Below are 68,041 nucleotides of genomic sequence, written 5' to 3'. Positions count from 1 at the left end.
TATAATAGAAATATACAAAGTATGTTATATATAAAGTTTATACCATGTATATACCATATACACACATATATAAATATACAAAGTATTAAAAAACATACTATGCACATTTATAATATAAATATACAAAATATGTTATATATGAAGTTTATACCATGTATATACCATATACACACATATATAAAAATACAAAGTATAAAGAAACATACTAAGCATATTTATATACTTATGGTATATGATATAATATACCATAAATATGCAAAGCATGTTTTACATAGAAATAATTTATTCACACACAGTAAAATCTTTCATGTATAAGAAAATTAAATAAATAAATTAGTGGCACCCTAAAATTTAATAACAACTCATCATTTCCTATTTTTTAGGAACGAAAAATGAAGGAAATCAATTAAATTAATTTCTAAAAAAATAAATTTGTTTGAAAGATAATATTTGTTACCTAGAAACCAGAAGCAGTGATTTGTTAATATAACATCCATATTTAAAATTTTCAAATATGGGAAAACGGCTATTATGTAAATATTATATATGTCATAATTGAAATTCATTAAATATGGCCATATATATGTAATTATATTTATAATAGTGGCTAATTGTGTTTTTTTTTCATTAGTAGGTAAATTTTAGTTGGGTGATTTTGATAGTTTGTAAAAGTTAGACATAAAATCATATTTCAAAAAGTTTTTTCAAAAGTCAAAAAAAAATTTCAAAAAAAGACATAGTCAAACACAACTTCAACTCCAATTTTAATTCCAACTCCGAAAAATTTTAATTTTCATGGTCAAACCACTACTAAATTTGTCATCTATAAATTCTCCAAAAAAATATTAAGATTTTCACAAGGTTTTGCAATTCTTTTGACAATAATAATGTCACTTAAAAGTGCATTGCCAATTTTCTAATTCAAAAGTATGAATTGAGTAATGTCATTGGTTAAGTTTACTGACGACAAAAGGCTTTTAAATACAAGAACGTACATTTTGTTTCCATTTTCATAGAATTCCGTTTTAATAATTTTACATGTCTTCAAAAGTATGAATTGAGATCTTTATCGAAAGTTTGTGCGTGCTTTCACTAATTTATAAAAGTAATATATATTTATCCACGGGTCAAAGTTAGAATAGATAAAGAAAAAAATTCATCTATTATTTTCTCAGTCTTATATTATTTGATATTTTTACTTTAAAAAATTGTCACAAAATAGCTGATATTTTTAAAGAATCAAGAGATAATTTGACATATTTTTTCAACTTTGCTCTTAGTAATTTTGGAAGAGTAATTAACTTTAATAGGTAATGACAATATTTAATGTGAATTTAATAGATCATATTGATCAATTTACATCCCTAATTAATTTCTCCTTAAGACTTAAGACGTGTGCAAAAGGCAAAAACGCTAAGTAATATGAGATAGAGGGAATAATATTTTTGTCTCTTCTCTTAAATTTATACATGAGACGTCATAGTTCTCAATCTACTTCACTGACCACTAACTCTCTATTTAAATAAAAAATTCAATTATTGTGGTGTGTTTGAAATACTATACTCTCCCCGTCTCATTTTATGTGACACCTTTTTCTTTTTAATCCGTTTCAAATATTAATGCCACCTTAATTTAATTTGAAACATTTTAAGCCCTTAGTGAATAATATACATCAACACAAATATCTAGGGATTTATTATTTTATAGCACAAATTTAAATCTTTTTTTTTTCTTAATTGTTGTTTTAAATTAAGTAGTGCTACATATAATGTAACGGAGGAGTATATCATAGTCAAGATTTCAACCACACAAGTCTCTTCCTCTAGTTCATTTTGGACGAATGCATTGATATTTAGAAGTTGAATTATCAAACATCCTAAAATACATCTTGTAATTAGGTGATTAGGTATATATAAATTCTCTTTTAATCCATTTTTATTATAAACTCTCAAATAGATTAGGGGTCGTTTGGTTTGAAAACAAGTTATAACGGAATTAGTTATGTTGGGATAAGTTATACTGGGATTAGTTATGCTGGGATTATTTTTTATTGAGTGTTTGATTTGTTGTATTCAAGGTAATATGCGTGGTATAATTTTTAGGAATAAATTGATTGATTATCAAAATACCCTCCATCTTATTTAACTTTATATATATATGAGTGTGTGAGAAATGAAAATAATAGAGTTTGAGGATATTTTTGTCCTTTCATACATTTATCCCAAGGATAAATTATACCAGGATTGTTATCCCACCAATTGAGTAGATAACTTATTCCGGGACTATTTATTAGTCCCGGGATAAGTTATCCCGAATATTGTCAGCCAAACATGCAATAGAAAATTTTAGCCCGGGATTATTATTTTATCTCGGGATTATTTGCTTCAACTCCTCAAACCAAACGATTAGAGAGTCTGGAACCATTCTATGCCACCAAACTAAAAAAAGCACCAAACTATGTCATATATTTAAAAATGTACTAATCTATGCTTAACTCACAAAAATTGTGAGTTATGCACAAATATCTTTAACGGAAGACAGCTCACAGTGTTAATTTTTTTGAAAAGTACATAACTCACAGTTTTTTTGAGTTATTCATTCTTATTTTAACATAACTCATAGAAAATGTGAGTTATGCATTTTATTTTCAACTTAACTCACAAAAATTGTAAGTTATGCATTCTTATTTTAACATAACTCACAATTTTTGTGAGTTATTCATTCTTATTTTAACACAACTCACAAAAATTGTGAGTTATGCATTCTTATTTTTAACATAACTCACGATTTTTGTGAGTTATGCATTTTATTATAACATAGCTCACAAAAATTGTGAGTTATACCTTTTATTTTAACATAACTCAGATAAATTGTGAGTTATCCATTCATTTGTGAGTTATTTAAATAATGAAAAACGTTTCCAAAATTCTATTTAACACATAACTCATAAAAGTATATAACTCACCTTTTTTTGTGAGTTATGCATCTATTTTATCAAATTTTTCTATTTAAACACCCGTATACATTCATTCTTTATATATGATTTTCAAATTCTTCTTCTTCTTCAACTTCAATTCTTCTTCTTTTTTCAATCATCTTCAAACTCAATTTATCTTTTCAAAACTTTATCAAATTTTAGAGAATAAATTTTGAACGTGTTAAAGTTGCACTTTTTGGGGATGGCGAAATTATTCACGAGAGAAATACAATATATTATAGTATGTCCCCCAAATCCAACGCGAAGTATCGAATTTCAATTGGTTATAGAGAATTTGTAGAATCAATTTTTAGAAGAATAAAATAAAAAAATAATGATTTTGATTTATTTATAGTCGGACAGTATCCAAATTTCTTCTCATCTCAAGGAATGGTAAATTATGGAGAATGGATTATTAGTGATGATGAGTCGTTGACTGAATTTCTGAGGGCTCCTCGTGACTATGCTAGTCAAATAAAACTGAACATTCTTCAAGTTTATGTTAAGAAGGAGCGTAAAAATCATCTTGTGCAGTCTCCGATACAGACAAATGTGCATACGCAATTTGATGATCCAACAAGTGATGTTAATGCTCATTTAGTTCAGTATAATACTTTTTTTGACATGAATGCTCTCCAATACATCATGTCGAGTAACACTCCAACACAATTCTCAATACCTGATTTGAATGAAACTTTGAATGAAAGTGATCGGTATTTTTTCTTAATTCGTGTTATTATTAATATTTTATATTTTTAATGATTTTTTGCCCATTTCTTATGTCATATGTTATATTTTATTTAGGGGCTTAACTCTGCGTGACACGAATAATGTTGATTTATTTGAAAATGACTATAATTATGGTCAATCATCTCAACTTGGATGGATGCACAATGCCGGAACATCTGCAAATGTTCATTTGTCACTAATCTTGGATATTGTCGATTATTATCGGGAGGTCTAAAATATCATCCCTAATAAGTTATGTTTGTTAATTTCATGTTATTATTATTTATATTGCTAATTTCATGTAATTATTATTCATGCTTTTTGAATGTACTAAAATTATGTTAAAAATAAGAATGCATAACTCACAAAAATTGTATGCATAACTCACAATTTTTGCAAGTTATATTAAAATAAGAATGAATAACTCACAAAAATCGTGAGTTATGTTAAAATAAGAATGCATAACTCACAATTTTTGTGAGTTATGTTGAAAATAAAATGCATAACTCACAATTTTTGTGAGTTATGTTAAAATAAAATGAATAACTCACAAAAATTGTGAGTTATACACTTTTCAAAAAAATTAACGCCGTGAGCTGCCTTCCATTAAAGATATTAGTGCATAACGCACGATTTTTGTGAGTTAATCATAAATTGGTACATTTTTAAATATATGGAATAGTTTGATATTTTTTTTAGTTTGGTGACATAGAATGATTCCGGACTCGCGATTGGTACTATACTACATGCATGGGGTAGTGCAGAGTCGTGTAGTACAATAATTCAACAATTATGTGTTTATTGACCCTACATTACATCGAGTACTTTTTTGGCATTAACTATAACTTAGTTAAAATATTTTCTTTTCGAATTACTATTAATAGTTTAATGCTAAGTTTAATTAGCTTCTAATTATGTTTTGTTTTTAGACTAATAACTCAACAGTTTGACCAATGTTTTGAAATGTAAAGTTATGACTCTTCCAAAAGAAGAAATGGCAACAATTTCTTTAATTAAAAATTCATAATTTATTTAATAAACTTAAATCACAAATACAATGCGAGATTTAATTAGCCAATGAATCTAATCAAGTATCTCGTTGGAAGTGCTGCAATGTGCAAATTTAAATCAGTTAGAATTTTAATATAGACATCTGATTCGAATATCGGGTGATGAATTTATTTTAAAACTTTAAAATGGTAAATATCAATCATAATTGTGTAAAGTCATTAAATTTCTAAATTAATGATAATGACTTGGGTTTTTAAAACTGGAAAAAAGTTGAATGAATAATTAAGAAAAAATTTAAGAAAAAAGATAAATGTCATTCTTGGCTTTAGAAGAATGTCAGGTCATCACTCCTATGTTTCTCTTTTATATTATATATAAATTTGGCAAATATAAAAAATGCATACAAGCTATGCGTATTCAAATCAAAATTTATATCTATATCTATATCTATAATTTATATTTATAATATATTAAAAGTATGAAATCCTTAGAAAAGTGATTTGAACTTTTTGCCCTTCACTAAAACACTCCATAATAGACAAAATCGTCATTTACTATTTTTTTAGAATAATTATCATTAAATTATTATTTAAATTCTTAGGATAAAAAAAATAGGAAAAATTTCACATCTAAAAGGAATTAAATATAATGTGTGAGCTTTTTTGTTAGGAGGCATATGCAATTTTTTAGGAGAAAAGTGATGTAAAAGGGAAAAAAAAATTAAGAACCAAAATTATGTTTGTTGAAAAGGAAACACGCATGGAAACTTTTAAGAAAAAAAATTTTACTAATCAAAATATATTTCTTTTAAAAAAAAAAAAATCTATGCAAAAGGAAAAAAATTATTTGATTCAGGTATGAAATTGTATTATTTAACACTTCTATATCAATTAGAATTTTACCTTATATAAAACTTCTAAATCATATAAAATTTTACCTTATATAGTTTTTTTACCTTATATAAAAAAATGTCTATAATTCTATTTAAATTGTATTTTAATCAAAGTTTACTTAAAAAAAAAATACTTTTGATAATTGATAATTGATTAAAGTTTTCTTCTTGCGTTCATCATTAGAGTTTTCTAACCATCTTTGTTATATGAATTTATTAATTTTCTTTTAATTTTTTACCATACGTATTTAGTTTAATTGTGAATAAATCATGAGATCTAACATATCATCATTCTGTTTGTTAATAAACATTATTTATTGTATTTTTTTAGGAGTATGACAATCCATACATTCTACCAGAATCTGTTTCTCCTACCATCCACCATTTTTTTAGTATTGGTTTCAAAATACGGTCATAAGCTGAATATTGTTTCTATATCTGTCGTTTTGAGAAAAATGACAGTCGACAACCTCTTCATTTCTTTTCTTTGTTTATCTCAATTGTGGGGGATTTTAACATATTGGGATCATTAAGTTTTTCATGTAAATGGATCTAAAAAATGAGAAAGGGTTTATTACTATATTTTTTGTCTGTATGAAAACCTTAATTTGGTGTTATTGTGATCTCCACAATGCATTCATCCAGGTCATTGAGATATCAAAAGGAAGCAAAGTCAAATATGAGCCAGACAATAAAATTGGTCTTATTAAGGTATATGACACGATGATCTAAATTAAGTTAGCTCTAAGCGATCCTCTGAGGAGAAACATGATCATAGGGATAATTTTAATTTCTTTTATCAATTTAAATAATTATAATTCCTTAGAAATGATGTTTTGCAACTTGCAAGCATATTTTTTCATTCTAAGTATTAGTTTAAAATTGGGACATAGCTCCTTTCTACTATCTGTTTTTTTAATTGTATATAAGTCAAAGTTGAAGTATTCTAGCAAAATTATTAATTTTAAAATTAATGACACTTTCTAATGATTTTATTGTTTACATATATTTATGATACTATATATTGGAGAATTTGTTTCCTCTAGGTTTTGTGTTTGTAATATTAATTTTTTAATGTGTAAGTCATTTAACTAAAGCATATTAAATATTATGTTGTTTTTTATTATAATTTTCTTCACAATCTTATTTTGTGAATGTTTGTAATATAAGCTTTGTATAATGTCATATTATTCAATTTCAACTTTAATTATTTTCTAGGTTCACAAATATATTTTTTATTATAGAAATTTATAAGCTAAAGCTGTAACTTTTGTTAATGGATCTTCGTGATTTTCAAATTTATTTTTTTATAAACAAAAAAAATTATATTTATTTGTCTTTGATGAATAGAATGATTTGAATTTTGTGGGCGTGGACATGTATTACATTATAAGGTATGTTAATACCTCATGAAAGTGATTATGAGGCCAATTTTTTATTATTATTTTTCTTTTTGCAGGTTAGGAAATTTTTTTTGTTAATTTGAATTTAAATTGTTGAGTTGTTACTCAATTAACCATATTCATCATTTACTTGAATTTGCAATCTATTTTAAAGCATACATCAAAAAACTAATTTAAATAATAAAAAAAAATCTAAATAGAACATTAATTGATTATAAAGGTCCTAGATTAAATGACATGAAAGACACTCTGATGACATAATACATTAAATTAAGTATATGTTTGAAAATACCATAAATCAAAGGATGAAAGATTGGATTATAATAAATCTAACAAATAAAACGTGTTTTGACTTCAACTATTTTCATGAATTAAAAAAGGGTAATTTTGTTTTAAAACTATTTTTGAGAAAATACATTTAAAAGCACTTTTAAAGACTTTGTCAAATATTTAAAGTTAGTCAAATACTAAAAGTTGTTTTGTTTCTAAATTTATTAGTCAAACACAAATTGATTTTCGTCGAAAAATAGACATCAAAGTAATTTTATAAAATTGAACTCATTGAAGCAAATTACACGCGTGGAACGTGTATGCTAAGACTAGTAACTCAAAACAAGTCAAAAGTGTTCAACTTATGGCTTTTTAGCATTAAATTTATTTAAGTACCGTGAATTTTACGTAGAATAGGTACTGCACTTCTTTCTTTTTCTTGAGGTGCAAACAAATCGAGAAGCGAAAAAATGGATAAATTTTCTGTTATTTTTTATAATAGATTTTTTAGTATGCATAACTTTTTGATCATCTATCGAAAACAATCTTTTTACCTCTTTCATTGACCAACTTCAGAGGTACCTTTTTCCTAGTTTGGTCATGATTTTTTTTTTTTTAAATCATTTTTCACTTTATCTCAAAAATAATATTTAATTATAAAAACTGAAGAGTTGTTCCAAATCTGATTTCAACTTCATTGTTATAAAATTTTAAATAAAATTTTATATTCTCTCATTTACAAAAAGTATAATAAGCAAAGACAATTACATCTCCAAAAATTTTAAATTAAAATGAATTTCCACACAACAACTTACATATAAAAATATTTACCTAGAGTATCCTTTTAATTTGCTAAAAAGGGAAAAACACTAAAATTGCAATGGAGATGCGGGGGATCGAACCCCGTGCCTCTCGCATGCAAAGCGAGCGCTCTACCATTTGAGCTACATCCCCTGTTGATTCAACCACACGAACATTTGCTACATGAATCATTTACTAAAAACAGTTCTTTCTTTGAGTAGCTGCACGAGTAAAATTAAATGACATTTTGGTTATAAAACAAAATTATTTAGTGACTTGTTGTGATTTTAAAGCAAGGTTAAATAATTTTTAAGCATCATGCAAAAATCAATGGGATCATACCAGTGTGAAGTTATCAATCATCAAGGTTAATTTTTATTGTAAATTTATTATAAATTTAACGGAAAAGAGATAAATATTCGAAGACACATATATTCTTTGTTATATATTGGATATGCATATATCCTTGTCGTCAATTTTTTAGATTGTATATATCCTTCACCAAAATAGCAGGCCACATGACATCATCCTAGACATTTAACCCAATTTTTATTTATTTTACAACAAAATAAAGCAACAAATATATCTCCAAACTATTATAAATGACATGCGTTTGGATATGTACTCTTGCCATCGATCTTTTGGATTGTATATTCCCTTTGCCCAAATGACGGAACACATGACGCCATCCTAGACATTTATTCATTTTTTATTTATTTTATCCAAAATAAACTAACCCACTCAACTATCCATTCCTCAAACTTAGTATCTAAAATAAAAAACTCAACCCTAGATTCGAAATAAAAACCCCATTCAAGAGGCATCGTTCAAATGATAATTGAGAAACCTCTTCATTGTCCTTTTTTCTTCTCCCTTAATCCTTTTTTCTCTCTCTATTCAAGCTCTAAATTTTGGTTCTTAATGCCAAATTCGATTTAATTTTTTATTTTTATCATTTTAATTTCATAAATTATATATTGTGCCATGTCTGAAATTAGCTATGATTTTATTACTAATTCGGTGAGGATTCGTCTTTGTGGTGAAATCGCTCGTTGTTTCACTTTAAGGACTCTATACAACCGAAAAGATAAACGACAAAAGTATATACATACCCAAATTATAAAAAAGGATATATGCGTATCATTCATGACAATTTGGGGGTATATATCTTTTTTTGTAAAATAAATAAAAAACAGGTAAACATATAGGATGATGCCACGTGTCCCACGGTTTGCGTAAAAAGTATATTCAACCTAAAAGATTGACGACAAGATATATACATACCCAAAGTATAACGATAAATATCCGCATAACATCTATGATAGTTCGAGGGTATATTTATCCCTCTATCGTAAGCTTAAAATTGACAAAACATTTTACTTTCCTTTACTATTCTACTAGAAATCGGCATAAGCATCGAGTCGAATCAAACTCATGAATACTTGTCACAATACCAAATTAAGTCAAGTCTGAACGAGTCGAGTCCTAATCGTCTTTTTATTGTTTGTTTTTGTGCTACCAAAAAAATTATTGTATAATGAACTAAAATTAGTAACAAAGGAAAATATTAATTACCAATTTACTCATTACATGAATTTAAGGGTTAGCATTTTTAAATTGCGGTGCATGACATAAAAAACTCAAAATTTCAAGTTTGATCGATCCAAGTCAAGCTTTAATTGAAAATTATGATGGATTGAGTTAAGCTAAAATTTAAACATATTTATGTCAAGAGTTGATCTCGATTACGTAACTAAAACTCAACGAAATTCAATTGAACTCAATGAAATTCAACAGTCTCAGGACAACAATTTTTGGGGTAATTTTCTATATTCAAACTTAACAGAATCTAATTGAAATTACAGGTACTTAAAAGAAAAAAATTAATGAAATTGTGAATCGGCATGAATAGAGCTCCAACCTGTAATTGATAGAAGAGAATTAAAAGGAGAAGAAGAAGAGTGAGCAAAGAATGAATGAATTTCTGTTAGAAGAGAAAGAGAAGAGAGCATGAAGAAAATACTAATTTGATTAATGCCTCTTCTCTCTCCTAGCAATTGCTTTTAACTATGGCTTAAGTGTGTTGACGTGACATAATCTGGGTGCTTGCACTTCATTTAATTAGTTCTAATCTCAGTCGTTGCTTTCACTCACCCAAAAGCCTTCTAACTAATTATCGAGATTCTAACTACCATTTGAATTAATCAGCTATACTTATTGAATTAACAACTCAGCCATGACAATACCCCCCACTCAAACATATCCTTGTCCTCAAGGATTGATAACAAAGTCAGGAAATTGTGCTCTTCCCAAGTCGCATCCTCGGGAGGGAGGTTTGACTACTGAATAAGCACTTTTACCTTAGCCATATTATTATGCTTCACCATTTTTCTCTGTAGGACAGCAACATATTGCACCAAAAATTGTCCATCCTCACTAGTTGCAGGTAGAATAGTTTGAGCTATCTTCTTCTTCAAAAGGGACACATGAAATACGGGATGTACTCTAGAAGTAGGTGGCAAAGCTAATTTGTAAGCCACATACCAACTTTAGCTAAGACTCTATAAGGGCCATAGCACTTGGAACTTAACTTCACAGAAGTTTTCCTGTAAGATTGAAGTTTGAGATAAATCATGTCACCTACCTGAAACACTGTGTCAGATTTTCTCTTGTCTGCATAAAACTTCATTCTCTCTTGAGCCTTATACAAGTTGTCCTTCAATAACTGCAATATTTGTTGTCTCTGCATTAAACCTAGTTGTTGTCTCTGCATTAAAGCTAGTGATTCATTAAAGCTTGAAATGTTGCTAGTGCATTAGTCAGCCCAAATGGCATGAACTTTAACTCGTAGTGGCCTTCATAAGATCTAAAAGCAGTCTTGTGCACATCCTTCATCTTCACCCTTATCTGATGATATCCAGCCCCGAGACCTACCTTTGAAAAAATAATTGAACCATGCAACTCATCTAGTAGATCATCTACAATTGGAATAGGACACTTGTCTTTAATGGTGATTTTATTTAATCCTATGTAATTTATACAAAACCTCCAAGTGTTATCCTTCTTCTTGGCTAGTAGAGCTGGAGAGGAAAAAGGGGACTGCCTTTGTTTGATAATGCCATGATCTAGCATTTCTTTGACTTGTCTCTCCAGTTTATCCTTCTGATAGTAACTGTACAGGTAAGGTCTCAAACTGACTGGTGTTGTTCCAGGTTTGAGGGGTATAACATGGTCTAATGACCTTACGGGGGTAAGGACTTGGGTTCATGAAAAACATATGCATACTGCCCCAACAACTGTTGAATATAATCATCTGTTGCTGCTTGATCACTGCAGATACTATCTTGTACTAAAAACAAGTGAGCCATGATGGTTTGTCCTTTTTTAAGCACCTTTCCCATTGAACTCCCAAAAATCATGCTCAGACCACCCTTTTCAGCAATGCCCTGCAAAACTACTATCATGTCCCAAATTCACCTCTAGGCGTGACTGGTTCCCGCTAACACCACTTTTTAGGAGAACCAATTCCCCATACATTCACAATGGCTATAGTCACTGAGATAAAAACATAAGCAACTTCAAATGCATGGAATAACCATTATTGCAAGGTAATTGTTTAACAAGATATCGCATAACGATTTTCGAAAACAACAGTGGTTTAGATTACAAATCTCTACCCCAAACCCCACACTAGACCATGGAGCATATAAACAAGTTACATGAGTTCAGCGTTCGAGCATACAAACCTAATGAAAAGGAATATAATCTAAAATGACTAAAGCTGGATGACAGCCTCCATGAATAATGCAAAGGTTCACCTCAGTAACAGAGTCCACAAGTAAAGATCGTCAGCCACAAGTCTCTCTCCGCAACCGTATCTGCAGATATGCAAGTAAGGAGTGAGCTATATATAAATATAACCCAGTAAGATCCTCGACTCGCTACTTTAATACCCCTGGAACAAGTGTTAGAAAATACAAGGCACAACCAAAATACATAAATTATATGCACACAGTGTCTCTTATAAGGTAATGCTCAACAAGATGCAAACGGAAGTTCAAAAACCACTCTGTAACTCAACTCAATCAACTCTCACGACTTGTCATAAACGGCAGAGAAGGTGATCAACCTAACACCCTGACAAGTCCACGCAACATATATAATGCCCCAAAAGTTTACTACGGCAGCATGTACAATCCCCTAACATATTACGGCAGCATAAATAATGCCCCTAACATGTTACGACAGCTATGTATGCCCCTAGAGACTATAACGGCAACGAAGAAAATATATTCAACGCCCCAACATCACCTCACCCATCACCACTAAGTAGTTCTCACGACACCTCACAAATTATCTATCCACAGCCAGTCAGATACCACCAATTCTACCAAGTTCACGCTTGTCCCAACATATAGACTAGGCAGAAAAATATAATTTTTATAAATCAGATTTGAAAAGCAAGCATCAAACCTTTAAAGTCTCACTTACCTCGCTAATAATAAATTCCCAAATCTTGCAATGTGTAGAACATCAACCAACAACGACCAATAGGATCAATCTAAACAAAATATTAAATAACAATATCAATTATTTTGTTCGGGCTAAGTCTCCATATCCTTAACTTTTAAGTTTAGGGCCAAGTCTTAATATCTCACGCCTTAAACCATGAATTATGAGTAAAAAAATAATATAGATCTCGTGCATGAATAAAAAATAATAATTACTCCGGAATAATCTAGTCTCAATAACCCATGAATTCATCCACAGAATTTGACTACAACCTTATTCATTAAAAAAAATGCAATTTAATCATTACTCCAATGATTGGAGTCAACCTTATTCATTAAAAAAATGCAATTTAATCATTACTCCAGTGATTGGAGTTTATTTGGACCATCATTGGTTCAATCCTTAACAACATAAAGAATTCACTACCTAGTTTTCCCGTGCATGCTACTGTACCGTGCATGCTACTGTACCCTCAAAATAGTACTCGAATGTGCTACTGTAATATTAATTGTTTAGACAGCCGCCAACAGTGACTCCAAATCTTTATTTTCACCTTTCAACTCTCCCAAATTTCACCTAAGTTTCTTGTTTTTCTTTTCAGCAATAAACGGAACGTAAAAAAAAACTGAACAAGAGAGTGGGTATGACCCACTCTTTTTAAATCCTTTTAATTAATAATAAATATATGATCAAATTACCCCTTTATCCCTCATTAAAAGATCTGGGTTATTACAACTACCTTATTTTTTTTTCCTTCTAATAATTACACTATTCTTTTCATGATCAAATTTGGTGGGATTATTTTTCTTCATCCAGTCATTACCCAGCACTATATCACAAGCTCCTAGAGGAATCATGATCAAGTCCTCTTGAAATGTTTTGCCCTGCACCTTCCAAGTAGACCCCTTAGAGTTGAATGTATACATTACATAGTTGCAATCAGCCACAGTGACTCTAACTGGAGAACAATAACTAGAATGGTTACCAGTTTCCTTCACAGTATGCTCATCAATGAAACTATGGGTGCTCCAGAATCCACAAGCACTACCAAGTTTCTGTTCTTTACAATTCCTTTCGCTAGTATAGAATTGACACATCTGTTTCCTCATTAGTGCACTTAAGCACACAACTTCTTAAACTTCCTGCTCAATCTCCTCTTCCGGTATTAATTCAGAGGGCTCTTCATTAATCTCTATCGCAGGTACAACCTCTCCCACTAGACAATTGAGCTGTTTCTTCTTACATATGTGACCTGGTGCAAATTTATCTCCACACTAAAACACAGGTGATTAGCCTTCCTATACTCATACACTTCAGGAGTTAGTCTGAATGCACTAGTCTTACCAGGTGGATTGATAGTAGTTTTAGGTGTCATAATACTCGTTTGAGACCCTCCTATCACAACAGAGTTTTTGTAGGATCCTTTGTTCTTCCATTGCACTGCTTCAATAGCCTTCTCTTGAAGCCTAACTTGTTCTATTGCAAGCTTAAGAGTAGTAGGTTTAAGCAGTTTAACCCCATACCTAATCTCTTCCTTCAATGCTCCTACAAAGCTACATAAAAAATGAGACTCACTCAAATTAGGATTCCTCATCAACATTTGGGCTTTCAATTCTTCAAACTCTACCAGCAACTCATTTACAGATCCCGTTTGAGACAGTTTATTGAACTCTTCTACTACATCTTCCAATGGTTCCACACTAAACTTATTGCATAGTTCCTCCTTAAATTCAGGCCATCTTATCACTCCTCTACTCAATACTAACGAGTGATACCAAATTTTTGAAACTCCATTTAAATAAAGAGTTGTTGCTTTTAGTTTTTGTTATTCAATAGTTCTATACAAACTGAAGTACCTCTCACATTTTTGAATTCCATACCTTAGGCTCCTATCCGTCAAAGCTAGGCAGTTCCCATTTAGGAGGTGATATGGGAACCATGTTTCCCCTGTTGTTTCTATTCTCCTGCGCTGGAAAAGGAAGCAATCCATCTCCGAGTGGTTCCAATGTTCCTTGTATCCATGTTTGACTGTTACGAAGCTCGTGTTGCTGGTTCACTAGCTCAGCCGAAATTTCTTCATGTCGAGCTACCCGATCCTCTACAACCGTAGAACGAATACCTTCAGTTATGTCTACAACCCACAGGTTCGCACAAATCGCGTCTCTGATACCAATTGTCAGGAGCTGACCTCGATTACGTAACTAAAACTCAACGAAATTCAATTAAACTCAGCGAAATTCAACAATCTTAGGACAACAATTTTCTATATTCAAACCTAACGGAATCTAACTGAAATTACAGGTATCTAACAGAAAAAATAAACTAAAATTGTGAATCGCCATGGATAGAGCTCCAATCTGTAATTGATATAAGAGAATGAGAAGGAGAAGAAGAAGAGTGAGCAAATAATGCATGAATTTCTGTTAGAGGAGAGAGAGAGGAGAACATGAAGAAAATACTAATTTGATTAATGCCTCTTCTCTCTCCTGGCAGTTGCTTTTAACTGTGACGTGGTATAATCCCGGTCCTTGCACTTCATTTAATTACTTCTAATCCCAGTCTTTGCTTCCACTCTCCCAAAAGCCTTCTAACTAATTATCGAAATTCTAACTACTTATTTTAATTAATAAGCTATACTTATTGAATTAACAACTCAACCATGACAGTTTAGTCGAGTTTAATATTAAGATCAACATAAAAAGAATAAAAAAAAAGATTTAAATCAACGAGAGCATACTTGTAGAATAAACTTATTACGTTTAAATAGTTCCAGCCGATAAGATTCGAAGGAGATTAATCGTAAACAAATGACTAATTATATCCATAAATCATCTATTCAGAGCTCGTTGAATTACAACTATTCTTAATAAATCTTTATTTTCCTTTCCATTCAACTTAAGATCGTTATCTAAACCTATCCGTGTTTGATCTGAATAAATAATTAATGATCGAACTTTTACCTTATTAAATATAGGGTGGAGTACAATGTCCCTTTCGAAAACGATAAAAGAAGAATATTTGAGTAGTATTTCCCGTCAATTTTTACTTATCTATTATATACTGTAAAATATATTATCTAGTTTTACTTATTCAATTTGAAAAATTAAGAGATAATTCATTTATTTTTATTCCCAATTTACCATTATCACTGTTTTAATATATTTCCTAAAATAATGAATTTTTTATATTTAAAAACAATTTTAATTAGTCAGAGATTTGATTTTAAACTTACATATATTTTTAAGGGATAATACCTACGAAAATATTTGAAGTTTGACCGAATTACCAGTTGAGCATACTGAACTTTGCGGGGTTCTTATTATCCCAGACTTTTTTTTCCCGAATTTTAATGGCATATATCTGCCACTTGGCACATTGCGTGTGATTCACGCGCATTGAGCGCGTGAACAGTGTTAAAAACGTTTTAAAACTCTTTTTTTTGCCAAACAACCCCTTAATTTAATAATTATTTAAAGTTTTATATTTTTATTTATTTTTTCATTCTTCTTTCTTTTTAATGGAACTCTAAAAATCATGAAAATAAAATTTCATATATGGAACTCGGAATCTTTCCGAATTAATGAAAAGATTAATGGTTATAATTAATGGAAAGATTTTTCTGAATCTTTCGAGTTCCATTTATAATTTGAACTCGAAATTATAAATGGATTCGAACTCGGAATTATAATTCGGAAAGATTAATGGTTATAATTAATGGAAAGATTTCGAATTAAATTTCATGTATGGAACTCGAAAAATTCCTTAATGGTTATAATTTAATGAAACTCGCTAATTGAAACTCAATGAATAATTCGGAAGATTCAAACTCGAAAGTTCGCTAATTTAATTCCGAGTTCCATTAATGGAAATTGAATCTTCCGAGTTCCATTAACGGAAGATTGAATAACTTCATACATGAAATTAAATTTTCTGAATCTTTCGAGTTTCATTAATGAATTTTTCGAATCTTCCGAGTTCTATCAATGAAAATTGAATCATGAAATTAAATTTTCTGAATCTTTCGAGTTTCATTAATGAATTTTTCGAATCTTTCGAGTTCCATTAATGGAAATTGAATGTTCCATTGAGTTTTCAATTAGCGAGTTTCATTGAATCTTCCATTAATGGAACTCACTAATTGAATCTTCCGAGTTTCAATGAAAAATTAATGAAAGATTCTATTCAATTATTTGAAAAAACTTTCTTCATAAATTCAATGGAATCATTTGGAATATTTAATATGGTTGTAATTGTAAAAAAAATGTTGAAAAGTGATAAAATGGAGAAGAAACGGTGCGTGTATTATACTTTCCATAGAAAAAATTGGGTATATATTTTGAAGAGGATTAATTCTATTTTAAAAAAATCTGGGAAAATTAATTTCAATTAAAAAAGTACAGGGTACTGAAAATTTGATTAAACTTGAGGTGTTTTCGTGGTATTATCCTATTTTTAAAAGAAAAACCTATTTGCTGTGTCATTAGAAGCAGAACAGAAAGTGAAAAGGCTGAGAACACTGAGTCGTAGTTAGCCACGTCATCTTCGTATCATCTCCCCCGTCTGTCTCCGCCGTCATCTACGCCATCTACCGTCGACATAGGTATTTGAGATATTTGTCCTTTCATTTTCCTCTATTGTTATGGGTCTCTATTAATTCTTGAGTTTCTTAATCTGTACACTGTTTGGATCAATTAATTTTGCTGCCCTTGTGCCTTTTCTTGCAATTATGTGTTCGCTACTCCAATTCGGTTGATTTTTTTCAATTGGGTTTTCGTTAATGGCATAAAGTATTAAAAACTGGGTATATCATATAGATTTATTAAAGCTTAAGTTTTGGTTTCTGGTTGCGTTAATTTTTCTTTGTTGATTAACCCTAGAAGTTTCATTTTCTTTATTTTTGGGTTTTCAGTTTTGGTTTCTGTTGATTTTTAGTTTATCTAAGATGGAATGTAGACTGTGCATGGAATCGTAGACTAGTTTAAGGGTTGGCTGTTTGAATCTTTTTTATTTTTTTTGATAACCGTGATGTTCAGGCCAGTTTGCATGCGCCTCACTAATTCAGCAGGATACCTGTCGCCTCTCACAAATAACAGGTACCGGGTAACTCTATCCACCTAGGCTAGGGCAGATGGGAAGAACTTACCTAATGTTTTTGTTGGATTTGAACCAGAGACCTGACTATTTGAATCCTTTGTAAAAATGGCACTCTATTTGGGCGCGCTAGTTAGACTTGGACTATTTGTTACATTAAGTGGGGTCTGGGAGGGTAGAATGGACACAGTCCATACCACTACCTCGGAGGTGAGGTAGAGAGAAATTTGGCCGTTCTCCTTCATTAATTAAAATGAAGCTTTCTCCATCTTGATTCTACATTCTTGTAATCTAGATGACGTGAGTGTTGATTGATCTTGCTCAGATTGAGATTATTCCTTTAACAAGTTCCGCTTTTCATTTATTCCCAAACTCGTTAAGCTATTCATTAGTGAGCTTTAATATTCTTTATTTTTCGTATGATACTTGGATGCTGGATTACTGGTTATGGTGTGAAGTGATGCTGAAATAAGTGACTTTTGAGTGCACTAGAAAGTTCCTTTTTTTTTTTTTTTTGTAAGAAAGTAACAGCTTGTATTCTATTTTCAAAAAATTAGAAACCTGCCACAACAAGTTACCACAACATAGTTCGACGATCCAGCATGTTATAGTTATCAAAACTATAGTTATCTGAATAATGGATTAGGGTCGAAGATCCCTAAAATAATTCTTAGGTGTATGATACTCAGTATAGTTGGAATCATCACATTTATAGGGCCAGTTGTGGTGGTGAAAGTCGAAATAGTGGTGAAAATGAAGGTTCTAGTAGACAAAGTTTTGCAGTTTTCTAAAAAATGTCTCCCTTATCTTATTTTGCTCGACCTTGTAATTCCACATAATGGGCTTGTATCCTTAAACTAAGCCTTTTGGAATTCTTGAATTTTGTCTTGTTCTCCTGGGCTGCAGCCTGCAGCCAATCAGGGGGGTACTTGGTTGGATTTCATGGAAGCAATAGCTGAATAAAAAGCAGTAGCTGGATTTCATGGAACTTCATCTTCTGTTACTCTCTTGCAATAAAAAGAATCAAAAAAGGTTGATGCATTGACTCGCTTGAATTTATTTCAGCAATTATGAAGCGGAAGAGACAATCTAAGATAACAGATTTGAACTACGATGTGTTGAAAAACGTTATGTATCACGTTGCCGCGTCACCTGATGGAGCTGGAAATCTTGCCCGGACTTTATCAGTGTAAGTATCATATTCTTCTCTTTCTTATTTCCCTAGGTTTCTTAATTCTAGGTAACTGATGACATTATTTACCTTGACTTCTATGTCCTTTTCTATTCTTTTGATGTGATTAAATACCCTTTCTGTGTGATTACCTTTGAAATTGGGTTCCTGTCGAAGCTGACGTATCATCACGTATGTCTATCAACTTCCGCCTAATATGACCCAACATGCTTCTTATGGGCGTTTACGATTCTTCCGTTTTACAACATCGAAAGTGTTCTAGTAAAAGGTGTCTGCATATCTCTTGTGGTTATCTTGCAGACTATGTTGCTTCTGATCCTGATTTCCTCATCACAGCTGCAGACTGTTCAAGGAACTTGCTGATGATTCTGACATCTTAAAAGCCGTGGCATTTGATCAGGTTGAGCTTTCTGATATCCATGAATCGTTCTGGCAACCTGCTGGGATGTTATGTAGGTGCTTACCGACGGGAAATTCAACTGCTTTCTACGCAATAAGACAGGTAGGGAATTCGAGTTCCGGGCATGTCAGCAAGTTCTATCAGCATTGTGCAGTGCCTTTAGTAGCTTCAGGTTACTTCTCTTTTACATGGTTGCTTGGATTATTGCTAAAAATTTCCAGTATTGCAGAAAGCGGAGATATTGAATGTTTCTTATCTGCTTCTCAAGAGGGACATGTTCCGTGGAAAGCTGGTATTGATGTTAAATTCTGCGTGTTGACGACATTTACACCAGTCACCGATTTAGTTTTTTCTTTGATCTAGGCTGACAATTATGTTGACCTGCAGATTCTTTTGGCAAGAAGCAGAGCTCTTGAAATTGCGAACACCAGGGCAAGGAAGAAGGCTCTTGAAGATGCCATAGATGTTGGTATTTTAACTTAAATAATGTAATTTGAATTTCTAAACTGACATCAACAGCTAATTGCCCTACATGAAACTTTTGGTGTAATGCACGTACAACCAGGACTGCACAAGTACTTTTGATGCCGTTGATACTCAAATTGAAACCATTGAGCAGTTTTTAGAGATGTTGAAGGCTGTACTGAAAGTAATGAGAAGTCAGATTTCCCAATGAGGTTGAGCTGTTGCCGTGTTTTTGATGCTGCATGAGTAAAACATCTACAAAGACGAGAACTCGACAAAGTCCAAATTCAGCCTTCATGGCTTTCAATATAGGTGACACAGCTTGCTGAGTGGTTAAAATCCCCTTGTCGCCGTAGCCAGTGAGATGGCAACAGTTATATCAGACATAATTATCACCTCAAACTCACCAATTTTGGTGCTCTCTGTGTATCTGAGTCTTCTACCATTTTGTGGTGTCGGACTGAAATATCTCAGTACAGAGAGAATGTAAATCCTTTTGCAGTACATTCATTTCCATTTCCCTTAAATGTGGTGGCAGGATTTGACCTACATTTTAACTTCGTTAGAAAGCGGAGTTCACTTACATTACATCCTACTCTTTATTTTGGTTCTTTGTATTAGGCATCGAAGTCGTCCTATGTATACAGTCGTGTCCCTAACGCCTAAAGTTCCGTTTCAATCCCTTTAAATGTTAAATGCAGCAGATTTATCGTGCCAAGATATTTTACAGCAGCAAAAAATATAGTATTAAGTAATAGGTGTAGTATTATGGGTCACTTTATGGACCAACTCCATTGAGTTAAGCAAAAAAGCGTTGAAAGGATATTACTTTGTAACATGCTGCATTTTATGTTTTCAGTACTCTTGCATTAAACAGTACAAGAGCAATTTATATCTCATCATTGGAACACACAATTTCTAAGATACCATATGTGTCAGTCTGACCGTAACCTTTCATACTATCAATATACCAATCACTATTTTGTAGTATGGCCAATATTGTACAGCCAAAATGGTAACAGCTAAGTTATCAAACTTAAAAGTGCAGAGACAGCTACAGAAGCACAAAATTTCACGAGGCAAATCCCCCTCCCTAGTCCCTAGTCTTCCCTCGAAAGCCAACAAGGCTCTTTTAATGGTAAAACACCATATAGCATTCAGAATGGAGATATCACAACTTATAAACTGGAAACCAGCTTTGCTACGGCAGGATGCAGCTTGTGCTTCAATAAACGTGTTTTGCCTAACACCTGACACGTTCCAGCTACAAAATATATCTTCTCACCATGCTAATGCTGGTGCTGATAAAGAATGTCAGTTTCACCAAATGAAAGCGTTGTCAACAGCATGAATCTTCAATATGGGCTTTTAACTAGGCGAGACTAGAACACTTCCCTCTGAGAGAGGACTACATCCAGCTTGGATGTGCTGCTTTTGCAACTGCTCCAATTCACTGGAAGGAAAAACATCTGATTGAAGGGATGGACATATTTTGTGCACGTGCAACCACGTTAGCTGCCAGAAACTGTCCCCTCCTACAGGATCACTTGGTATCAGAATTCCACTAGTTTTCATGACAAGTAGTGTGTTCTTTAGGAGTTCAGGGACAAGTTCCGGGATCTTCTCACTGCGTCTACCTTTGAATTTCATCTTCATGCATCTTTCAGTACGATCCAATAACCCTATCCATAGTTTGCAGAAGGACGGTAACTGTGAGAGCTGCTGCAGAGAATGTAGAAACACTTTGAACATGAGCTTCAGAGACAGAAAAATTGCTCCTTCTATGCTCCTATAATCCTTCATGGAACCCTGTGGGGCAAGTTCCAGCAATTCATCCAGCATTGTAAAGATCATCTGATCAAAACACTGGAACCAAAGATCAGTTGAAATGTGAATCCCCTCAACTACTGTCAAGCACCTCTGCAACATCAATATGGCATGACTTCGCACCTCTTCTCTCCAATCCAAACAAAACTTTCTGAGTCCCTGTACCAACCTCAACCACATCTCAGTTATATCCTGAGACATTTTTACAGCAGCCTCTTCCCCCAGAGCATCCTTTGTCTTGTGAGACCATCTAACAAGACAAACAAGTGACCCAGCCATCAGGTCTAAGGATCTCACAGCTTGATCAGCATTTCCAATGCGGGAGTCAGCAAAGTGGCTGGCCGCATTTAAACAAAGGATATAATTAGCAGGCAATAGGTGGGCTCCATCAGCCATGATGAATGATAGAGTTTCAAATCCTGCTTCAGAAGCTTCTGGATGCCGCGCTGTAATAGAAAGCAGAGATATAATTGTCCGCCAGCCCATATGAGATCGTATCTGCATAGCGTTTGCTTTGACAAGGTGCATCACCTCCTGGGTAATCTGTTCAAGAAATGCATCAGCGACCCTTGCATCAAGCTTTAAGACGAGTTGCAGTGACTTAAGGAGCTCATCTGTAAGGTTTTCCTTGTAAGGAAGCAACCTTTGGCATATGCGAAGCAAACCAAAAACAGCTCTCTCTACCAAAGTACAAGGCATTGTTGTTGATTGGACCACACTTGCTATGTGCTCATAAACAACCTGCCAGAGAAGCATTATCCTATCCCGGTTATTTATCGTGATTGCAATCAGCAACTCTAGACAGAATACTCCAGTCTCTTCATCTTCTAGAGAGATGTTTCCCTTACGAGGCCGGCCCGCAGCCATCACTAGGGACCGGACAAGCTGTGAAAGGGACTCTGCTTGCAAAAACTTACTCTCAGCAAAGATGCTATCTATGTGACAATTCTGAATAGTCTGAAGAGTCTGCTGACGGGCAGCAAGCTGCTTTTCATTTGGCTGAGGGGCAGGTTCTTCTGCATCAAGATATAACAGTTGGCTAAATCGGCCCATTAAGCCAGATGACTTCCTTGATGGAGCCAATGAAGGCACATGAGGTGCTGATGGGGAAATTGCAGCAGGTTTGCTTTTGTCGACATCAGAAGTACCCTCCACGTCATCGGCAGCATCACTAAAAAGACGAGTAGGAAGAAGACCAAAGTTATGCAAGCTCAAAATGCAGTCCAGAATGTTTTTCCAACCAGAACGAATATGGTCCCCATACTTGTTCGCTATTGTGAAGACAGCTAAAGTGGCCCATCTAGCTTTATTATCTTGGGCAAATGCCACAATAAATTCATCAGTATATGATGGAAGCAAAAGAGTTGTGAACTTGCAAAGAGATACTACTAAATCATCCAATACATCATCAAAGCTGTAGGAAGCTGAAATTTTGGCGATGGCAAGAAATCCATCAATGCATGCTTGCCAGACATCTTCCAGCTCCACATGATCTAAAACCACTGAGATGGAGGCGATTGTCGGACCAGACAGCATAGAAAACATATCATAATCAAGATAAGGTCCATGATCAGAGACAATAAATGGGGAAGTTTGCCTTGATTTGTGGACTAGACCAATCCAATGGCTTGGTGCCAGTAATGGGGTGTCAGCACCTCGATCTGAGGAAATTCGGATCTCATTCTCACAGATGGAGTGGAAAAGCTCAGACAAAAACTCTCGAGGGAGGTCATTTCCTCCATTTATTCTCCGGTTGTTGCGGATGAAATCTTCCTCCTTCATCTTCTTCTTGACCTGTGTATTGTGTTGATCCGTGTTCAGCATGATAAGTGAATATGATAACACGAGTGCAGCATCTTTATTAACCAGAACATCTGGTGACTGCTCATAATATCGTTCAGAGAACGCTTCAAGCACCCTATGTATTTTTTGTGATTCTCCAGGCAATCTGAACGTCTCCAAAAAGATTCGCAAGGCAGTGTCTATGTTAATATCCCGAAAGTCAAATGTCCTTGAAAATTCATGAAGCACTTTAATATAGAATTCTTCATGACTTCCCAAGAGATCCCCAACAAGATTCTTATCCAAGCCATTTGTAAATCTAAAGAAATATGCTACACTTTCTGGATCCAGTTTATCGGGTAACAGATGCACTGCTTGGAGAAATTCTATACCCTTCTTTGGATCACGGTTAAAGTGATCAACTCCAACCGACAACTTCTTCTTTATTTGCTTCATCTTATGAACAAATGGAACCCAATGATCAGGATCATTATAGTCCTTGCATATTTCTGTCCAAAATGGTTTATATTCATCGAGATTAAATGAACCTTGTTCTGAAACTAATGAATCCTGGCCTACTCTCTCAGCCATACCCTGAATCATGGCAATTAGACCTTCCAAGGCAAGAGTATTTAAAGCTGAAAGTGGGCTATTAACTGGAAAGGTGCTTTTTGATAACAGGTTGGCAAGTTCCTCAAAAATATTGCAGCAGGATATGTCACAATCATAATTTGCATACATTTCTGCAACGAACATATGCTGTCTACAGAAGTCAACAAGTGTTTCCATGGCAACCTCCTGAAGTTGATAAGATGCTCCATGCTTGCTCTGGGCAATCCTCAGTAAAACACCAGAGAAATAGGCTTCGAGCTGTAGCTTTAACTTAGAACGCATATGATGATACAAATTTAGAACAATGCTACAAACTGTAGAAAGAATTAAAGGACTCATTGACAAGCCAAAACGCATCAAATTGCGGAACAATTCCTCCTGTATCAGAGCCAATAACTTGGGATGATTTCCAAAAGAAGCACCACCTAGCTCTATGGCTGAATTAATTAAGCCCAGCGCAAATAATGGGACATCTTCTTCATAAGCTATAGGGTTGGATCTTGATCCAACTTCAATGGACTCCAGCACATTCAGAAGAGAACATAGGAAATGAAATATCTCCACCATGCAGGGGACCCCGTAAGGATCCATCATTGGGTTTTCTCCATTACAAGCGACATCCCTTTTTATAGTCTTCTCATCTGTTGGATCATCCCCTATAGCCACATTAACAGATCCATTATCTTCTCGTTTCTTGCCAGCCTGCAAGAAAATGGCTTTATGAATCACAACATACAAGGAGGTGATACTAGCATTCGCGTTTCGAGACTTAAGAAACCAAATATCTGACACTCAAACAACCCTACATTGATATAGTTTCGAGTTCAGGAAAACTATCAAAGGCAGTAAACACCCAAGTCCCCAACATGGTTAGTAAATTCCTAAATGTCTAAAATGCATCACAGGAGACCCAGTTCAAGGACTTCTCAGAAAAGCAGCTAAAATTATCAGCTTGGGCTTAGGACTAAATTAGCACACAGGCTGAATTGTAAGCAATAAGTGTGCAAGCTCCATACTTAGGAGAGTGAGCTAATACACAGGAAGTTCACAAGACTCAAAAAGTGTAAATCATTCTAGGGTCAAGTTAGAGAGCGCAATTTACATCAATGGCATTGGATTTACAAGAGTAATCTTTATTCCTTAGCATCTCCATGTTAGGATCTGCAACTGCTTATTAAAATAAGGCTTGTATAAAAATTAATTAATCATGTTTACATAATAGCTGGTCATTTTCTATAAAGTGTTTACCATGTACGGTAACCTCTGATTAAGAAACTGATGTAGTAAAAAGTTCTAAGTAAGTTCATAATAAGATCTAAAGAAAACAAGCCCTTGTACGTGAAACAGTGCTCCTTTTGAAAATTACGTGTACATGAAAGTGAATGTCATAAACTCCGAGTAAAAATACAGGGGTCGAAAGGATAGAGAATCTCAATTACCTCTGGATCAGCGCACACTCTGCTTTCAATGTCAGGCAGGAGAATGAAGATACATCTAACCAATTCATGCATCGTGTGGCGTGCTGTTCTCTGCAGAAGTTCACTTTTGGCACTTGCTTGATGAACCAATCGGAAGCAACTGTTTACTATGTTGCATACATGATGGTTGGTCAAATTCTTTGATGCTTCACTTTTCATACAAGCTAAAAGAACTTGAAGTATTTTCATAAGCACCACTTCCTCTGAGGCAGGATCAGTCACTTCAAAGCGGCAGCTTGTCACAGCGTCAACTATCCGATGCAAAGCTTTGTCCACATTCATGTCAGCTGCTTCAATTATTCCTAGAGTCAAGAACTTGTAAACAGATGACAACGCAACACCAGTTATAGGTGCACCAGTCTCATCAGATTGGATCACATCCAAGAAGGGCTGAAGGTATAAAAGCGGATCAACACTGTTCCATCCATGTCGCCATGAGAATATCTTTTTCCTTAATTCCTTGAAAGATTGGATGAGAGAATACTCTAGTTGATCATCTTCAGCAGCATAACGAAATCCCCACCTAACATTTCTCCTCATCACAGCTAAAACAGCACCAATTTCTGAATTCACCATACATTCTAAGGCACCCTTGGAAGGCTTTATAGAATGACCCCTGGGTTCTGAAATTGGAGTATCGACTTCACTCTGCTGATTAAGGCACCCCATCATAGTTTAACTTACGATTCAGTTCACTTCAATTGGAAATGACTGAAAAAGAACTATGAATCAGGCAGCTGCTTGGCCGAACTGTTCCCCTGAGCAGCAATAAGTTGTTTGATGTGAGATAAGTAACGCAACGCGATAACAAAGGATGAAAGACACTCTCTGTATCTCGTCCATGCTGATACACGTGGATACGAAACTAAGACTGAAAGGTCAAAAAAACTGACAGGTACATAGCAGAACTATATGAAAACCGACATCAAGACATCATCAAGAAAGAAACTTCAGAAAATAGTTTATTTGTTATACCAAAGATAGTTACTTCTTCACAGAATATGGCGAATGTAAGAGGACTATATACACAGATATATCCAGGACACATAGATACATTTTTTACTGAACTGTTCTAATTCAATTTAGCTCTGAAAATTAGTCCAATTAACTCACGTAAAGCAGAATGTGACAACTAAAACAAGGAACAACGTGAGTATACATTTCAACCCAATCCACCTTGGAACAAAAAGAAAGGAGAAAAAACAGCCAAAAATATTCAACACCATCATGATTAAATTCCTCAAATGCGCCACCACCAAGAGGGAACGGGCATATAAAGGATCTCAAAAATGATCCAAGATCATCCCTTCAGCGAATTATTAAAAAATGAGAATTAGATCCTATACAAGTCAGATATAACTAAATGATAAAATATACAATCAGAATTTCCAGATCTAAATCAATTTCCAGTCAGATTAGCAAAATTGAGTAATCAAAAAGAAAAACATAAGTGGATTGTGAGGATTGAGGTAAAGGGAATTGGGGAAATTCGGGTTACCTTATAGACGATTGCAGCCCTAAATTGAGAGCTGTTCGTCTCCAGGGACCTCGGAGTACCCAATTTTGCTGCCTTTTTTTTTTTTTTTTTTTTTTCTTTTGATTTGGAAGTTCTTCTTTCTCAAATCTCTATGGAACGGGTCAGCGTTCGGGTTCTTTTTCTAATTTGGAAAAAATACACGTGCTCTCTTGTTATATGTTCTTTTTCTAATTTGCAAAAATAATATTTTACTATTATATGTTTTTTCTTCTCATTTTCCTCAACTAGTTCCACACACTGCTCACAGAGATGCAAACTTTCCTAATATTACATGAGACTTTCACTAAAATACGTTTTGATTTTGAGCTAAAATCATTTTTCTTTATTACTATTTGTCTATTTCAACATTTAATTGCATAGCATTATTAAAAATTCAAAACATTTATCTATCAATCACATGTATTGAAAATTCATCAAAATAGAGTACAAATGTAATAACAATATTAGTATTAACTTTTAGTACTAACTATTTTTTACTTTCTAATAAAATACAAAACTAATTTATATATAAAAATTTAACAAAAATGAAGACCTTTCAGAGAAATAGGGCAAAAATCTATTTCCCCTTATTTCGAACCAAATGGATCGGTGGAGCGTTAGGTAAGGATGACACGTCGGAGAAATGGCAAAGTCGGTAATAAAAGTGTTAATCAAATCTCGAATCGCCGATATAGCACGTATACTTAATCATACGGTTTACTTTAACAACACTGAAGCTCGTTCTTCAATAGTAAAGCTTAGATGTTGGATCTCTATCTGATTGTCTTCTTCATTAGGGTTACCCTGCTAGCTCCTAACTTCTATTAAAGGTAAAATTAATCATCACCTACTATTATACTACTACTATTCTTTTGTTGTCAATTCAATTTGTATTCAGCTAGTGTAATTGATTGATGTTTCAAGTCCATATCCAAGATGGAAAATTATAATTATTGTCTAATTAATTGGCCGCACACTAATTATTTGGAGTAATGGGTAAAATTGCTGTCCTGTGACCATTCAAGCTTGGTAGAAATGCAAGGTAAGGCAATAGACACTTGTGGTCTGCACATAGCGGGAGCTTGCGTGCAGTGGACTGACCTCTTAAATAAATTGTTTGGCCTAGCGTTTGAAAGAAAATAATGCTTTTGGAAGGAGCAGGAGTAGTATTTTTCAGTTGAAAAAAGCAACTTTTCTCTAAAAGCACTTTGAAAAAGCTTGGCCAAACATTAATTGCTGCTCAAAAGTGCTAAAATTTATTGGTCAAACACAAACTGCTCTCCGTAAGAAGTACTTACAAGCTAATGTCAGAAGCTCGGTCAAACATGTTGTTAATCGGTTATGAAGGAAAAGGATTGAGAATTGACCGAGAAGAAGTGATTTTGAGGCGGATGGGGGTAAGGAAGAAGGAACCTTTTTATGTCTGTTTCCTTACTCTAGCTTCCTTCCTTATGTTCTGGAGCTTCTTAGCCTCTGTGATTGAGAAGTACTGTTATCTCAGCATTAGTAGCAAAAAAGATCCCAGCCAAATCCATATTAGCCTCTTATAACTAATTTTACAGCCAACGACAAATTTAACCACCGATTTGTTTTTTTTTTTATTATCTAATTGTTGGACTTTTAACTAGCTTTATTCAGGCATTACATCTAGTAGTTAAATCTTAGTTGTACTCCAGTTGCTGCCTTGTCGTAGTGATCTGTTAAGCCACTTTGAACTGAAATGTTGATTGGTCATAGTTTTGCAGACTATCTAGAAGTTGCGGTAAGCTGCATTCACGAGTGTTTTGATTTGAAGAGCTCATGTTGTAAGTAGACAGTTCAGTGAAAGGATTTAAGGAATGATCCTCGCTGCACTTTTAACTTCTGTTGGAATCAATCTTGGCCTTTGTTTTCTGTTCTTCACATTGTATTCTATATTGAGAAAGCAGCCAGGAAATGCTGAAGTTTATGCACCACGCTTGGTTGCTGAGGGGAAATCTCAGCAAACCGATTTCAATTTGGAGAGAATCTTGCCATCTGCTGGTTGGGTGACGAGAGCATGGCGACCCTCAGAAGCAGAGCTCTTATCCACCTCGGGCTTGGATGCTGTTGTCTTCATGCGTATTTTTATATTCAGGTTAGTAAAGTACTATTTCACGATGAAGGCTTGACGAGAATAATATATTTGTTATAGCTTCTGTGCAGAACCTCACACCTTTTGTTTATTTCCAGTGAGTGACATTTGCATTTTATATGCAGGATTTGCCTGTGCTAGATTAATTGTTCGATAATAAAACGTGCCAGTTGTAAGAATAGGAAGGAAAACATATGAATGAAAGTAGGTGCAATACACCACTGATTTTGCTATCTGGAAATGTTTGGTGTATTAATCTAAATTTGACTGATGGGCCTAGGATCACCGCTCATGTTATTTTTCCACTGCCCCCAAAAAACGCCGAGGATGTCAAAGTGATCTTTTATCCTTACCATTGTAATACTACTGTGCAGTTTATGTTGTAGCAACAATTCTGCTGAGTTATTTGCAACTTATACCTGTTACTGAAGAGACTAGGCGTTGACTAGTATTGCTTGCGACTCAGAGACAAGGTGTTGACTAGTGTTAGAAATAACTGAAGAAATAAGGAAAATGCTTTACTTGATTACTTTATGATTAATATGGAGTTGAAGATACACCTATTTATCAGTGTGAAATATACTATATATACAATGATTTATTCAACGTGAAATAATATATAATATACCAACACTTTTAACTCTACCTCCCAACATTGTTACTGGAAATTTTAGCACACCCTTCAAAGTTGAGGTAGGAAAACCAACTTGATTTCGCTTACTATGGAAACATGAGAGTCAACAGAAAGAGGACTGATTACTATTGTCGAGACAATTGCCAGAAAAGTAGCTGAAAAAGTAACTTGTGGGAATTTGGCCTAGAGAAATTGATAAGTGGATAAAATACTTGATTAAAAAAAAGGCCGTCCCACTAGATCGTCATTGAATTAGGCATTGTGTTGCCTGAACAGTCTTAAAAAATGGGCATAGAACCTTTGATACGGTTACCAACAAAGGAACTTAGCTACCGGAAAGGTTACTAAAAATGAAAAAAAAAAAAACCAGTAACCATGAAAAACAAATTGCTGGCTAGCAACAACCTTTCAGATAATGGGCGCATTGCTGCTGGATTGGTTAACTAAAATGAGAGCAAATATTTTGCTGTTAGGCGGTAAGCCAAACACTACTTTAATTTCCACCAAGCATCATAGATGCTTTCATTTCCCTGTTAGAAATAAGTAGAAATCATTAGAATATGTGACTTGACTAGTTTGGTAACAAGAAGCATCTGCTATATAGTTGATTTTTTTTCAATATCAAACAATATCGAACTTGATGCTTAACACTTCTAACACCCTATTTTTTGAAGATAAGAGAAAAACAACTTTACACCTATAGCATTGTAAAACTAACTTGAAACTATAAGTTCAAAAGGGAGTTAGCAATGAAGCAAGTTCAGTATTCATTCAAGATCACAACTCCGCAATTGTACCTTAATCTGGATCATTACTTTTTTTTTGACTGCTCTTGTTCGTTGTCTTGAGCTAAACTGGTTTCTCCATATCTCAACAGTGCTAAAGTTTTTACTTTTGCTGTCATCATGGGGGTTTTCATTCTTTTGCCTATCAATTACATGGGGAAACAACTAAGTCTTGATATTTTTGACTTGCCCAACAAGTCTCTGGAATCATTCACCATCTCAAATGTTAATGACGGATCAAACAGGTAAACTGAAGACCTTCCACTCTAATATTAATTCAACGATGATGTCAATAGGGGTTTTCTCACTACATAGAATCTATACATGGTGAAAAGTAAAGATGATCTTTGGCAATAAAATTGGATCACGTTCTCGTCTCTCCATGAAACTGAAATTGACTACTGGTCTTAGTCTTTCTCAGTTTGTACTGGTGATGTCTTTTTTGGTGAAACTATGGATTCTTTTGGTAACAAAGTGTCTACATCGGGATGTCAGATTAAAAAGATGTCCGTTGATATTATGCTGCTCAAGTAGCGGCGTGGTGGAATGGGGTCTGTGGGTCCTTGAAGTATAAGTTTTCAACAAGAAGCACTTTGTTATCATTCCAACAATGGAAATTAAATTGAGAACAACTATGCAAAAGCCTCATATACCTTTTCTTGGACATGTGTTTAATTCAATTTATCTTTGGCTAGAATTTATGGTAGCCTTGATAGTTGTGCATGTTTTTTTAGTTTTCAAGTTGGGCATCAGTTTTTACAACTGAATTATGGCTTAAATATTGTTTTGTTAAATCGTATTTTATCACCTGTTGTGCTTTTCTTGGTTATAAGAAATATCTCTCTTTCAGCTTTCCTCATGATAACACATTGCGTGTAACAAATCACATACATCCTAAAGTTTCTCAGCCGTTCACTAGTTATCCCAGACACTAGAAGCTATATGATATTTATCTGCTGAATGTTCAAAGTGGGCCCCTTAAAGAAGAACGTTATTATCAGAGTGTTCAGTAACAGCTCAACGCATAATATTCTGCATCTCATACATCAATGTCGTTATGGTGTCAATTTCTTGAACTAGTTGTATCTGAAATCATTTACCAATGGAACTTGAAAGTATCATTTAATGAATTTGGCAAAATACATTGATATGGTAGTTGGCACTTCACTTAATTAACATAGGAGTGTTATTTGTTTTGTCTTTCAAGGTTGTGGATCCATTTCTCAGCTGTTTATATCTTCACGGCAGTGGTTTGCTATCTTCTTTACTCTGTAAGTGATTTGACACATTTTTTTCTTTTGCTTCTTGTTCATCATGGCTAAACTTAAACTTACAATGAGATACTACCTTATTTCCAGGAATATGACTATATTTCATCAAAGCGAGTTGCTTACTTTTATTCATCAAAACCTCATCCACATCAGTTCACCATTTTAGTTCGAAGTATTCCAGCTTCATCAGGAAGAAGCTACAGTGAAACAGTTGAAAGTTTTTTTTCAGAGTATTATCCTGCTACGTATCTTTCACACTGGGTTGTCCGGCGAGCTAGCAAACTCCAAGGTCTCATAGTAAGAATGATAGCCACATTAATTTCAGTACAGTAACTTCAGTTATGATGGAATTTTTCTTTTTTACCATTTATCATCAGTTGTTAGTGATGTTTTTCTGTTTTTGAGTTGGTGTATTCTCTTATTATTTCCTTTCTTAAGTGGAAGTTGGTGTGTTCTTGTACCCTCTTTATTCTTTTTTCTTGTTAATATTTTTCAATAAAGATTTCCCAGCTTCCGTGTCTTGAGCCGGGGGTCTATCGGAAACAGCCTTTCTACTTCTCCAGAGGTAGTGGTATGGACTGCGTACATCTTACGCCCCAGACCCCACTATGTGGGAATATACTGGGTTTGTTGTTGTTGAAAGATTTCCCAGCTAATGCTCTTCTTTCAATCGCTGAAGTTGCTTCATCATACATTTATCTGATAAAACATGGTAGAATGTGATTCATGATACGTGGAAACACATTGGTGAATAACATGTTCTCATCTCTTTTTAAGCTATAATCCTCAAAATAAATTTCGTCCCAACTCCCAGATTTAATATCTTGTTGCACACCACATTCTGTTGTGCAATATCTAATATTACACTGGACAAAATCTTTCAACACACAAGAAAAAAAAGTAACGTAAATGTAGATTGCAATATTGAAAGTGAAGGAATTACAAGAACAATAATTTAAATTATCTGACATTTTGATCTGTACTCGTCGATTAATGAGTTTGCTGTGAATGCGAGACTTTCACAATAGTGGTGCAAGCAGAGTTATAATTTGGATGTCAGAACCTGTTGACCAGTTTGTTGTCTTGATATGGCTGTCTGTGCCATATGATTGTGCAGAAAAATTCTGATAGGTTGTACAGAAGGCTTGTGAACTTGAAATCAGCAAATCATGATCGAGAAAGGTTCGGGCGTGCTGGTTTCATGGGTCTTTTTGGACAGAGAGTTAATCTACTTGATCACTATGAAAAGAAGCTGGAAGATATAGAAGACAATGTAAGGGCCGAACAATCTTCAGCTCTGGGAAAGGTAATCATAGGGTTTACATAGTCTGATTGTGTATGCGTGATGCATGTTTCACAATACGGAATTTGTATCTGGACATGGCTGGCACTTGTCTCTTAAGTGCTTACTTTTTGTCAAAGTGTCAAGTTTATGCAACTTGATGTGTATATAGTTAGCAATACTTTAAATATTAGGGTTTTAAGTGCGGCTGGTCATAGATGCATTTGGTAAACAAGCTTACCAAGTTGCGTAATTAAACTATTTATCTAACACATGAATTTGCTAAATCCTGGAAGCCCTTGGGAACCAACAATCACTGCTGAATAATTTGGAATTTAAAATGTGCCAAAGGAAGTATGTGAAACTGTTTACTGTGGATTTGGTATAGTTAAATTTGTAGGCGAGTCAAGAGCATGCGTTACGATTTAGACTTATTTTAGATTCATTGACTAGTTATTCGATGACTAGGTGATGAAGGAAAACAATGAAATATAAGTAAACAAGATTAATAAAGTAAAAGCAAACAAATCTAGGCGAGCCCAGTGCGAGTATGAGCGCGATCGAGATCTAATCCGAGCTACCCGAGTCGCCGATAGAGCAAAGTGATCAGAAGCTGTATGTAATAAAGTATAAGAGACGATGCTTGGAGACCAAGAAAAACTGTCGTATTCAGTAAGAGCGTGAGAGATCAGATCACTTTACAAGTGAGGGACTATTTATAGATTACAACATTAGGCTAAGGCCAATCATAATTCAACAATAGAGCCTAAAGGACTAAAACCTATGCTGGCGAGCCACATGTTCGATCCGTTAGTAAGCCAGCTAATATATCTGCGGTGCTCAGCTCCATATGAGCTCGTCCACGCCCCCACGCCCCTGAGTGTTCTGACACTCGTCTCCTATTTGTCCCTTGCGCCATGTCACCGGGGGAGGCGAGCAGCAGAGTTCTTATACTTTACGAGATGGCGCTTCTGATGTCATTAACTCGAGAGAGGCTCTCCATAGTCTCTTTCCTTGTTGCGTCGATCTTTAAGCTGCTCCTCCTGATTGTGCCACGTGTCCTTAGGCAGATTTTTACCCCACACAGAAGCCATTCCACCACCGGCATGTTATTGCTTACCTCACACATATGTTGCAATAAAGAGCCCTAGGTAAAGAGTAAAAGAAAATTAGTTTCAAGATGCCATTGTCCATTTTCTAGGTTGCTAAAATGTTAGTTTTCATGCTCATCTATTTCCTATCTTTCTTAAGGTAGGCTTCGTGAATGTGTAGTTCTCTTCAATTAATTATGCATATCCTATATAACAGGAGGTAGGAGCTGCCTTTGTATCTTTCAGGACACGTTATGCTGCAGCTGCAGCTACACACATACAGCAAGGTGTAAATCCAACACAATGGGTCACTGAGCCAGCTCCTGATCCAGAGGATGTGTATTGGCCTTTCTTTTCAGCATCATTTCTAAAGAGATGGATTAGCAACCTGGTGGTCATTGTGGCATGCGTCCTCCTTACGGTGCTATTTTTTATACCCGTTTTAATAGTCCAAGGGCTTACACATCTTGAGCAGTTGGAAACCTGGTTTCCCTTTTTGAAAGGTTTACTTAGAATGTAAGTGGTAACACTGAAACTTCGTGATTTTCTGCTTAACGAGCATGTTACTATATTTTTGATGTCCTTGCATGGTGGTAAAATGAGTTCATGTGCCTTGCAGAGCAGTTGTTAGCCAAGTGATTACCGGATATCTTCCTAGTCTTGTACTTCAGCTGTTTCTCTATGTGGTGCCATCCATAATGATTATGCTCTCATCCATACAAGGATACATTGCTATGAGCAAAATAGAGAAAAGTGCATGCATCAAAGTTCTTTGGTTTACTATATGGAACATTTTCTTTGCCAATGTGCTTTCTGGATCAGCTCTCTATCGTGTTAAAATTTTTCTTGAGCCCAAAAATATTCCTGCTGTATTAGCTGTAGCAGTTCCAGGACAGGTGAGAACGGTTCAGTTATCATTATGTCAATCATCTTCTTGTAACAGAAGAAATTTGATCCTTAAATATGTTTAGAAGTTTTTACAATATCAACTATAGCTCAATCTATTGTTTTTGGATAAATTGTTATCAACATTTGAGTGAAAAATGAAAAGGAGCCTTTGGGACACAACAAGCTACATTGCCCAAGCAAACATGATGAAGAAGTGATTTTTCATCACTTAATGTTTCAATTTAGACTACCATATAATTGCTTTTGGAAATATCGTTGCAGCACAGACCAGGCTACATTGGTCACAACATATGTTTTCTTGCAATATATTACATTGAAGTCTAATTCTTTGATTAGGATTCCAAGTAAGAAGTAAAGAGTTAACCGTTTGGATTTTTGGACAATGACTGAAATGATGTTGACCGAATGTTTACATGGGGTTAGTGGTGATCTTTGCAGCTGCCCTTAAAAAGGGCAGCCCGGTGCACTAAAGCTACCGCTATGCACGGTGTCCGGAGAAGGGCCCCACCACTAGGGTGTATCGTACGCAGCCTTACCTTGCATTTCTGCCAGAGGCTGTTTCCAAGGCTTGAACCCGTGACCTCCTGGTCACATGGCCAGAAATGGTAAAACGATAGTTGAAAACTAAAGTGAATAGACGCTCCTCTCTTGTGGAAATATTCTGACAAAAATCTCTCTCAACAAAAAATAAACTGTTATTTAAGCATTTTCTTACCAAACTCACGAGGAAGCTCATTTTTGGTCAAATTAGTTAATTTTTTTATTGGGACAGATGGTTACTATTAGGTACTGAACGTGTTGGTAAATGCTACCTCTCTTAGCATTTTGCATATATATATGTGGCTTTGGCTTTGTTAAAAGGAAAAAAATTGGCCGCTTATGTGATTAGTTTAGTCACTAGAATCATATGAACTTTTCAAATGAAATGTTGTAGAATGTGATCTGAAGGCGGAAATTTCTGACGTCAAACTTTTATGTGGAATATGGATCTGATACGCTTGTTTTACTACTGTTTGTTATCAAGATAACACTGATGAGAAAGATGACAAAGTTCAGATGTTTGAGTGATACATGCTTATTGAATAATCAACAGGTACTACTAGAGAACACTCAGTTCCTATTCTTCTTGCAGGCAACTTTCTTTATCGCGTATGTGGTTACAACTGGATGGACCAGCACTTCCTCAGAACTTTTTCGGTTGTCGACCCTCGTTTTCAATTTTATAAAGAGAAATATTTGTAGGAAAGTAGATGATGAGTTTGAGGTCCCTTCAGTTCCTTACCACAGTGAGATTCCCAGGATTCTTTTGTTCGGCCTCCTTGGTATAACATACTTCTTCCTCGCTCCCCTAATTCTGCCATTCCTCTTGGTTTACTACTGTCTGGGGTATCTCATCTACCGACACCAGGTTGGTTGCACATTTTTCTTCTGCTTCTTTGGGATACATAAAAATGATGAATTCTATATTTTGGGACATTCTATATTTTGGGACCTTGCTAATGTGGGATGCTTTGTGCACCAGGCTGCCCTTTTTTTTTTTTTGGTCTTTTCTATATTCTGGGAACTGGGAAGTATTAAAAGGAGAAAATGAAATGTTGAAATCTTCGGAGTATTCCTCTTGCAACATACCATGTTATCAATTCTCAAGAGTTTCTTTACGTTCTTTTGAATAGCCTTACACCTCATGTTGTGCTTTATTGAGTTCATTGCTAGTTATTTCCTTCTTTTCAATTTAAACACACTGAAGGCGGTGAGACTTCAATGCAGGACTTCTACCTGTTCTGTTACCATGTTAAATCATATGGCTGCCTCATCTAAAAGGTTTTGTTAAAGAGGAAATGTTTATTTATTTCTATTAGCTGCGACTATATTAATATATTCAGTGAAAAAACCCGTAAGACCTACTGCTTTTGTTGTATGTCACGGCAAATCATGATTAGGAGTCACTATGTATTAAAGAGTATAGCTGGTTACTTTTACTTCTTAGGACCTCAGAGTTCTTTGGTTTCATTCTTTGTTCCTAGTTGACTGCCTGAAATGTACTTGGGTAAAGATAGGGCATAGTGAAAGAAAAAGATCCATATAGGTAATATTTACTAGTTGGGAATCAGTTTTAGTATTTTAGTCATTTAATGCATTGATTTTGAACCAATTACTTTTTAGGGGTATTTTGACACAAGTACAGAAAAGGTATAGACAACTTTTAATATTATTACTGTTACTATTATATATATATATAAAAAAACTTAATTTTGCTCTTCTTTAATTTGGTATGATGATGACATGAGTGAGCTTAACGTGGAGAAATATGATCAGGGAGGATTCATGTAGCTTAATTTATTTGCTTGTGACTGAAGCATAGTTGTTGACTTGTTGTTGATGTTATTTTCGGCTGTTGGAGAAATTTTTGTGAAATATCAAAACTTTTCTCTGGTGTTGATCATGTTTTATTAATTTTTTGAGCAGCTACTGAATGTATATGCACCCAAATATGAGACTGGCGGAAAGTTGTGGCCTATAGTACATGATTCTATGATCTTCTCCTTGATACTGATGCATGTCATAGCCATTGGAATATTTGGGCTAAAGAAACTTCCTCTCGCTTCAAGCTTAACAGTTCCTCTTCCAATCCTTTCTCTTGTGTTCAACAGCTATTGCAGGAGACGCTTCCTGCCTATGTTCAAGTCTTATTCTGTCGAGGTACATCTGCCCATTTCTTTCCTTGTTTTGTAGATCGTGGTTTATATAGCTGATTTCTTAGTTTTTTACTCTGTAGATCCTATTAGTTATTAAGTAAGCAACTAGTGCGGAAGTTGTTTCTTTTCTTTTGGCCTTTATTGGTATGGTAGTCCACTAGTCCTATTGGGATCCTTGGAGAATTCGATCGACTTGGCAAACTTTTTGATTTGACAATTTCTCTATTTGGTAACTTCGTGAACAATAGTGATGCTAAAAGAAACTAATGGCACTCAATCTGTGTAAGTAATTGATTCTTAACCATAATCTACCTTTTCATTTTTGTTAGACTTATCACATCTTTCGTAAAAAAGCCACGAAGCTTCTTTTGGGAGGTTTGTCCTGAAGTCCAAAAGCTGTTGTAGAGAATGCTATATAATAATAGGACTACGAGAAGCTCTTTTAAATATTGCAAGAGAAATCGCCGCCCACGGAGAGAGTAGAAGGTGCTGACAAACTTGCTAAGCATCTTAGGTTCCATCTAGCTTCTCATAGAAATACAGTAAGCATATTGCCCACTTCCTACCTTTTCTCGTTTTGATGCCTGAGAAATTCCCGAGGGACACTGGTGCATGATTCAAAACTGGATCGATAATGAGCCCGCCGCTCCATCCTTCTCCACTTGAATACCAAGCTTTTGTATGTGGCAGGGGAGCGAACCCGTGACATTTCTAATCAACACATCACAAACTGCACTCTTACTACTAGACCAAAGTTTGTTTGGGGTGTGTGGATGTGGGTGGTTGGGTGGGGGGAGGGACACTTCCTACAATTTGGTTTAAGGGTTAGGTACATTGCTCCATAGTGTACGATAGAGTTCACACTGTAAAATGATTCAGGAAGTCCCTCTGAACGTAGCTCCCATCCAATTCTTGTGGAATTTTGAGAAGCATTTAAGCATAGTGTTAATAGAACTGCTTACCATCTGTGGTCTGGTATCAGCAAAATATGTGAGCAATTCAGAACAAAGTTACCGGTTGTTGCACTTAGTAAAGGGCTGTATCTCTTGCATCTGGTGACACTACGTTGACGATGCATACTACTTGTGAACAATCTAAGGTACGTTATTTAATGAATGTCTGAGTGACTCGACTGCTTATTTTAGTGCAAGGGAACGGATAAGCCTGCAAGTCAAGGATGATTTGTTGGGGTTACTGTGCTTGGCTAGTAAGTCGATTGTAACTGTTACTCAAATAGGTGACATTCTTGCATGGAGCATGGTTGTATGATGGGATAATTGCATAATTTAGATATTGAGATTATCACATAGATATTTGATGAAACTGAAAATGATTACTTGCTCTTTTCATTGAGCAGTTTTATCAATTCTTATAGTTCTATAGGCTCCTTATTTGAGTTACCGTTTCCTAACGTGTATAGTGATTGTTTATCTGCCTTTCCACGAACACTACAGAGTTTGCTAAAAAAGGACAAAGAGGAGCAAAATGATCCTACAATAGCAAGTTTTCATGATAGATTAGCCACAGCTTATCAAGATCCAGCACTGCTGCATGTCGGATATTCTGGAAATAGTGCTAGTATCACTGCCCCCCTTCTTAATACTGCTGAAGTTGATGCTTAGGATGTAATCGAGCTGTTGCTAGCTGTAATCACTGTACACTTTTAGTTCGAAAACATGTGAATTTTACAGGTTTGTAAGATGATCTCATTATGGGATTCATCAGTATGTAGTTTTTGAGTTCAATCTGGTACTCTGTATAACACCAACTTTTTAGTTTAGTTCAATACTTGGATAACACCATTTTCTTGTTGACATTTCGCTGTTGTATGTAACCTTGAAATCATAATGGTGCGACTAATTTTTATTTCACATGTTTAAGACCCTTTCAATTTTTATTTTTTTAATTACCAACACTAAATGACTTATCATCGACTTGTGGTCTCATCATGGCCTACTGCTAAACAGATACCTGCTATCTCCCACTAGCCTAGATACCAGTTAACACTGCTCAAGGGCAGAGGTGAAGAAATCACCTAGTGGTTTAGTCGATGCTGATCTGAACCTTGATTTCATGTTTTTCACGCGTTTCATTGATGACAAAGTCACACTCCGGAGCTAAAACCACTACTTGGTGCAAATCAGACTTATGTCAGTCTGAACAGAATTCTCCTTTTGTTGGTGCTCTTATAGCTAGATTGATTTACTTTTTAAGTCATCAGATTTAGAAGCAACCGCTAAAAAAAATAGTCGTTCCAAAAGTTTACTATGGCAGGATCACACCATATCTAAATTTGTTGACAATAACCTAATGAGTATCCTGGATAGTGCAAATGCATTTTTTTTTAGTCAGACTTGATCCTTGACAAGGTAGTCCACAACTAACTTTAAAGACTGATCCTTCAAAGCTGTTCATATCCCATTTTTATATTTATATGGATGAACTAGAAAATGCCAAATGTGTATCCCCAAAGCTCCACTTGAGATACTTAGATTGGTCAATTATTTGCAGTTGAAGTACAAATAATTGAATTAAAAATATTCATCTTTGTGCCTGACGCCTCCATTTGTGTGTGAATTTTTTGGCTTTCAGTTTAATAATACATGAAACTACTAATTATAAAACAAGTTACATCACAAGTAGAAGAATTCTTGATCTTTTAATTTGGAACTTCCATGTGGAGGATGTAGAGTGGCCGTTGACCCTTATTTTTTTTTTTTCTCTCCCTCTTTGAGTCTTTACAGTTAAGAATTAACTCGTTTGAAGCCTGACCAATTCATGGATCATTTGCACGGTTAATTGAGTGGACTGTTTTTTGCATTTAAAAATAATTGGATGAATTTTGCTTCTGTCATTGGTGGGAACTCTAGATTAAAATTTGAAAGTATAGCAGCATCACACCCATGACTTAAAAATCTGGAGTCCATCACCGTGTGCAAATGCTTGATCCAGATATGCTCGGTTAGGTCTACTAAGACTGTAAACGTACCTTAACTGAAGATCCTCTCTATGTTGAAGTTTAAATTTAAGATCTCGCCATAGAATATAATCACCCCATTACATTTTTCAGTGTTTAAAAAAACAAATTCCACTTGGCATGCAACCACTAGTGGGAGTTCTACGCAAGGAACGAAATAAATAAAACCAGAACAAGAGACGCAATTGGCATTTTTGTCACCTTTTATAACTCTCTTCTGTTTAATTTGCCTTGTGCTGTTTGTTTTTAAGGCGTTCGACGTCAAAAGAAGAGAGGGAATAAAGAAAAAGAAAAAGTTCCATTTGCAAGTGACAAGCTACTCTTTTCTTAAATTACTTCTATAGTTGTTTTTCTATCTGAATGTATATTTTTTAACTGTTTGGTTAATCATACAAAGTTATGTTATCAACCTTTTCCTATTTGTATGGTTCCACATTTGAGAGTGACATAGATAATATAATACTAGTTACAACTAACTCCAGCTACTAAAATTGTGCATGTAAGTTTGCACACTTGATGTCTGAGAAAAAAATTAATTTATTTAGTGATCTTAAGGAGTAATTTACAAGGAGCTGTAGCGAAAATGAGTCTTCATAGGGCAATTATCACTACTTATGGATCCGAAGGTGGTATCTAAATATGTAAATTTTGTTTGTAAAAAAAATAAAAATTAGAAACTAATATGCAAAACCGAAGTACGAAAATTTAGGTACGCTGATTCTTATTGTTATGAGCCTCAACATTTTTGTTTTTCTTATATCAAAGGGACTAATTACATACCGTAGATGGTCTATCACAACAGTTATAATAAAGTACGTGCTATGGAGATGGCAAACTCTCTCGACATGGGTGATGATGTTAGGTTTGTACGAACAAAATTCCACTTAATAGCTGAAAATGAAAAAAAAAAAGATACAAGGTTTCAAATACTCTCAATGATGTTAGAGTTCGTGAGCCAAATTTTGTTGATCCGACCCCGAAAAGATTGCGGTGGGGGTGGGGGTATATGGTGGTAGCGTCGGCCCGAGTATGGACCTGTATGTTTTTGGGCTTAGGGTTTTCTTGTACGTACGTATTATATAAGTGCGACTTAGAGGATTGATTTTAATATAACGGTTCTCGGGTGTTATAGAGAACTTTGGCTCCTCCTTGTATTCCTCTCCGATATAGTGAATTTCTCCCCCTCTGCCTGTAGTTTTTCCCGTCAAGGGTTTCCACGTAAATCTGTGTGTGTTTATCTTGTTTTTCTTTTGCTTATCATATTGCTTATCATATTGCTTATTCCTGTTAGATTTCATAACAAATGACATGAGATATTTTGAGAAAAACATAGCGAATTTGGCTCAAAACTGACAATATATCGGTTGTTTTAGGCCAACAAGAAGTTTTAACGTTGAGAAGATGCTTTGAGTTCGTTTTTTTTTTTTTTAAATTAAGGATCATTCTGCAACATGTCTCTTTCACAACTGATAATTTCTATGTCCATCGCCTTGAAGATCAGAAAAGGACTTTTATTAATTAATTAAATGCATTGATAAGTGACATATAATCTGAATTAATTATCTTCATCATGTTGTGCTCATATAATAAGATGACAAGCGAGATATATTGTAGAGACCAAACTCATCCTATATGCTCTAACCTAGAAAACAAGTTACATATCTTAAAAGTATAAATCTAAGAAAATGCACCCTTTGGCTGGGTCAGACTATCTATTTAATAAATCTCATTATTTACAACTCCCTCTTCTCTAAATTAATTAAATAAATTGCTTCTTGTTTTCTTTATATACCTATCAATCAGAAGTCCTCCATTTGTTATCACAAGAAGCATAAATAATTAAAAAAAGAAAATATCTATCTTAACAAAATGAAAGAAACTTCATATAAATACCACTTCACACCAACCTAAACCTGTATAGTTATGAATTATCAAAAATCCATGACTTAAAAGGCATTTGAGGAATCGACCTGATTCTTTTTCGTTTTGGTGATTGTAATTTATATACTAACACTCTATAACGCTCGTGGGATGGCTAGGAAAAGGAGGGCAAGTGAGGCACTTGGTGAAAAAACCCGCGATGACCATCAAGGGAATGTGGCCTGGGACGAAATGGTAAAAGAGGCTGCTGCTGCAACCGCGCTTGGAGGAGCACGGAGAGCACGAAAGAGATTCGTGGGTGTTAGACAAAGGCCATCGGGAAGATGGGTTGCTGAAATTAAAGACACTATACAAAAAATAAGGGTATGGTTAGGTACCTTTGACACAGCTGAAGAAGCAGCAAGGGCATATGATGAAGCGGCCTGTTTACTTCGCGGAGCCAATACGCGCACGAATTTCTGGCCCTGTTCTCCATCTTCCTCTACTACTCCAGCTCTTCCTTCGAAAATCACGAATCTTCTTATTAGTAGACTCAAAGCTAGAAATAATTCCTTAGCTGCTGCTGCTGCCACTGCTTCTTCTTCTTCTGATTCTTCGGTGCCTGTTGCCGAAAATCATGATCAGGACAAACAGGGAGAAGAATTCAGAGAAGAAGAAGAAGCGTATTTTTCGGATTTTCAGTACATGGAGTATCTCAAGGAACCTGAAGATCTGATTACTGATAACAACATGATCGGTAATATGAGTGCAATTAACGTAACCAGTTTCACAAACACCTTGGAGGAATGCTTGACTGAAAACGATTATACTGTAATTCAGCCTGTGAAAATCCATGAGAATTCGATTGGTGTAGAGATGAATAATACTGTGGAATTAGACGGAGAAGAAGAGATTGAAGATGAAAACAATACTGATATAGGAGATATTGTAGAGCCAATTGACTTCCAATTTGTTGATGAAATTGGATCATCGTGTTACTATTCACCGTTTGAAATAGCTGATGAGATTAATTCATCAGAAACAATGGAACAAGGGATGATTTATGGAGACGAATCCTCGATGCTAACTGAAGCTATGAGGAGGATGAATTACGAGAGGAAATTCTCAGCATCACTATATGCATTCAACGGAATTACGGAATGCTTAAAGTTGAAGCTGAAATCCGGAGGAGTTATGCAGAGAGAAAGATCTGAACAGTTAAGCAGATTGAGGAATGCATGCAAAAGGAACCGCAACGAGGAGGAAGAGAAGAAGATTCATGAAGGAGAAATTAATGAGAAGAAGGATACTGAATACATTTCAGAAAGTTCTGCGTCATCTTCGTCAACGATAACAGAAGAAACTAATTACGATAGTGAATTGTTGCTCTGGAGCTCGATTGATCTACCACCAATCTGCGCATTTGTTACTTAGAAGAATTGATTTTTGGTTTCTCATGTTATATTTAGTATGTTGTTGTTCGATATGATGATCAGGTAACTTATGTTTTCACAGGGTGAAAGATGGAAGATTTCTGTGTTGTCGTTAATCTTTTTCAAGATCAGTAGATGATCTTGGTCTCGATAAAATATTGATGTTAAACTAGAAATATGAGTTTGTATTGTGGAATGTACTACTACTTGTTTTCCAACTTTGATTCCTTCAAATTTGAATTATGGTTTTAAATTGACTTATAATTTTTTTTAAAGGCATTGTTCACCTCTTTTACTAGGGGTTATTATTACATACACACACTCTTTATGTAACGGCCCAAAGTTTTTCTTAGCTAAATTTTGTTCCTAAAATATCAAGCATTGGCTTCTAGAATGATTTATACTTATTTCCCTGTGAAATCCCTTAGATTTCAACTTTTCATTTCGTAGATGATTGAATAAGTTTTCCGTCGACATAAGATGCGTCCAAAACGGACACTCGGTGAAGGAGTTATGGTTAATTTAAGTCCTAGTCGTAAAAAACCGTCATTCCTGTCCTTGGCGCGTTGCGGAGAGGGTGTAAATGACGATGTGGGACTCCGCAATGGTGACGCGTCGCGGAGTGGGCCGAATTTCCATTCGTCAATTTTCAGTGAGCCACCGCGATAGTGGCGTGTCGCGGTGGCCCATGAAATCAGGCTCCCAGTTATATTTTAATACCGGTCTCATTAAGGGTATATTGGGTATTTTTCCCACACCCCTATTAGTCCAAACACGAGATTTTAACCCCAATTAAACATATTACTCATACATTCACAAAAAATATTCAAGAACACTCTCTAGGGTTCCATATTGATAATCCAAATAAATCAAGATTCAACCGTGGGTTTTCAAAATAAATTGAAGATTTGGAATCCCCAAGCCGTGGGCATCAAGAAGCATCCTTTAAATTTCTAGATAGAAGCATCCTTTAAATTTCTAGATAGAGGTACGTGGGGTTTATCCTAAAAAAACTACATGGGCTTAAAACCATTAGAGCATGATTTTTAGATTTTTATGCATGAATTTCAAAGGGGTTTTGGAATCTATGTTCTAAATTATGTACTCCGAATATTTTAATGTTACTATTGTTTTGACCTTGTGGTCCTATCCCCTAAATTGATTTACATGTATACGTATATGTATGGAATTTGAGATTTAAGATCGTTGAGAGCATAAATTATGAACTCCCTCTCGTGTATTGAATTAAAGATTATGGTTTTGTGATTTGAAAGATGTTTTCGCAATATTATAGCATTTGAGCATGATTTGAAATTGTTGAGAGGGTTTTTCTTGATATAAATGTGTTTTTGTGTTTAAGAGAGAGAATTGCATGTGAATTGAGAACTTTGACATGACCACCTTGTACTGTACTACTGAAATGCTTGACAAAGATGAGTTCATTGTATGTGTTTACATGAGGTTTGAGAAAGAGTTTCTTTGAATTGAATTATTGAAATGGTGGTCACAAAACTTGTGTTTTGAAAACAGAGATTTACGATAGACTAATAATGGATAAGAGATGTGACTTGCAAGTCAACGGTATGACGATACCATATGTATTTATGCCATAACAGATTATGTTTTCAAAGCATGTTTCCAGAGTATGTTTTCAGAGACTTTATATTTTGATAGAGTTTTAAAAAGGGGCTTAAAGAGGGTTAGGTGGTTACCCGAAGAAGGCGCGAGTTCAAGCAACTCTTATCCTGAAATCGTATTTGCCGATATGGGTAGATTATTATTGTACACTGGCGATGACCGTGTGGCGTAGTAAATTCAAAGACTCCGGCCTTTGCGACACACTTGGGTTGGGGGCTTCGCTCAGAGCTAATGGCAGTTTCCATATAGCCCATGGAATTTTTCAGAGTTGTAGGGTATATCACCTAGCGCAGAAGTAACACAGATTTCTCAGAGTTGAGATGATTTTTACAGTCTTTAAAATGCCCATGTGAATTCTTACTATATGATATACTTATGAACTGTTTTAAATTGCTCTCATATATGTTGAATAATAAATGATTATTTTGGATATGCTCTGCATACCAGTACATCTGTATTGACCCCCCTACCTCTCAGGTTCTAAGACTCAGTCTAGGGGTTCAGATAAGTAGTAGATAATTCAGACAGCTGATCGGATTGTGTAGTGGTGAGCCTTCTCTATTCCAGAAGGCATGTCTTTTCAGATTATGTCACTTATTTCAGTTTTGGTCTACTAGGGGCGTTGTCCCAGTTTTAGACAGTTGTCAGATTTTTATGTAGTAAAGATTTCGCAGACTGAGTCAGAAGTTATTTAAATGTAGTTGATTTACAGTTTTCATACTTATGTTGAATTCAAAGTTGACCATGTTTTCATAGCAGATTATGTTTCTGCATCTTCGTTTATTATATGAATGTTGTGCATGATTACCAGATAGAGAAGGGCGTTCTGGGCCTTCATGGTTCGGGATTTCCGTCACGGCTAGGCACTAGTTTGGGTCGTGACAAACTTGGTATCAGAGCACAGTTCATGGTCCCAGGGTGTCTGGAAATCGCCTCGGGTAGAGTCTTGTTTATGGGTGTGTAGCGCGCCACACTTATAAGAAGGAGGCTACTAGGCGTTTAAGAATATTTCTCTTCTTTGTGATTTAGTTCGTGCTTCAGAGTCTAATCTGTCCCCTAATCAATGACCTCTTGCTTTTTGAAAAACCAGCTATGCCTCCCCGTCGCACCAACGTTAATGCTCAGGATGATGAAGTCCGTCCCACCCATGGGATGCAGACCCATAACAGAGCTTATACCCCAGAATCCATTCCTACTTTGGGAGTACCTCCTGTACCGACCAGTCCTCCCAGAGCTCTCCAAACGGGGGCCAATTGCACTCAGCCTCGTGAAGGAGAGGTTTCTAATGCTGAATTCAGACAGTCTATTCGCATACTTGCACAGCTGGTAGCCGCACAGACTCAGAGGTCGGAGGATACTGGGTCTGCGTCTGTTACTTCTAAAGTTACTAGAGTGGGTCAGTTCATAAGAATGAACTCGCCTAAGTTCTCTGGCGCTAGGTAAAAGAGGACCCGCAGGAGTTTGTAGACGAAATGGAAATGATTTTCAAAGTTATGCATGTTGATCAGGTGGAGGGTGTTGAGCTAGCAACATACCAGCTAAAAGATGTAGCGAACCAATGGTACAACGAGTGGGAAGATGCGAAGGGTGACAGTGCTAAGCCCATAGTTTGGGACGAGTTCGTGGAAGCTTTTCTTGACCTACTCTTTTCTCTGGAGCTGAGGGAAGCTAAAATAGAGGAGTTCATAAACCTTAAGCAGGGTAAGATGAGTGTTCAGGAGTATACTTTAAAGTTTAACCAGCTGGCTCGTTATGCTCCTGAGATGACGTGTAGTATGAGGGCTCGAATGAGGAAGTTTGCTTTCGTCCTTTCAGATGATCTGGTGCTTGAGTGTCAGGGAGCTATGCTGAACCTTTTTCGATTTTCACCCCGGTGGGAGATTCTGTTGTGGCTAGGAGGGTGTATAGAAATTGTGTTTTGGCTATTTCCAGCCGGGATACTGAGGCAGATCTTATAGAACTTGATATGGTTGATTTTGATGCCATCTTAGGGATGGACTGGCTCCATTCTTGCTATGCCACCTTGAATTGTAGGACCCGAAGAGTCACCTTTTCTTTTCCGAATGAGTCTGTGATAGAACGGGAGGGACATTCTCTAGCACCTAGAGGTCACTTCATATCTTATCTCAGGGCCCGTAAACTTATTTCCAAAGGTTGCTTGTATCATCTTATTTGGGTTAAAGATTCTAGTGCCGAAAGTCTTCATCTTCAGTCTGTCCCCGTAGTGAATAAATTCTCAAAAGTCTTTCCAGATGATCTCCTACGAATACTACCTGATAGGGAGATAAATTTTGGTATTGATTTATTGCCAGATACCCGTCCTATTTCTATTCTGCCATATAGGATGGCTCCTGCAGATCTAAAAGAGTTGAAAGAACAGCTAGTAGATCTTCTAGATAAAGGTTTTATCCGCCCCAGTGTGTCTCTCTAGGGTGCACCTATACTTTTCATGTGAAATAAAGATGGTTTCTTTCGTATGTGCATAGATTACCTCCAGTTAAATAAGGTCAAGTTTAAAAATAAATATCCCCTTCCTAGTATTGATGATCTTTTTTATCAACTTCAGGGTGCTAAATGCTTTTCAAAGATAGACCCTCATTTGGGATATCACCAATTGAAAGTTAGAGATTCAGATATTCCCAAAACAACTTTCCGAACTAGATACGGCCATTATGAATTCTTAATCATGTCCTTCGGGTTGACTAACGACCCTGCGCCTTTCATGGATCTAATGAATAGGATTTTCCGTCAGTTTCTGGATCTGTTTGTTATTGTATTCATTAATGACATTTTGGTATATTCTAAGAGTGAGGAGGACCATGCCAATCACCTCCGAATCATCCTTCAGACCCTTAAACATAATAAGTTGTATGTAAAATTTTCCGAGTTTGAATTCTGGTTGAATGCTATTGCAATCTTGGGGTATATTGTGTCTAGTGAGGGAATTAAGGTTGATCCCCAAAAGATTGAGGCAGTGAGAAAATGGCCCAAACCCATGACTCCAACTGACATTTGGAGTTTCTTGGGTTTGGCGGGTTATTACAGAAGATTTGTCAAGAGTTTTTCTTCCATAGATGCACCACTTACTAAGTTGACTCAGAAAAAGGTGAAGTTTTTATGGTCTGACTCTTGTGAGAACAGTTTTGAGAAGTTGAAAGACAAGTTGACTACTGCTCCTGTTCTGATCTTCCAGAGGGTACAAAAGGTTTTGTTGTATACTGTGATGCATCCCGAGTGGGACTTGGGTGTGTTCTTATGCAGCACGGTAAGGTAGTGGCTTATGCATCTAGGCAGTTGAAGGTGCATGAGCGGAACTACCCTACTCATGGCTTGGAGTTAGCAGTTGTAGTTTTTGCACTTAAGATCTGGCGGCACTATTTGTATGGGGTACACGTTGATATATTTACTGACCACAAGAGTTTACAGTGTTTTTTCGCAGAAAGAATTAAATCTCATGCAGAGGCGGTGGTTGGAACTTTTAAAAGACTATGACATGAGGCTGCACTATCATTCGGGCAAGGCGAATGTGGTAGCCAACGCCCTCAGTAGGTTATCTATTGGCAATCTTTCTCACGTGGGGAAAGAAAAGAGGGAGATGGTGAAGGATATTCACCAACTTGCAAATCTAGGAATGCAACTTTTGGATTCCGAGGATGGAGGAGTGGTTGTTCATGAGATAGCTAAATCTTCCCTTTGTGCAGAAGTCAAAGAGAAGCAGGTTGAAGATCCCATCATATTACAGAATGCTAGCTGATTTGTTAATGCAAATTATTGTCTTTCCATGTTATGAGTTCTTCTGCAATTTATATTTTTAAGCAACACAGCTTTAGCATTCTCATTGTTATAGTATGACCAACTGGTTACCATTTATAAAACAAAACATTATCCTTTAATAGTGTGCACTTAACAATTCTATGGCATATCCATTAAGACACCCGTTTGTTGAATAAGAGAATGGTAGAACTCCTAGAGAAATAACTGCAGAAGGAACTATACATGATCTTCTTCGGAAGCAGATAGGTTATAGCGCTAAAGGGATTTCAAACATACCTTTGGCATCCAACCAATTTAACATAATGTACACCAAAAAACTTTGTAACCAAGGAGCTTCGGTATTGAAAACAATAACCAAACACTTACAATAGTGTGAGAAGGATAGGTGGAGTTGCGTATGAGTTAGAATTGCCAACTAGTTTGGGTTCTGTTCATCCGGTATTTCATATATCTATGTTGAAGAAGTGTATTGGAGACCATTCTTTAGTATTGCCTGTCGAAGAAATCAAAGTGACAGACTCCTTATCCTATGAAGAAGAGCCTGTAGAGATTTTGGATCGCCAAGTTAGAAGATTGAGGAACAAAGAGATAGCCTCAGTTAAAGTGTTGTGGAGAAATCAAAAAACTGAAGAAGCGACTTAGAAATCAGAAGTTGACATGAGAGCTATATACCCAAACCTTTTTTATCCAATGGATGATGAAATGGAAGGTACAATCCTTGTCTTATTCTTTCTATGCCTTAGTATGCTTGAAATTATACTTGTCTGTATTTCCGCGTCAACATTCAGAGACAAATGTTCCCAATGGGGGGATATTGTAACGCCCCAAAGTTTTTCTTAGCTAAATTTTGTTCCTAAAGTATCAAGCATTGACTTCTAGAATAATTTATGCTTATTTCCCTGTGGAATCCCTTATATTTCAACTTTTTATTTCGTAAATGATTGAATAAGTTTTCCATTGACATAAGATGCGTCCAAAACGGACACTCGGTGAAGGAGTTATGGTTAATTTAAGTCCTAGTCGTAAAACACCGTCATTCCTGTCCTTGGCGCGTCGCGGAGAGGGTGTAAATGATGATGTAGGACTCCGCAATGGTGGCGCATCGCGGTGGCCCATGAAATCGGGCTCCCGGTTATATGTTAATACCGGTCTCATTAAGGGTATATTGGGTATTTTTCCCACACCCTTATTAGTCCAAACACGAGATTTTAACCCCAATTGAACATATTACTCATACATTCACCAAAAATATTCAAGAACACTCTCTAGGGTTCCATATTGATAGTCCAAATAAATCAAGATTCAACCGTGGGTTTTCAAAATAAATTGAAGATTTGGAATCCCCAAGCCGTGGGCATCAAGAAGCATCCTTTAAACTTCTAGATAGAGGTACGTGGGGTTTATCCTAAAAAAACTACATGGGCTTAAAACCATTAGAGCATGATTTTTAGATTATGCATGAATTTCAAAGAGGTTTTGGAATCTATGTTCTAAATTACGTACTCCGAATGTTTTAATGTTACTATTGTTTTGACCTATCCCCTAAATTGATTTACATGTATACGTATATGTATGAAATTTGAGATTTAAGATCGTTGAGAGCATAAATTATGAACTCCCTCTCGTGTATTGAATTAAAGATTATGGTTTTGTGATTTGCAAGTTTTTTTCGCAATATTATAGCATTTGAGCATGATTTGAAATTGTTGAGAGGGTGATTCTTGATATAAATGTGTTTTTGTGTTTAAGAGAGAGAATTGCATGTGAATTGAGAACTTTGACATGACCACCTTGTACTGTACTACTGAAATGCTTGACAAAGATGAGTTCATTGTATGTGTTTACATGAGGTTTGAGAAAGAGTTTCTTTGAATTGAATTATTGAAATGGTGGTCCCAAAACTTGTGTTTTAAAAACAGAGATTTACGATAGACTAATAATGGCTAAGAGATGTGTCTTGCAAGTCAATGGTATGACGATACCATATGTATTTATACCATAACAAGTTATGTTTTCAGAGCATGTTTTCAGAGTATGTTTTCAGAGACTTTATGTTTTGATAGAGTTTTAAAAAGGGGCTTAAAGAGGGTTAGGTGGTTACTCGAAGAAGGTACGAGTTCAAGCAACTCTTAGCCTGAAATCGTATTTGCCGATACGAGTAGATTATTATTGTACGCTGGCGATGACCGTGTGGCGTAGTAGATTCAGAGACTCCGACCCTTGCGACACACTTGGGTTGGTGGCTTCGCTGCCGAGTTAATGGCAGTTTTTATATAGCCCATGGAATTTTTCATAGTTGCAGGGTATACCACCTAGCGCAGAAGTAACACAGATTTCTCAGAGTTGAGATGATTTTTACAGAATCTTTAAAATACCTATGTGAATTCTTACTATATGATATACTTATGAACTGTTTTAAATTGCTCTCATATATGTTGAATAATAAATGATTATTTTGGATATGCTTTGCGTACCAGTACATCTGTATTGACCCCCCTACCTCTCAAGTTCTGACACTCAGTCTAGGGGTCCAGATAAGCAGTAGATAATACAAACAGCTGATCAGATTGTGCAGTGGTGAGCCTTCTCTATTTCAGAAGGCCTGTCTTTTCAGATTATGTCACTTATTTCAGTTTTGGTCTACTGGGGGTCTTGTCCCAGTTTCAGACAGTTGTCAGATTTTCATGTAGTAGAGATTTCGCAGACTGAGTCAGATGTTATTTAGATGTAGTTGATTTACAGTTTTCATACTTATGTTGAATTCAGAGTTGACCATGTTTCCGTAGTAGATTATGTTTCCACATCTTCTTTTATTATATGAATGTTGTACATGATTACCAGATAGAGAAGCGCATTCCGACCTTCATGGTTTGGGATATCCGTCACGGCCAGGCCCTAGTTCGGGTCGTGACACTTTACAAGATATTCCAAATCCAATTAGGAAACTCTCCGAGTAGAAACTGGTAGTAAAGTTCAACAACAACAACAATAATATCTCTAGTGTAATTTTGTAAGTGAGTCTGGGAAGAATGATGTGTATATAGGATTATTCTTGTAATAAATATACAAAGACAGTTTTCGATTGATTCTCGACTCAAGTAAAACATATCAAAAAAAAATATGTAAAACAAACCGAAATGAAGAAGTCATGCTAAAAACAATGAGTAGTATTAGTAAAGGTTTTTTTTCAACCAATAACCAGAATTGGATCTAGGATTTAAAGTTTGTGGTTCCACATGTTACATGAAAATAAAAAAAAATAGTAATAAGAGGATTTGAACCCGCAACCATGAGGTCAATAAAACTTTTACAAATCTCTCTACTCAACTGGACCAATAATACACTTTGTTTATAGGTTTTCAACTTATTATTCTTATATATTTATTAGATTTCTATATATAAATACTAGATACGTACGAAAGTTATTGAGCTCCCGAGAACCCCACCCAGGCTCCTATATCCGCCCCTGCCAATAATGTTACTTTATAAATGTGAAAATGTGAAAATAATGTTACTTTTTCAACCAAGATTTTGGAATGTGTAATTTGATTCTTCATACAAACTCATAAGCTTCTAGATATCTTCACAAATGGTTTCTCTCTCCCATGAAACTACACTCTTCTTTAGAACCATATTCACTACATTCTTTGTGTCTAATAAGAATTGCACCTTTGCCCATCCATTTTCTTGAGCATTTTCAATGCAATTCGAATTGCTAGCACTTCGGCTATGATGGTCTTCCAAACAAATTCAAGTAAAAAAAATTTAGTAAAAATTACATATGTAACGACATGTTTACTAATAATTACTAAAATTCTCAACTTTTTTCAAAATCTCCTAAAATCCAACATTTGATATCCGATGATACATGTTAATCACATTAGATACATAGTACATATACAAGTAATAATTAACAAAATCAACACGTTTTAAGGGATGTAATAGATTAGTTTGCATTAAATCAACATTTAATCTAACTAATTAAGGTAAAAAAAATAAAATGAAATCCCACAATTTATGCTAATCAGAATATTACTCCACCACATTAAAACTAATAAACGTTTTTGTATTATTTTTTGAAATTGAAAAATCTTCATTCTTTTTGGAGAAAATAGCTTGTTACCCCCCCAAACTATACCCGAAAGAGTTGAGACACACCTTAACTTTAGAGGGGTCCTATTACCACCCCCTGAACTATTTAAAAGTGGATTTATTACCCTCCGACGCTGATGTGGCAAGAGAGTGTGTTTCACTCTCTTTTTCACTCTCTTTAAAGAGAGTAAGAACCAAATTTTTTATTAAAAATTAATTTTTAATATTTTTTTTCTTTATTTATTTTTAATTATTCTTTATTCATTTAAAAAGTAATTTTTAATATTTCTTTATTTTCTTTATTCATTTACTTTATTCATTTTTAATTATCATATTCTTCATCTCCAAGAACAAAATCGATTGGTTTCGACTTCAAATTCGTCGAAAATTTTAAAATGAGTATTGTTCATTGGTTCCAACTTCAAGATTGTCGGAATTTTTAAAATTGATATTTTTCATTATTTCCGACTTCAAGGTGGTTGAAAATTTTAAAAATCTCCATTGTTTCCGACTTTAAGGTTATTGAAAATTTTAAATTCGGTATTGTTCATTGTTTCCGAATTCAAGGTCTTCGAAAATTTTAAAATTGGTATTGTTTGTTGTTTCTGACTTTAAGGTCATCGAAAATTATAAATTCGGCATTTTTCATTGTTTCCGGCTTCAAGGTCGTTGAAAATTTTGAAATTGGTATTGTTCGTTGTTTCTGGATTTAAAAATCCTTAAAAATTATCAAAATCAATATTGTCCATTATTTTTGAATTCAAGTTCATCGTAAATTTTAAAATGGGTATTGTCCATTATATCCAACTTCAAGGTCGTCGAAAATTTTAAAATTCTCTATTGTTTCAGACTTTAAGGTCAACGAAAATTTTAAATTCGGTATTTTTCATTGTTTCCGGCTTCAAGGTCATCGAAAATTTTAAATTCGATATTTTTTATTGTTTCCGGCTTCAAGGTCGTTGAAAATTTTAAAATTGGTATTGTTCATTGTTTTCGGATTTAAAAATCCTCAAAAAAATTTAAAATCGATATTGTCCATTATATCCAAATTCAAGGTCATCTTAAATTTTAAAATGGATATTGTCCATTATTTCCGACTTCAAGGTCATCAAAAATTTAAAAATTCTCTATTGTTTCCGACTTTAAGGTTATTGAAAATTTTAAATTTGGTATTGTTCATTGTTTCCAAATTCAAGGTCGTTGAAAATTCTGAAATTAGTATTGTTCGTTGTTTTCTACTTTAAGGTCATCAAAAATTTTAAATTCGGTATTTTTCATTATTTTCGGCTTCAAGGTCGTTGAAAATTTTGAAATTGGTATTGTTCGTTGTTTCCAGATTTAAGATTGTTGAAATTTAATAATTGATATTGTCATTGTTTCCCACTTCAAGGTTGTCGAAAATTTCAAATTCGATGTTTATTATTTTTGACTTTAAGATCGTTGGAAATTTCAAATTCGGTATTGTTCACTATATCCCGCTTCAAGGTCATCGAATAATTATTTGCATAGAAGTAGGAATAATAAAGTTTGAAAAGGAAAAGAGATGAAAAGTAATGATGAAAAAAATAATGGTGAAAAAATGATGAAAAATGATAAAAACATATAAAAATGGAAAAGAAAGTAAATAAAAATCAATTTTAAACAAAAAACACGTGTCAAAATGCTATGGGCGCGTGTATCACACTCTCTTGCCAAAGGTCTGATTGTCAGCGTTCGGGAGTGTAATAAATCCACTTTTTAATAGTTTAGGAGGGTAATAGGACCCCTCTAAAGTTAAGGTGTGTCTCAACTCTTTCGGGTATAATTCAGGGTGGTAACAAGCTATTTTCTCTTCTTTTTGTTCAGAGAAAATATACCAATTTTTTTTATTTGATTTTTCAATTTGAAATTGAGCATTCCTTCAATTACTATGCCAAAATATCGGACAAGAATTTTTTTTTGATGAAAAAGTTGGTGCTGTAATGTATTTGGAAAGTCCATAAAAAAAAGTTGCAGAAATTATTAGTTATAAATCTAATTCTACTTCTCCTATGCCTTTGTTGGATAGCAAGGGAAATAAGATCATTACTGATTGCAAACATAGTGATGTTAAGGTTGGGCAAATCTACAAGGACAAGTGTACTCTCATTTCGGTTATGGCGCGATTTGCAATTGAGCATTCCTTCAATTACTATGTCAAAAGATCGGACAAGAAAAGACATGTTATATTTTTTATGTAGATGGTGTTGTTAATTTTGCGTACGTTAATTTAATTTTGTATTCAATGTTTGATTATTTTACAGATTTTTTTTTGTGTGTTTATGTTATTAACGCTGAGATACATTTTATTCTAAAAATGATACATTTTGCTCATCTTGTATCTCAGTTTATGAATTTATGTTTAATTATGTTTCTTGTTGTATTTTAGTTTCACATATATAATAGAAATGTCCTATATACATGTTGTAAAATTTCCTAGATACATGTTGTACAAGTTTCACGCCGAGATACATTTTGTTATGAAAATGATACATTTTGCCCCATCTTGTATCTCCGTTTATGAAGTTATGTTTAATTATATTTCTTGTTATGTTTTAGTCATGACGTTATGTTAATTTGGTCGAGATACATCTTTATGATAAAAGATACGTTTTGATCATCTTGTATCCAGGTGAATATATTGATGCCTAATTATTTATCTCGGTGAATATATTGATGTCTTATTATACAGTTTGAAAGTAACTCAAGGTTAAAAAGTTGAAGTGTATGTAATGTGATTAATATAGGTAATAGACAATTGTTTCAGATAATGAACAAGATACATATTAATACAGAAAGATACATGTTTTGTTATTATGTATCTAATACAAAATGGGGGCTAGTCTAGCTACTGTCTGATTATGTGCAAAATTTAGGATGCACAGTAGCTCCCCATCTAAGGATTTAAGATTAAATTAACTTTTATAAACAATAATGTAAAACTATTTTTACATTATCAATGTATTTAACTTGTTATATTATACTTGTAACGTAATTCAATCCCTAAAAACAAAAAAAATAAATTATTTGAGATGCAACAAGTTTACTCTAAGACAGTACAATATATATAAAAGCACTAAGAACATAATACATTAGATACAAGATTATACAAATGTATCTTTAATCTCTACAACATGTATTTCAGCATGAAAAATGTATCCTGTGTAATTCTACTTTCAATACCATTTAAACAACACAAGAAACATATCAAAACATTTACAGTAACTCACAAATACAAGTTAATATGACATGTATCTTAGAAATAAAAACATGTATCTATTATATTTAGACTTTAAGTAAAATTGAACAAAACTAGATACAAATCAAAGAATTAATAATCACTCATATATAGAAGTCCACTTAACATGTATCTATGTATTTATGAGCTTATATTTTGCTATATTAATTTCAATAAAAAATAAAATACATAAGATACAAATAACTTAGCAACAAAAAAATAGATAAACAGTGAAATTCTAAACGTATCATACAACCCAAAATATGTATCTCGGCCTAACATTCAATAGATCTGAACATGCAATTACCTTGGGAAGTTCCTCTCTGAAAATTGCTTCGACAATTCTTCTTCTCTTGGCGGGAGCTTTACTTTTAGGACTGTTGGATCCCTTTTTCTTAGAACATTTTTTTTTTCTTGTCCTTAGAATGCTTTTGCCACAACTTCTTCATAATTTGGAGATCGTTTCTATGCTTTAATCTATTTTCATCAAAGTCAACAAATTCATAATCAAAACTTTCGGAAACGAAGTTAACAACTTCATGAGATTCTTTGATACTTTATAACTGAGAAACCCCAAAACTAAAGGAAGGTCACAAATCTATATTCATAATGGCAATTCAAACAATGAAACCAAAAAAATAATTAATCGAAGAAATTGCTCAACCAAATCACCCAAATTTTACTCTGTAAACTTAGGCGCAAAATAATTTTTTTGAAAAAAAAAAATGTAAGAACAATTAGAAAAAATTGAAGCGGATTTTAGGAAGGAAAATTACCTTACTTCAAGTTTTGAATTGAATGAAGAAGTTGGATAGAAATCGCTCCACAAATTGTGGCGTACAAAGAGGGAGAAATGGTTATTTTTGGTAAAGAATCTTTTTTGTTGTTGGGTGTTTTAACTTGTATCTCAACTTTACCAAAAATTATGAAATATTGAGATTTAAGTAATTTTTTAGAAGTGGAGAATTTTTAGAAGTTTAAAAACTTATGTTGTGTATTTAGGTAATTTTTCCAAAAATTTATTAGATCCATGTGCAAAGGCCCATGTTCAGGTATTGGGCTCATCCTCCTTTGTCATTCCATCTTCTATATTCCAGGTTAAGATTGGGCTAGCCTGCTAGTTGTCACTGGATCGAAGGTTTTGCGTCAATTAGTAGAAATAATTTGTATGAATCTCTCAGGTTTATCACTCCACTACTTAGAACTTCAGCTTAATACAAAAAAAATCCGACGAAGTAATAATGAGTCAATATCAATATATCTTTGACATAAACAAGGATACAGTAGTTTAAAAGAACTGTTATTATTAATATTTTTAAAGGTGTGTAAAAGATAAACACAACCGATAATTTGAGATGGATAGAGTTTTGTGCAAAGCTCATTGAACGTCTCAAAGTTTTTAATGTAGGGGCGGCTCAAACACTTCGTTGGCCTAAGACAAAAATTGAACGGAAGCCTTAAATTTTTAAGAATATATATATATGTATATATATATATATATATATATATATATATATTTATTTTTTTTCTTATAAAGTCTATATTTTAGATATTTTGAGATGCAAAGTTGTTAGTATTTTTTTATAGTCGATTTCTTCTAATAATTTTTTCGTTAATATAACTAATGCATTTAATCTTTCTTGAGGCATAGTACCTTAAAGTTTAAATACATCAAATTTTTAATAATTCTTTACTTTTATATAAGAAGTTGTTTTTTCTACGAATATCTCTTAATAATTTTTTTTTATAAAAAGCCTAAAATCTATTATTGTGAAAAAATAAGGCCCTCAAATTTGGGGGCCTAACGCGATTGCCTAATTTTTTAACAATGTAGAGCCGGCCCTGTTTTATTAATGATGGTGGAAACTCATTCGATGACGAGTTTGCTAATGCATCTTACCAATTAAACTATATTCAAGATCTTGCAGTAAAGACGCTAAACATTACAAAAATAGTATATGCCCTATTTATACTAGCAGTTACAACAAATTAATATGGATATTATTTTTAATTAGCAGTAATTATTAATCATCATCCATGATGAACAAAACTTGGCCAAATCTCAGAAAAACTCCTACAATAAAGATTATTTTGTTCTCCCAATTATAGAGTTATGTAGTCTCTCTACCTGTGAGGTAGCAGTAAAGTCTGTTTACATTTCATCCTCTCTAAACTCCATTTTGTGAAATTATACTGTGTAACATTAACAACGGAGAATGTTGTTGAGATTATTGAAGAATCATGTAAAGTTTGATTAGCTGGTAGATTAGAATATTTAATTATGCTATTAGTGGTAGTTAGTTAGCTGACTAGACTTAGTTAGTTAGATAGTTGTTGACAGCTGGCACCTACACACACTTGTATATATGTTGATTTTGCATTCACGGAATATAGTTAGTTACCATTTCACAAAATATCTTCTTGTGATCTTCTCTCAGTTCTCTCTCTCTCAATCAAAGCTTAAGGTTAACTGCACAACAATGGCAGATTTCAGTTTATTGTCTTCATAAATTCTCAACTTTAACATGGTATCAGAGCAATTTTGATCCTGAATTTTGCATTTTTCTTTAGCATTTCTTGCTGCTCTATTCGTATATTCGACCTTCTGGGTTTTTGAGTTGTTTTTTGGTGTTACTTTCTGCTTCACTAGTGTTGGTGATATTGTTGTTCTTCCTCTCATTGCGTCTTCAAAGTGTTTGCTTCTTTGTCATTTCTAATGGCAGATAATGAAGCCAATCCTCCTACTCAAGCGAGTCGAGAAACTATCTACTCGACTAATCCCTTGTATATGCATCCCTCTGAGAATGCAGGAGCAACACTGCTTCCTGGTGTTTTTGATGGCACAGGGTATCGGTCAAGGAGGTGAGGTGTACTTCGTGCCTTGTCAGTCAAAAATAAAGTTGGTTTTATCAATGAAAAATGTCCAAAACCACCAGAGGATTCTCCATTTTTTAGTCATTGGGAGAGATGTGATGGCATGGTGACTTCGTGGCTCTTGAATTCTCTATCAAGAGACCTAGCAGATAGTTTACAATACGTCGATAATGCTCAAGAGCTTTGGCAGGAACTCGAAGACAGATATGATCAAACAAATATGGCTAAGTTATATCAGTTGCAGAAAGAGATTAATGACCTTTCTCAGGGTTCTTTGGACATCACCAACTACTATACTAAAATGAAGAAACTATGGGAGGAACTGAGTGCACTCACTCTGAGTACTAGCTGCACATGTCAATGCACTTGCGGTGCTAAAACAGTTGTGCATAAGGCTGAATAGGATCAACGACTAATACAATTTTTCATGGGGCTCAATGAGATATACACACCTGTGCGGGGGAGTATTTTAATGATGAATTCCCTTCCTAGCATTGTATAAGCCTTCTCTATTTTGATTCAAGAAGAGAAGCAAAGGGAATTTAAGCCCCACACTCAGCTTAGACTAGAATCTGCCTCTCTTACCACTTATGCCATAGCAAATGCAACAAATGCAACCTTTAAGACAAATTATCAAAACACTAGGATAGGAAATGCTCAATACAATAGCAAACAATTTGGTAATCACTATTCAGGTTCATCTGGTTCTTCTGGAGGATATCTTTATGGGAATTCACATGGTGCAGGTGGCCATTAACTAAGTAGCTCTCATTTGTTTTGTGATTATTGCAAGAAATCTGGTCACACTAAAGACAAATGTTATAGGTTGCATGGTTTCCCTCAGGATTTTAAGTTCACAAAAAGAAAGAATTTAGCTTCTGCTGCTAATGTGTTTAGAGGAATGCACACTGATAATCACACAGGAAAGAATATTAGAACAGAAGATCCCAATTCTCAAGGACTTCAGACCCTAACTAAGGATCAATACAGTCAGTTGATGATCTTACTGAGCACTTTTCGACAAGGAGATGCATTAATGACATAAGTAGTATTTCTAGTGGTGCTACGAACCTTGCAAGTATAATTACTTATCATTCCTCTATAACTGAGATTGCTGACCTTTCATGTGCATGTACCACATTGACAGCTGATTCCTGGATATTGGACTCTGGAGTATATTACCACATCACATACAATAAAACCTTACTGACTAACATCAGTAGTTTACCCTATCCTTTCCTAGTAACTTTTCCTAATGGATATAGAGTAAGGGTGACAGAAATTGGTGACGTCTTTATAAATCCAATTTTAACACTGTAAAATGTTTTGTCTGTGTCTAGTTTTAAATTTAACCTCATTTTTGTTCATTGTTTAGCACTTGATCTTCAAAGCATAGTTAGTTTCAGTAGCTCTTTTTGTACCTTGCAGGCCCCTTCACCGAAGAGGCTACTATCTCTGCTCAAAATGTCACAACAACACATCAAGATATTCTAGCAGACTCAAATCCTCCATTCCCAGCTCTTTAAATACTTGTCTTAGTTTTCCCACTTGTAGTAAACCTGTTTCATCTTTACTTTCAAATATTGTTGTAAATAGTTCATGTTCAACTAATAAAGAAGTCTGCTCTATTTTGAATCCATGTATGTCTTTTGCATCTCATGATACTAATGGTGATCTTTTGTGGTATCAAAGATTAGGGCATGCACTTTTTGCAAAAATAAGAGGAATATCTTCACTACCAGTACCTTTTGCACCAAAACAACCTTTCATGTGTACCATTTGTCCAATGGCCAGACAAAATAGACTACCTTTTCCACAGAAATCGACAATCAGTACCACCCCTTTTGAGCTCTTACACATTGATCTATGGGGACCTTATCATGCTCCAACACATGACAACTATAGGTATTTTTTTTACCGTGGTTGATGATTATAATAGGTCTACTTGGACACATCTTCTAAGTTGTAAAAGTAATGCACTTCAATCCATCAAAATCTTTATGTCTCTTGTAGAAACTCAGTTTTTGATCAAGATCAAGATTTTAGGTCTGATAATTGCCTTGAGTTTGTAAATCATGAAACTACATCATTCTTCCAAGAAAAGGGCATCATCCACCAGAAAACTTGTCCATACACACCACAACAAAATAGTGTGGCGTAAAGAAAACACAAATATCTGCTTAAAACTACAAGATCACTTTTATATCAATCTAAGTTGACAATTAGATATTGGGGAGAATGTATCCTAACTCCTACCTACTTGATCAATAGATTACCTTCCACACTGTTGAAAGGTCAGTCCCCTTATGAACTTTTATACCAAAAAAAACCTAGTTAGTCTCATTTAAAGACTTTTGGATGTCTTTATTTTCCCACCACTCTCAAGGCTCACACAAGTAAGTTTGACCCTAGGACCACTCCACATGTTTTCATGGGATATCCTTTTGGTACAAAAGGTTACAAGGTTCTTAACTTGACTACAGAAAGGTTACATATTTCCAGGGATGTTGTTTTTCATGAAAATGTCTTTCTTTTTTCCTTGTCATCTCAGCAGCCTGTTTTCCTTGATGTGGTTCCTTTAACAAATCTTAATATTGATGTTAGTCACTCTTCTATCACACCACATAGTTTTGATACACATGAGTTGGATTTTAGACAAAATTCTCATAATGCTGCCCCTGATCCTATACCTGTTGGCAACTCTTCATCATCACCGGCATCTCTTCAACCCACTACCTCTCCGTTATCTTCTCATAATACACTACCTAATCCTCAACCACATATTTCACAACCACAAGCTGAATCTAGAAGATCATCTAGAACTCATGCCACACTAGCCTACCAAAAGGAATATTCTTATTCCTTACCCAACCTACAACCTTCTTCTTCATCTGTTTCTGCCTCAATAAATATTTTCACTCATATCTCTCTTTCACTCACTTCCTTTAGTCCAAATAGCCAACAGTTGATGAGGAACATTTCACTTGAATGTGAGTCATCCTCTTATAAGGAAGCAGTATTAAATCCTGCTTGGCAGATTGCAATGACACAGGAATTTGAAGCTCTGTATGCAAACCATACTTGGGATCTTGTCCCATTACCTACTGGAAAGAGAACCATTGGTTGCAGGTGAGTTTACAAGGTTAAACACAAGGTTGATAGAAGTAAAGAGAGGTCCAAGGCTAGACTCGTGGTGAAGGGATACACACAAAAACATGGTGTTGATTACAATGAAACTTTCTCACCAGTAGTGAAGATGACTACTATAAGAATTTTTCTCAGTCTAGCTATAAAGAAAGGATGAAAACTCCATCAACTTGATGTCAACAATGCTTTTATACATGGTGATTTGCATGAAGAGGTGTATATGGACCCTCCAAAGGGCCTATTGTTGGATAATTCAAACCTTGTATGCAAGCTAAAGAAATTCTTGTATGGTTTGAAGCAAGCTAGTGGGTAGTGGTATGAAAAACTGGTTGAATCCTTATGTTTGCAGGGTTATGTACATTCTGCTAGTGATTACTCTTTATTTTACAAGAAAAATGATGGTTCCACAGTTTTTGTAGCTGTGTATATTGATGATGCTATAGTTACTGGTACTGATGAGAAGGAGATACACCAGCTGAAGTTGTTTTTACACAACAAGTTTAAAATCAAAGATTTGGGACATCTACACTATTTCTTGGGGTTAGAGGTATTATGCAGACATGATGGAATTTTAATTTTCCAGAGAAAATTTGCCACTGATTTATTGAAAGAGTATGATCACCTGAACTACAACACTACTGCTTCCCCTCTTGATCCCAACGTTAAGTTACTGGCAAATGAGGGAAAGTTGTTGTCTGACCCAACACCTTATGGAAAGCTGGTTGGGAAGCTGAATTTTCTCACAAATACTAGGCTGGAACTTGCATATAGTGTGCAACATCTTAGCCAATTTATGCAGTCTCCTAGAGAGCCCCATTACAAAGCTGCTTTACATGTCCTGAGATACTTAAAATCAGATCCAACCTTAGGTCTTTTCTTGTCAAATGATCCCAACTACACTCTGTCGGCTTGTTGCGACTCTGATTGGGCTTCATGTCCAGATTCAAGAATGTCTGTCAGTGGATATATTGTGTTTCTTGGCAATAGTCCAGTTAGTTGGAAATCCAAGAAACAAATTACCATTTCTCTATCATCAACTGAGGCAGAGTATAGGTCACTTAGAAAGGTTGTTGGTGAACTGGTATGGGTGGATAGACTGCTGACTGAGTTAACTATTGTCTCCACCAAGCCTATTTCAGTACTTTGCGGTAGTCAAGCAACCATACACATTGCAAGGAATTCTGTTTTTCATGAGAGAACTAAACATATAGAAGTAAACTGTCATTTTGTCCGGGACAAGCTACATGAAGGCCTCATTACTTTGCAACATGTTACTACAAATGCTCAACTTGCAGACATTTTGACAAAGTCTCTTACTGGAGTTAAGCATCATACTGTGTTAGGCAAGTTGGTTGTACTTTCAACACCTCCAACTTGAGGGGGGATGTTGAGATTATTGAAGAATCATGTAAAGTTTGATTAGCTGGTAGATTAGAATATTTAATTATGCTGTTAGTGGTAGTTAGTTAGCTGACTAGACTTAGTTAGTTAGATAGTTGTTGACAGTTGTCACCTACACACACTTGTATATATGTTGATTTTGCATTCACGGAATACAGTTAGTTACCATTTCACAGAATATCTTCTTGTGATCTTCTCTCAGTTCTCTCTCTCTCAATCAAAGCTCAAGGTTAACTGCACAACAATGGTAGATTTCAGTTTATTGTCTTCATAAATCCTCAACTTTAACAAATGTCAAAAGCAAGATCTGGACCTAGTTCTCGCAATCAAGCAACAAAGACTTTTGTCTCTTCGGAAGCCTTTGTAACGGCTACAAAGACAAATGCTATGCACCTTGTGAAAACTTATTGGGGTCGATCCCTTCAACCCTCCTTGGTGTGGAAGGTCGCAAGAGAAAAGAAAACTATTCGCCATAATTTATTGTTGTTGATTATAGAGTTTTTAATTAGTATATGTCTCATTTTGTGGGATTATATTGTGTAAGTTGTTGGTGTTGATTATAGAGTTTTGAATTAGTATATATAAAGTTGCTTTTTTAGTCGAAGTATATATTGATGATAACTTTAAAAAATTGAAGGGATATAACTAGATGCGGCGTTATGTATGAAATTAGCTAGACATAAGGGCCATCAACAAATGTATTTAATTAATTAATTGTTGAAAGGAGAATCCAAAAATACGAATGATTTTTAGTAGTAAGGGAAACCAAAGTGCACAGGCAATTCCACATGACAAGCAATCGTATTAAAAATACAGCTTTATTATCCAGTGATGATATAATTGTGAGCCTTGAGAACATTGCGTTATTTATCCATCACATGCATCTGTTTCCCTTCGATAATTCCCAAATATTCCCTTCCCTTTGTATGTATATATTTTAAAAGTATTTCAACATTAATGTTTGACATTCGTTTTTAGGATCGACTAATTTAAATTTACATAAAAAAATCTCATTTTAATGTTCATACTCTAGACTCAAACACATAAAGATGATGAAATACTTATCAGTCCACCATAACCTTTAATAATTGTCTCTTTAGACCTCTTCGATCACTTCATCAATTAAAAAGGTAAAATATATGTGTCTATATGGTACCTAGTGGGAATAGTTACGGATTCATCTAAATTTAGTATATATTTCTAACGTGGAAAGTGATTAATAAGTGAAAATCTAAAAAAAAATAAAAAAATTTAAGAATTATTATGTATGAACTCATAACAAATTTTACACAAGAAAACTTGAAATCAAACTCATAAAATTTCAAATTTTGATTCACCTCGATATTACAAATTAAAGAGAGTAAGTGCAAAATAATTACGATTTGTTTCTAAATGACTAGCTTGCAGATCTTCCACGACAGCTTCAACTTTGAAAGTACGTAAGTTATAAATATCTTTGTTTTTAAATTATGTTTGTATATGTTAGCTGTTAAGCCTTTTTTATGAGGTGACACAATGAAGTAAACTGTACTTTTCTCTAATCTTTTGCATCTGCAGCTGATCAAGACACATCTTGTCTGCTAAAAGAAAGGCGGATATTTCAAATTTACAATTGCATCAATATAATTACCTTGAGATCAAATCATATATATGTATATATACACACACAATAATATATAGAAGGTCCAAATTAATTCGTTGTTGTACTTTCAAAAGGGCCCAATTTTGCCATCGATCCATTAAGCTTTTGGTACATGCATACCATCACCATGGCCTAGAGCAAATTGATTACGTATTTATCTCTGTCGTTAACAGAGCTTCAACGTGAAATGAATGAATTCTATCTGTACGCATCTTTTGAGATAAAAAATCAAAATTTACTTCTTAACTTTTAGCTTTGATTTAATATTGCCCACAAATTAGAGCTTGCAGGGTCAAAGGAAAAATAGGACTTTTTCCTAATTGCAAAACTAATATTAAATAACGATTTATTTTTAGAGGACAAATTTGCTCAATCAGAATGACATGCAAAGGCTAATTTGAACATTTTTTTCTCTTATAGTAAGTGTTTCTCACTTTTTACAGATTCTAATTTCTAACCCTGTCTTTGAATAAAAAGCCAAAAACTTTTTAAAATATCTTTATTCTTGTCATAAATTCTTTATTTTTAAAAATCATAAATATATATAGTTGAAAAACTTTGTGCCTAAGATTAGGCTGCCAGATCTACTTAATTGTTGGACTTGGACTCCTAAATACTTATAAACGAGAGGAAACACTGGTCAAATGCAAGGTTTAGCCTGTTTGAATTAATTTTGTTAATTATTTCCAAACAAGGTAAAACCTGTAACATGCATGATTTGAAGCACATGCAAAGTTTTGATTTTCCTCATCTTTGGTGAGTATTAGTAACATGACGAAATTAATTCAGTTGTAATTACCAAATACCAAACTGATTTGGTAGAAACTTTATTAAGTAAACTAAAGATTATCAACTAATTACTATGAAATTTAATAAAGTGGACGGACAATACAATGAATGAAAGCAACTGATTCTCTCAGTATATTTTAAAATTTTCAATATTTTTTAATTTTAAAAAAGGAATTTTTAAGCTATCGAGTGTATTAAGGCAGTATAAAGATTTTCTTCGCTATAAATATAGTTTAAATTATTATAAAAGTCTATTATTCAGTATTTTAGATTACCACTTTATGACAATAACGATAACAATAAAAATAAGATATTCAGTAAAATTTTACAAGTGAGATTTGCCTATGATATGTGGAACTAAAGAAATTGTTAATGATTAGTTCTCAGTTCAAAATATTACTAATATCACAACAAGTATTAAAAGAAAATACACATTACAACATTACACGTGACATAAAACGTTACATATAGCAGTCAATTTAATTTACTAATAGTACACAATTCTATAAAAGTACACAAACTTTGAACTCACACAAATTTCTACAATACCTTATGAATAAAATGTCACATTTCAAGTTTCAACTTATTTTAAGAGCCTATTTTGTATTTGATGTATTAGATAAAATAATCATAGTATAAAATTTAAATTATTTTATTCAGTGTCTAAATTTTATCCTGAATCACGCCTAGCTAATTTTGGAATTTGTATACTATAATTTAATACATCCTTCAATATGGAGTATAGTTTTTACATAATATACGATGAAAATAATAAGAGTGTAAATGAATTAATCGGTAAATAGATCGGAGTGGAGCAAGTAATAACTAAATAAACAGACAGAAATGTGAAATGACATTTATGTCCCTCGTCCACTTCGTCTCCCTTGTCTTCCTCCTGTTTTTTCTCATTCTTCTGTGGAAGTCTCTCTATCTATATTATTCCAACACCAACCTTTATATATATTTATCTATATTTATCCAGAAACAAAAAATCAAAAAAAAAAAAAGAAGTTTTGTATATATAGAGAGATAAATAAGAAGATCAGGCTGTAAACAGAGAAGGTTTGGAAGTGTGCTTGGATCCTATCGTCGGGACTCACACTTCCTTCCACCTATCTCTCTTCTCTGGCTTCCTCCATTTTTGTTTTTTTTTTCTTCTTCACATATAGACCTCTTTGTTCTTCCTTCACCACTCACCAGGTACATTTTCTTTTTCTCAAACAGAAAAAGAATTTTCTTTTTTAATGCTTTATTGAATTTCTATGTTTCATAATATAATTCTTTTGAATTTATCTGCGGTTTCGTTATTATATGCTTTTTTATCCGCCGAGTGTTATAGAAAACAACTTATATATTTTTGTTAGAGCTGCGTATATTTTATTCTTTACAGTATTCTTTACAGATTTCGCTCGATGAAAT

The 68,041-nt window shown here is 34.5% G+C and overlaps 5 protein-coding genes, 1 long non-coding RNA gene and 1 other non-coding gene across 11 annotated transcripts in view; 4 read left to right on the top strand and 3 right to left on the bottom strand.

Moving 5' to 3' along the window:
- Window positions 1–8,163: 8,163 nt before the first annotated feature.
- TRNAA-UGC lies at window positions 8,164–8,236 on the bottom strand. Its single transcript has one exon. It is a non-coding gene; the product is annotated as a tRNA-Ala (tRNA).
- Window positions 8,237–11,695: 3,459 nt separating this feature from the next.
- Window positions 11,696–15,072, bottom strand: LOC124896117. The gene is made up of 2 exons (XR_007052588.1): window positions 14,476–15,072; window positions 11,696–11,961 (listed from the first exon to the last, which is right to left on the bottom strand). It is a non-coding gene; the product is annotated as an uncharacterized LOC124896117 (long non-coding RNA).
- A 1,934-nt stretch (window positions 15,073–17,006) lies between these two features.
- On the top strand, window positions 17,007–20,331 carry LOC107860506. 2 transcript variants are annotated; one of them, XM_016705887.2, is made up of 6 exons: window positions 17,007–17,195; window positions 18,752–18,875; window positions 19,215–19,380; window positions 19,508–19,570; window positions 19,666–19,743; window positions 19,844–20,331. In XM_016705887.2, the coding sequence occupies exons 2-6, from the start codon at window positions 18,757–18,759 to the stop codon at window positions 19,952–19,954; spliced, it is 537 nt and encodes a 178-aa protein (XP_016561373.1). In that variant the 5' UTR covers window positions 17,007–17,195; window positions 18,752–18,756; the 3' UTR covers window positions 19,955–20,331. The 2 variants fall into 2 exon arrangements, with proteins under 2 accessions (XP_016561373.1, XP_047263482.1); XM_047407526.1 differs by lacking the exon at window positions 17,007–17,195 and adding an exon at window positions 17,204–17,688.
- Window positions 20,332–20,676: 345 nt separating this feature from the next.
- On the bottom strand, window positions 20,677–27,131 carry LOC107860505 (ARF guanine-nucleotide exchange factor GNOM). The gene is made up of 3 exons (XM_016705886.2): window positions 26,941–27,131; window positions 25,404–26,200; window positions 20,677–24,666 (listed from the first exon to the last, which is right to left on the bottom strand). The coding sequence occupies exons 2-3, from the start codon at window positions 26,112–26,114 to the stop codon at window positions 21,112–21,114; spliced, it is 4,266 nt and encodes a 1,421-aa protein (XP_016561372.1). The 5' UTR covers window positions 26,115–26,200; window positions 26,941–27,131; the 3' UTR covers window positions 20,677–21,111.
- A 265-nt stretch (window positions 27,132–27,396) lies between these two features.
- LOC107860504 (CSC1-like protein HYP1) lies at window positions 27,397–39,610 on the top strand. Of its 4 annotated transcripts, none has more exons than XM_016705884.2 (12): window positions 27,472–27,788; window positions 28,696–28,763; window positions 28,887–29,074; window positions 30,583–30,735; window positions 31,698–31,761; window positions 31,849–32,058; window positions 32,879–33,067; window positions 34,352–34,650; window positions 34,754–35,030; window positions 36,176–36,451; window positions 37,510–37,743; window positions 39,194–39,610. In XM_016705884.2, exons 3-12 carry the CDS (start codon window positions 29,055–29,057, stop codon window positions 39,359–39,361), a joined length of 1,890 nt encoding a protein of 629 aa, XP_016561370.1. In that variant the 5' UTR covers window positions 27,472–27,788; window positions 28,696–28,763; window positions 28,887–29,054; the 3' UTR covers window positions 39,362–39,610. The 4 variants fall into 4 exon arrangements, with proteins under 4 accessions (XP_016561368.1, XP_016561369.1, XP_016561370.1 ...); XM_016705885.2 differs by having other exon boundaries at window positions 27,502–27,788; window positions 28,704–28,763; XM_016705882.2 differs by having other exon boundaries at window positions 27,397–27,788; window positions 28,704–29,074.
- A 2,945-nt stretch (window positions 39,611–42,555) lies between these two features.
- Window positions 42,556–44,110, top strand: LOC107861444 (ethylene-responsive transcription factor ERN1). The gene has a single exon (XM_016706784.2). It carries the CDS (start codon window positions 42,748–42,750, stop codon window positions 44,008–44,010), a length of 1,263 nt encoding a protein of 420 aa, XP_016562270.1. The 5' UTR covers window positions 42,556–42,747; the 3' UTR covers window positions 44,011–44,110.
- Window positions 44,111–67,485: 23,375 nt separating this feature from the next.
- LOC107860503 overlaps window positions 67,486–68,041 on the top strand; it is a 5,082-nt gene continuing 4,526 nt past the window's right edge. Inside the window, exon 1 of the mRNA XM_016705880.2 lies at window positions 67,486–67,822. The gene's annotated coding sequence lies outside the window, so the exon portion shown is untranslated. The remainder of the gene's footprint in view (window positions 67,823–68,041) is intronic.

Source organism: Capsicum annuum, chromosome 2, assembly GCF_002878395.1.
Source record: "Capsicum annuum cultivar UCD-10X-F1 chromosome 2, UCD10Xv1.1, whole genome shotgun sequence".
NCBI lineage: Eukaryota > Viridiplantae > Streptophyta > Magnoliopsida > Solanales > Solanaceae > Capsicum > Capsicum annuum.
The sequence above is the reverse complement of the archived record's forward strand: the minus strand, read 5'-3'. Positions and strand labels throughout refer to the sequence as shown.

Excerpts from the sequence above, each read along its gene's own strand:
- LOC107860506 (XM_016705887.2), top strand. The coding sequence starts at position 18,757 with ATGAAGCGGAAGAGACAATCTAAGATAACAGATTTGAACTACGATGTG. Across the intron at positions 19,381-19,507 it reads CTTTCTACGCAATAAGACAG|AAAGCGGAGATATTGAATGT; the intron begins GTAGGGAATTCG and ends CCAGTATTGCAG. Across the intron at positions 19,571-19,665 it reads ACATGTTCCGTGGAAAGCTG|ATTCTTTTGGCAAGAAGCAG; the intron begins GTATTGATGTTA and ends GTTGACCTGCAG.
- LOC107860505 (XM_016705886.2), bottom strand. The coding sequence starts at position 26,114 with ATGATGGGGTGCCTTAATCAGCAGAGTGAAGTCGATACTCCAATTTCA. Across the intron at positions 24,667-25,403 it reads GAGTGTGCGCTGATCCAGAG|GCTGGCAAGAAACGAGAAGA; the intron begins GTAATTGAGATT and ends ATTTTCTTGCAG.
- LOC107860504 (XM_016705882.2), top strand. The coding sequence starts at position 28,797 with ATGATCCTCGCTGCACTTTTAACTTCTGTTGGAATCAATCTTGGCCTT. Across the intron at positions 30,736-31,697 it reads GTTAATGACGGATCAAACAG|GTTGTGGATCCATTTCTCAG; the intron begins GTAAACTGAAGA and ends TTGTCTTTCAAG. Across the intron at positions 33,068-34,351 it reads AATCTTCAGCTCTGGGAAAG|GAGGTAGGAGCTGCCTTTGT; the intron begins GTAATCATAGGG and ends CCTATATAACAG.
- LOC107861444 (XM_016706784.2), top strand. The coding sequence starts at position 42,748 with ATGGCTAGGAAAAGGAGGGCAAGTGAGGCACTTGGTGAAAAAACCCGC.